This window comes from Cavia porcellus, unplaced genomic scaffold (assembly GCF_034190915.1).
Source record: "Cavia porcellus strain 051 isolate PalLab524CR breed Dunkin Hartley unplaced genomic scaffold, mCavPor4.1 scaffold_10, whole genome shotgun sequence".
NCBI classification, from domain to species: domain Eukaryota; kingdom Metazoa; phylum Chordata; class Mammalia; order Rodentia; family Caviidae; genus Cavia; species Cavia porcellus.
In genome coordinates, this window is record NW_026947493.1 from 88,591,824 (window position 1) to 88,663,912 (window position 72,089).

The window sequence follows — 72,089 nt, forward strand, 5'->3', positions numbered from 1 at the left end:
GTCCCAGTTATTAATTCTGGGAAGTATTTCCCATGCAGTTTGAGTCCTGTTCATGAATTCTCTACCTACTCCTATGTCTTCAAGGTTTCTACCCAATTTGTCTTCCAATAGATTTAGTGTTTCTGTTTTAATATTCAGATCTTTGACCGATTTAGATTTTAATTTAGTACGTGGTGATAGACATGGGTCTAGCTTTAGTTTTCAGCAAATGGTGAGCCAGTTTTTCCAGCACCATTTATTAAAGAGACTGTCATTCTTCCAGTGAACCTGCTTGGCTCCTTTATCAAAGATAAGGTGGTTGAGTGTGTTTATACTTGTGGTTGTATCTTCTAATCTATTCCATTGATCTTCGGCTCTGTTTTGATTCCAATACCATGTAGATTTTACTACTGTTGCTTTGTAGTATAACTTCAAGTCAGGGATTGTGATGCCTCTTGCCTTGCTTTTGCTGCTTAGAATTTCCTTTGCTATTCTAGGTCTCTTCTCGATCCAGATGAATTTTAGGAGTGATTTCTCTAGATCTATAAGGTATGTTGATGGTATTTTATTGGGATTGCAATGAATCTGTATAACAGTTTTAGGAGAATGGCCATTTTCACAATGTTTGTTCTTCCTATCCATGAGCAAGGAATGTTTTTAAATTTTCTGAGATCATCTTCAATTTCTTTTTTCAGTGTATTATAATTTTCCTTATATAGGTCTTTCACTTCTTTCATAAGAGTAATTCCTAAATATTTCATTTTTTTGCTTGCTAATGTGAAGAGTGTGGTTTCTCTTATTTCCCTCTCTGTGATTTTGTTGTTCATGTATAGGAATGCTATTGATTTCTGGGTGTTGATTTTGTATCCAGCCACATTACTGAATTTATTTATTGTATCTAAGAGTCTTTCAATGGAGTTTAGTGGGTCTTCTATGTAGAGTATCATGTCATCTGCAAACAATGATAATTTAACTTCTTCTTTTCCTATTTTTACCCCTTTTATTTCTCTCTCTTGCCTAATTGCTCTGGCTAGTACTTCCAGTACTATATTAAATAGGAGTAGTGATAAAGGACATCCTTGTCTGGTGCCTGATTTTAAAGTAAAGGCTTTCAATTTTTGGCCATTTAGTATGATGCTGGCTGTTGGTTTCATCAATAAATGGCCTTTACTATATTGAGGTAAAGACCATCTATTCCAATTTTCTGTAAAGTTCTTATCATGAATGAATATTGGACCTTATCAAAAGCCTTTTCTGCATCTATAGAAATGATCATGTGATTCTTATTTTTGGCTTTATTGATATGGTGGATTACATTTATTGATTTACGTATGTTGAACCATCCTTGCATTCCTGGGATGAATCCCACTTGGTCATGGTGTATAATCTTCTCGATGATTTGCTGCATCCTATTTGCCAATATTTTATTGAGGATTTTTGCATCTGTGTTCATTAGGGAGAGCAGTCTATCGTTCTCTTTTTTAGTTGGGTCTTTCTCAGGTTTTGGTACTAAAGTAATATTTGCTTTCAGGACTGACTTAGGAAGGATTGCTTCCCTTTCAATTTCATTGAATAGTTTGAGGAGTGTCAGCATTAGGTCTTCTTTGTATTTCTTGTAGAATTCTGCAGTGAATCCATCTGGGCCTGGGCTCTTCTTTGTAGGTAAGGACTTAATTACATTTTCAATTTCATTAACAGAGATTGGATTATTCAACAGTTTTACATCCTCTTGATTTAGCTTTGGTACTTCATATGTTTGTAAGGATCTGTCTATTTCTTCTGTGTTATCAAACCTGTGAGAGTAGAGATTTTCAAAATAGGTGTTGATGATCTGTATTTCTATTGGGTCTGTAGTGATTTCACCTTTTTCATTTCTTATTGCATGAATTTGAGCTTTTTCTTCCCTTTTTAAATTAAGCTTGGCTAGCGCTTATCGATTCTATTTATTCTGTCAAAGAACCAACTCTTTGATTCGTTGATTCTTTGGATTGTTTTCTTAGTCTCTATTGCATTGATTTCTGCTCTGATTTTTATAATTTCCTCTCTTCTTTTGGCTTTGGGCTTGACTTGCTTTTCTTTTTCTAGCTGTTTGAGGTGTAGCATCAAGTTATTTATTTGTATTCGTTCTGTTTTCCTGATGTGGGAACTCAGTGCAATAAATTTTCCTTTGAGGACGGCTTTCATTGCATCCCACACATTCCGGTAAGTTGTATCTGCATTTTCATTTTCTTCTAGGTATTGTTTAATTTCTTCTTTAATTTCTTCTGTGACCCACTAATTACTCAGGAGTGTGTTATTCAGTTTCCATGTATTTGTGGGATTTTTGCAGTATCTTTTGTCATTAATTTCTAATTTCAGAGCGCTATGATCCAATAACATGCAAGGGATGATTTCAACTCTTTTGCATTTGTTTAAATATGTTGTGTGAGCTAATATATGGTCTATTTTAGAGAATGATCCATGTACTGCTGAGAAGAATGTGTATTCTGATGTTGTTGGGTGGAACATTCTGTATATGTTTATCAAATCCATTTGTTCGCAGGTGTGATTCAGTTCTGTTGTTTCTTTGCTCATTTTCTGTCTGGTTGATCTGTCCCTTGGTGTCAGTGGCGTATTAAGGTCTCCTGTTAAAATTGTGTTACTGATAATTTGAGTTTTCATTTCTGTTAATAGCTTTTATATAACTGGGTGCTCTGGAGTTTGGTGCATATGTATTTAAGATAGTTATATCTTCCTCTTGGAGTTTTCCCCTAACGAGTACGTAGTGACCTTCTTTGTCCTTTATGGTCATTGTTGGTTTAAAGCTCACGTTGTCTGCAAACAGAATGGCTACTCCTGCCTTTTTTTGGATTCCTGCTGCATGAAGAATTGCTTTCCATCCTTTGACTTTCAGTCTGTGAGTATCCTTCTGGGTTAGATGGGTTTCCTGTAAACAGCATATGGTTGGATTTTGTTTCTTGATCCATTCTGCTAGTCTGTTTCTTTTGATTGGTGCATTGAGACCATTTACATTAATGGTTATTACTGCTAAATGCTGTTTTATTGTTGACATGTTATCTCTCTGCTGTTGCATCTTTATCTTTCTGTTCTGTTTAATTATCTGCTTTGTTTAGTGGTTTTTTCCTTTGTGCATCAAAACTGTCTTTCAATATTTTTTGCAGGGTTGGTTTGGTGTTCATGAAGTTCTTCAGCTGTTTGTCATGGAAATATCATATTTCACCACTGATTTTGAATGATAGTTTTGCAGGATACATCAGTCTAGGTTGTAAATCGTTTTGCTTTAGGATTTGGAATACTTCTTTCCATGCTCTTTTTGACCTTATTGTTTGTGCTAAGAATTATGCTGTGATTCTGATAGGTTTTCCTTTATAAGTGATCTGTCTTTTCTCTCTGACAGCTTTTAATAATCTATTCTTGTGTTGGATTTCTGGGATGGTGATTATTGTATGTCTGGACGTAGTTTTATTTTGGTTATGACTATTTGGAGTTCTATATGCTTCACTGATCCTGATGTCGGTTTCTGATCTCATGCTTGGGAAATTTTCAGCTATTACTCCTCTAACTATTCTCTTGACATCCTTTATGTTGTCTCCTTCGTTTTCATTAATCCCTACCATTCTTATGTTATTTTTCTTTGCATCTTCTTGTAGTTGTTGAATTGTTGTTTCCTGATTCCTTGTTATTTTTAAAAGATCTTTCCTTTCCTGTTCACTAGCTGCAATCCTGTCTTCAAGGTCTGAAATTCTATCTTCACTTTCATTGAGGCAGTTTTTACACCTTCAGTGGAGTTTTTTTATTTCCTGTATATCTCTGTGCATCAGCATTATGTATTCTGTTTGTTTCTTATATTGCTCATCTAGGGATTCTATCTTTTTGTTTAGTTCCTCCAATTTTTAAACTGTGCTTTCTTTAGATATATTCAGAATCTCTTTCATTTCTTTTATCATTTCTTCTTTTACCTGGGAGATTATTTCACATTTCAATTTCTTTAAAGCTTCCTGGAGTTGCTTGTTAATTTCAGTAGCTATTGTGTCCGATATTTGAGGTGAATGGCATATATTTTCTTCTATATACATTGCTCCTAGGGTTTCTTGAGATGGGCTGGAGGTTTGAGGTTGTAATTTGGTCTTTCGTTTTGTCATTTTCCTATATTTCTGTGTTTCAAGTGTTATTTGAAAGCTTCCTCAAGGTCTGTTGGAAATCCCCTTCTATGTTCGCAGCTCCTGAGACTCTGGCACCCCGTTAACCCAAGCCACTGGGCCTGTAGAACCAATGGCCCTCTTCTGTCTGTTTAGAACTCTGTAGTTCCAGATAAGCTGGGCTTCAGGGACACTGTGTGCCCACCTGCCTGTTGGAAGCTCCACAGTTCTCCAAGCGCAACTGGGATGGGGAGGCGGATGTAGATGCCTCAAACCCACTTATCCACTTCCCTGCACCTGGAAGCCTGCAGGGTCCCGAACAGTCTGGGCTTTGGGCAGAGTGTGCTGAGCACTTACCACAGGCCGTGGGGCCTCTGGAACCTGTGATGCTCCCCTGCTTGCTGAGATATCCACAGTCCTCCAGACACACGGGGAGGCAGATGTAGGTGCCCCAGATCCGCCTAGCCCCTCTTCTGCACACCGATGGTGAGGTACAGGAGTCCCAAATAGGCTGGGCTCTGGGGATAGTGTGCACCCGCCTACTTTTTGGAAGCTCCACAGTTCTCCAAGTGCAGCCGGGATGGGGAGGCGGATGTAGATGTCTCAAACCCACTTATTCACTTCACTGCACCCGGAAGCCTGGAGGGTCCCGAACAGTCTGGCCCAAAATAATTCTTCAGAGATATATTATAAACAATGTGAAGAATGGATCTAATACCTGGGTGGAGCTGCAGGACAAGGCTCCTGCCCAGCCTGCACCACTCTGAGTGCTTTTCCTGGTGGCTTTGTGCCTGGTGTCTCACAGCTCCATCCTCAGTCAACAGTTCTCTAAGACTCTTTCTCATGTAGTACAGGATGTACCTCCATTTCTGCAATATCCTTATTGGCTTGAAATATGTGATATTTTTAGTGATAAACCTTTTCTTTTCCACCATTTTCCAAGAAGCCAAGTCTGTCCATCAAGGCCGCCATGACCGCTGAGTGCTCCTTAGGCTGCACCCCAACCAGGAAAACGTCTACCCTGACCACTCTAGGTTCATTGTTTCTTGCTAGCATATACTCTAGTCATTCTTTGGTGAATGTATGTGAGTAGTAAAATCTCTCACTTATAGTTTCCTGAAAATATCTTTACACTAAGTCTTGAATAATAGTTCTGCATCTCATATAATTGCATTTAGATAAGTATTCTGACTAGCAGTTAAAAAATATTCCATTATTTCTTCATATTTCTATATTTTCAATGAAAAGTGTCTTGGGAGTTTAAATGTCATTTTTATAGTTACCCTCTACTTCATTTGGTTTTACATTTTCTGACTATACTATAGTATGTCCACATCTATCTGTGCCTTTATTTTTGTATCTTGAAAGTACAGGGATATATGAAAAAATGTTATGTCAAAATTTTTTTCCTTTCATGCCCTATAGTTACATCAATATTCTTTTATATGGTTTCACTAGGTCTACATTTAAAATGTTCCATTCAGTAATTCTCAGTGTTAGTTCTACCACCTTAGCTAAAGTAACCATTTACAATATACATCTTATTCTATCACCATCTCTGTGTTCTGAGAGGAAACACCAAAACTGTAAAAATTAAATTAAATTGAATTAAAAGGAGGAGGAGGAGGAGGAGGAGGAGGAGCAGGAGCAGAAACAGACGAAGACGAAGACGAAGACGAAGACGAAGACGAAGACGAAGACGAAGAAGAAGAAGAAGAAGAAGAAGAAGAAGAAGAAGAAGAAGAAGAAGAAAAGCTAAAAAGACCTTAGATCATCTCCCTAGAATTATAGAATTACCTTGGGCATTGTTTCCTTTTGGTTTCTGACATCAGCCACATCTGCAACATCATTGTTCATCCTTTCTTTTGCTCACTTCATTATGAGTCAGTCTCAGAATTTTATGTCAACATGGATTCTAAATGAATCTTCAGATTCTAAAATGAATCTTTTCTGATGCATTGGAAAATTGGATCTCTCTACAGTCTCATAACTGCACTTCTCAAAGACTAATATGACTAAATAAAGATACAATTGTATGATATCTATATTGCCTTTTGGCCCCTTTCTATTCGGAAAAAGGGCTCTCATTGGGAAGCCAAGTGAGCTAGCATTTCAGTATTGGAATTCCCAGCCTCCAGAACTGTGAAAACTACACTCCTTTTATTTAAGGCTTTGGGTCTATAGTATTTTGTTTGGTGGTATTTTGTGCCAGTTAATCTTATTTCTCTGGTGACTGAAAATAATTTTTACAACATCAAGTGTGATATGTGTCTTTTAATTCTTTTCTAATTAAATGTTGTTTGCTTTGAAAGCCTTTTGGTTTTTTTTTTAGACAAAATCCCACTATGTAATTAAGACTGATCTTGAACTCACTATGTAGCCCATGCTGGCCTTGAAATAATGGCAGTCTCCTGCCTTAGCCTCTCCAGGTGCATGCACTACTATGCCTGGCTTGAAAGTTTTTAATTAAAAATGTAATTCTACTGATAAAATCTAAACAAAATAAAATATAACAGATTAAGACATTTGGAAGTTAGTTTTAATAACAAATAAACTCTGATCAGCCACAGACAATGGTTAATCATTATTAATTCAATGCCATTTTAGTAGGTTTTCACTCCTGTTAAAATAACTTGAAAATTCTTAATTGACTTATTTTAAATAGAAAGAAATAATTTTCTTTGTTTCCATTTCTTCTGTGAGCATGGATGGTGCCAAAACTAACAGCATAGAAATGCACCCATGGATTCATTTTGGCTTTAATTCCATTCACTACAATGAGGTAACTGGGTCAAGATTTATCCATGGTGATACTTTCAAGTGACATATAAAATTGCATTCACAGACATATATATGTGTGTATCAACATACGTGAAACTTTTGACATTTCTTCAAATAATCTTTTTTATAACCTGACATCTTTCTTTGTGCCAGCTAGGATTTGTATTTGTCTTCTGTGCCATCTGCCTAAACTTATGAGGTCATTTATTTTTTTTTCTTGTGTAGTAAAAATCCAGACATGAATGATCTGCGGCCAACAGGACAGCTCACAATCCCTAGGGTTTTGCCGTCCTTCTGTTTTGCTGTTTGACTATCTTGATAATACAGACTAATATAACTGTGTGTCTCATGTTTGTATGTCAAAGCCCTGAATGCCGGGGTGATGATACTTTGGGATGGAATTTTAGGGGATAACTGAATAAAATCATGAAGGTGGGGGGCCTTATGATGGGATTGGAATTTTTGCAAGGAGAGACAAGAGACAGCTTGATTTTCTTCCCTTCCACATGTACAAACTGAGAAAAGGTCATATGACGGCAGAAGGAGAAAGCCTTCTATTAAATGAAAAAAGGGCTCTCACTGGGAAGCCATGTCAGCTGGCACCTAAGTATTTGAGTTCCCAGCCTCCAAGACTGTAAAAATTAAACTGCAGTTGTGTAAGTCACTGGGTCTGTAGTATTTTGTTTGGTGGTATTTCATGCCATTTAATCTTTCTTCTCAACTTGACTGCATTAAGAAACTCCAGGAGAGGAGAGGTGATTGGATCATGGGACTGCCACACTTATCAGATATTAACCCTCTTATGATCGTACCTGAATGTGCCCTTAGGAGGTGGGGCCCACTTGGGACTTGCCACTGATGGTGTATCCTCCACTCGAACTCCTCCTTTGCGCTCTTCTTCCTGGATGTTGTGCAGCGAGAAGCTTTGTTCCACCAGCTTCCCCCATGAAACTGCTTTGGACCATAATGAGGATGGACTGAATCCTTTGAAACCATGAGGTAAACACGCGTTTCTCTCTTTAGGTTGTGGAGCAACAGAAAAGCTGACCAACCCAGTAACCTCAGATGACTAATACTTGTAGTACACGGTTAAACTGTCAACTTTTCTCCTTGACCTAGTTTTTTGCTTGGAAGTAGGAGAAAGGGGAAGGACAATGTAAGCCTCCTAAAAATTACACCCAGTGACATCCACTTAAACCTTACAGATGCAAGGAAGCTGGGAAATGGAACTCCTTATCAAGGGACTTTACCCAGGGTTCTGTAAAGAGAAAAGTACTTGAGAAGGTACCTAGTCTTTGTGGTCAGCATGCATGTGTCTCTTCTACAGAATCAGGTGATATCTGTTTACATGCTTGCTAAACAGACTTTTGAAACAGTTTGATCCAATCTTGGACAGTAGAAGGCAGGTTTCTAGGAGATACTGCTTTAGGCCCACCAGTTGTTTTTTCTGAAACTTGCTGCCATCTGTCATGTTCATTAAATGTATTGCCTGTGTCTAAGCACATTCTTTGTTTGGTAGCATTGTATTAGATATGTAATAGAAAACTTCAAAAATTTTATTTCCTGAGAAATTTTTTAAAAAATCCAATTTATATGTTAAATTCCTTTATAAATAGAAATCTTTTAATTTTTTTATGCAGTTCAGTAAAATTAAGGAACATCAGGTCAATAATAATAAGACAATAAGTCATGTGAATTAAATTATTTGTTAATGATCCTTAACTCATGGAGCAAACATGAGGATATTGAAGTGATGTATAATTATGCTGTCTCTAGCAAGTGATTAATGCCAGAAACTTAGCCCCCATGCCTCCATAAATAAAACAAATAAAATACAAAATATTAATGAGTTGATTTTGGAAATTGCCAGTTTGAAAAAGGAGACTTTCCACATCTTTTGCATAATTAAAAGTTATGGTCACACTTCTTTTTTTATTTTCACCAGGGTCTCTGTTTCTGAGACAATCAAGAGAGTAACCATAGATTAATACTTGAGATAATTAAGATATAAAATGCTATATAAAACATGTGTTATAAGGTTAAAAAAAGTATCTGTGAGGCCTATTTCTCCTGATAAAAACTAAAATAGTGATTCAGATCAGCTCGCTGTAATGTATAGCTTATATATTTTTTTTCTTGAGAAACACATTTTTTTTTTTTTTTGGTCTTTTTCCTTTTTATCGGTGCCCGGGATCGAACTCACGACTGCCTGCTTGCAAGGCAGGCACTTATGCCGCTGAGCTAAATCCCCAGCAAGAGAAACACATTTCTTTTTCCAGACAAATCTGGAAATGCCATGTGGACTCAAAGCAGTTACTTCTTTTTATTTATTGTTTAAGCACCCAGGTAGCCCTTGTTGCTGGATTTTCCAGGACTGACTCAGAATTCTGTCTACTATGGTCTTTGCGTAACATGAGGCATATACTAAACATCTCAAAATATCTGTTCATGGGTTTCAGGAGACAAAGTCCTTCACTTTTTTCCTTCAAACTCAGTATGTAGCTTTTCCCAAAGTAACCTCTATGTCATAACTTCTAATACTTTTGTCCCATTGTTATATATGAAGGAATAAATTATATAACTGGTTGCTTTTTAAAAAATTTTTATTTTAAAGAGGATAAAACTAAGGAAATAACATAGAATAAAATCAATCAAAATAAACCAGAATAAGTGACACAGGACTTCCCAAACCTTATGAAATCAACAATAGTTACCACAGTGCCTTTGTTGTTTACAAAATAGCTGCCGACATTAAAAATCAAACAGAACAGAATAGAATGGAAACAATAAAAGCAAAACAATGAATGCAATAAAGGACATTAAAACAAGCCAATAGTAAATACATAATGGCTTCCAAAACATATCTTGCTGTCTTTTAAATAGCTGCTCATGAGTTAATAACAAAAACAGAAGAGAATAAAAACCCAACCCAACAAGACAATGACATGATATGGTTTTCTGGTGGGGATCCCCTCCCTGTACGGCCTGATTCTCTCCCTCCACAGTCTGCGAATGGCTTTGACTCATGGAAAGAGGCTTGTGTCTGGTTCTTCCCAAGCTGGCAGCAGCCTGTGCATGGTGCTGGTATCCAGGCAGGGATCTCCTGCCATCGGGGCTGGTTCTCTCCCTCAGTCCACGAATGGTGCTGACTCACAGGGAGAGGCTTGGATCTAGCTCTCCCCAAGCCGGCAGCAGCACGTACATGGCCTATAACTGGTTTCTTGACATCTTATGTACAAATATTGCATGTAGTCCAAGACTTCCTTTGAAATGTGGAACTTTAGTCTCATGGTCATGAAGTCTTGGTAAAATATCCATTTCAAACTAAATAAATATCCATCTATAATAAATATTCATCTATAACTCTATAAAAATTCATCTATAACTGAAATAAATATTCATGTATACATATTCATCATGGCAAATGATGAGGGGAGGCATCAGTGCCTCTACTGGGGTAGTGGTTAAGGGAAAGTTTACTTCTGTTATTTTTTTATAGGAATAGTCAATTCATATATGTATAAAATTTTAAAATATTTTCAAGTAATTTTTCCTATATGAAAAATAAGTTTTCCCAGTACTATTTATCCCAAGTTTCTGATATTAGTACAAAATGGTATTTCTACACTTTTTGAGAAGAGTTGGCTTGCTTGTTTCTGTATCACAGTTTACTTATTTTGTCATTATGGTTTTATATCAACTCAGTGTCTAAAATAGAATGTCTCCCACCTTTCTGCAAGAAATTCCTGGTTTTTCTTACATTTTATCCTTCATAGAAATTTTAGAATCATCATTCACAATCACAATCAATTATATGAGCATCTTTGCTGTTAATCTCCGTGATCTAGCAGATACTAAGAAGAAAGAGATTCACCATAGTTACACTTGTGGGTTCCACCTGTTCCCCTCTCTGAAAATAACCATTTCCCTCTTTCTGCTACAAATGTTCCTATGGGAGACAGTGAGCAATAAATTCTGTCTTGTCTCTAGTATATACTAGTACTAAGTAGCATGTGTATATGAATGAATTTGTGGCTTAATCTTAGATACATATAATAGCTAGAAAAGACCTCATGCTTAGCTTTATTCCCCGTGTGCTGCACATTCATTACCATGTGGACATGGAGCCATCCATCCCTTGCCATGTCATACTCTTCCAGTGACAGTTTAGCAAGTCCTTATTTTCACAGATAAAGAAAACATTGTAGCATCGTAAGTGGCCAGGGAATCCCTTACTCTCATTTCTAAAATATGCCCCCGTGGTTCTTTGGTATGCTTTATCTCCTGCATTTCTCATTTAAAATCATGGTCACTTCTCCAAGTGCACACATAGATATTAAAGTTATATAATTACATGGCAACAATAGCAGTAAAACTAAAAAAAAAATAGGATAAGATTTTAATTATTCTATTCATTGTGTTATATTTTTCCAAGTCTTTTACATATAACCAAGGAGAGAATAAACTGTATCCTCAGTTTATGGCCTACTTCAAAGAGCATTGGAATCCAGAATTGTTTTGAGTGTTCACCAGTCACTTCCAGTGAGAGAAGTTAAAAACATATCTATATTTTAAAGCAGCATTTTGTTATTTCTATCTGTATCATATTTCATCTCCAAAATTCAACAACTTGGTGCCAAATACCTTTCTTCAAATATAATATTTAGCCAGTCTTGTTTATGGCTGGTTCTGATTCACTGATTATTCTTATCACTCTGTATTCTGTCAGTAAGAGATGGGGCTGCGGACATAGTGCAGTGACACAGTGCCTGCTCGGCAAGCACGCGGTCATCAGTTTAATCCCTGGTACAAAAAAAATTATTAAGAGATGTGAGATTTTGTCTATTGTTTATTTTAGTCATCCCTTCATTTCATCTTGTTAATAAAGTAACCACATGTTGACATTTGGACACTACATTAGTGGTCATCATGCTCTTTGAAGCAAAGAGAAGTTTTCATGAAGGTACAGGTGAAAAGATACATGATCCACAGACTTCAGCTATCTCAGCTCGTGTAAGCTGGAAAGATGAAGTGATTTGAAATCACTGGAGACATTTGCCACCAGCCTATTCTTCAAAGAAATTATAAATGCTAAAAAAGGACATTCTAGTAAAGTTGGAGATTGTAATAGTCATTCTGGCCTCCTGTATTTATCCATTTCACGTTTCATAAGGCCTCCCTTCCCCTTTTCACATCTACTGATACCTCGCCTTCTGTCATCTTCCCCTTCTAAGTCCTCATTGTATCCGAGCATATTTATTACTCAGAACACAAGATTTCTCACTTTTCTACAAAGTTCCACCCTTTTACATCAAATTCATCTATTTATCTGTTCTGCAAATATTTAATTAGATCTATTTCCAGGATTATTTCAGACACTAAGTAAAAATCCATCCCTAACAAAAACAGAGCTGGCTACTTTGCTAATTACTCTTCTTTGCCCTTTCAATATGTCAGATTCAAAGGCAGTATGTCATAGTTCAGAGCATCATTGGAGGACAAATTATCTGTATTTAGATGTTAGCTATAGCTTTCTCAGTAAAAAAATTGTAATTACTTAAACTCTGTTCAGTTTCACCCTCTATAATTGTAGTATTTACCTCACAGAAAGCACAACAAGCATTACATTAGAAAATCCTTCAAACTCTCATCATAATCCTACTACATATTGAACACTCACTAAATATTGGTTATTAAGAGTAGGGCCCCCAGGGGCTGGGGATTTAGCTCAGCGGCATAAGCACCTGCCTTGCAAGTGTGCGGTCGTGATTTTGATCTCTGGTACTGATTAAAAAAACCGAAAAAGAAAAAAAAAAAGAGTTAGGGCCCTGAATAATCTACATATTTTTGGTCTGGAGATCTGAAGATCACAGCAGAAATATGGAAATTATATCAGGAGATGCTGTGCCAGTTACAACTTTTCTGTCTCTGTGTTCAGTGAGGTTAATTGACATTGATATTGTTTCTTAGATTTATTGGTTGATGGTTTGGGATAGTGAGTAGGTTTTAGTAATTTATAATTCCAGAAGTTATGCACAACTGACTTTTGAAATCAGACAGAACCAGGTTGAAATCTTTCTTTGCAACTGTGTGCTGCCACATGATCTTTTATGGAATAGAGTGAATGATTGTCCCAACTATTTACTCAGTTAGTCAATATTTACTGATCACTTTCAGCATGCCAGGCACTGTTGTAGGCCTGGGGTGTAGCGCAGTGAGCCAAACCTATGTGGTTCTAGTACTGGTGGTATCTGCAATTTGATTAAGGAAGAGAAAATTTGAAACAAATAAATAGTTTTAACCACTTTTAAGAGGCTGATTCTAAGCACTGGTAAATTCTCCATGAGTGAAAGTCACTGTGATGAAAGAAGCTCTTAATCTAATGTAGAAACCAAGTGTACAAAAAGATGTTTATCATTCCATACAGAAAAGTAATCATAGCAGAATTATTATGAGTACTGAGAAAATGTAACATCCAGAGCTAGGTACTGAGCCACAGAAGTAGCATAGTGATTGGTGAAAATTCAGTACAACAGCGAGCCTCTTGGGATCAGCTTTGCTGTGTAAAGCTGTTGTTTCCTTTGTTTGGGCCAAAATATTTTCCAAGTCAGTTTTCTTCACCACATTAGACTGCTCCTAGAATATTTTCAATCTCTGTTTCTCAAATACTCAGGGTGACATTTTTAAGATGACTTTCTGACCTTTTCAGAAGTGTTAATGGGTTTAAGAACCCATGAAGGAGTAAAAAGTGCTAATTTGCAAATTTTTCTTTTAGTTTTGAAGTCTCACCAGGATTAACTTCTAGGAGAAGGCTGTCTTTTCTTATACAGTTTTCTCTGTATTTCGTCCATTTACTTGTGTCAAAATCACATTGGTAAGCTCTCTGGTGAGAAATGCAGTAATTCCTGACATAAACACTTGTGGAAAGAGTCCAACAGCCTAGTGATGGACTGATACTTCCAGTCTATCCAGCTGGACATTGCAGAAAAACCTCAAAGAGCTCTTCCAGGAACCCATGGTGCATGCAACAAAATAAGATCATTTAAATAAGTGCACTGCAAAACATCAAAACCCATATGTGAACTTCTAATTGTGAACTTCCATTGAGTTTTGTGCAAAGCTTCTAGGTTACCATAAAAATCTAAATGGATTTATAGAAAAATATTTTTAAAGATATGGGAAATCTATGTGACAAACATTTGTGACTTTAAACTTCTTTCTTCGTAAGAAGGATTGGATCCTGAGAATATATTTTTCGTATAATTATTTCAATTTGTAAATTGGTAATTAATGGCATAATCAGCAAGATTTTTTTCCCGATATAGAAGTCAGACATATTTCTGTTATTTTGTAGTGAATTCATAAAAGGCCATTCATGTTGATTTGAAGGCCTGTATCACTCTGTGAATTTTCAAAAATATTTTAAAACCACTTTTAACCATCAGAAATCTTTTGGGCACTGCAACCAAGGACTGAGATAAAATTCAGCCCAGACTCAGAGCTTGCTAAAAATGTATCTATGGTTGCTTGCAATTTTCAAGTATACCATGAAACTGTGGAGAGAGCCAAGTGTCAGGGAAATTGGCTGAAGCTGGAAATCGATCTCACATATGAGGATGGAGCAGGACTGGTCCCAAGAATGAAGAGCATGCAAGGAAGACATGTGAACAAGTGGCTGTAGTCCAGAAAACACCAAGCCCTTAGGTATCCATGCACACAAATTGCCAGGCAATGGGTGTCACATGACCTTAAATCATTACATGTGTAAATAAAAGCACTGCATTGCTTGAGCAGTTCCTTTCCTCCCATCAGGAGAAAGGCCTCCACCTGACTTCAGCTTTTGTCTCTTATCTTTATTGCTCTATCCTCTCACCATCCTTTCCCCTGAAAACTCTGAGAGCTGTGCAGGACATGGTGACCAGGTAGACTGAGAAGGATTCTTTCTTTTTTTTCCCCCTGCCTTCAGTTTCTCTGGGAGCAGGAGTTTCACACACCTAGCTGATGACTCTAGATCTGTGTTGTCTGTGTTACTTGGCATCTCTGTCTCTCTTGAGATTCAGGCAACATCTATAACTGCTTTCATAAGTACTTGAAACTCATTATATTAAACAGTTACATTCATTAACTTCCTTACCAAACTCTCCCCCTACCTCCTGTCTTAAATTAATACTTCATTATTCAGACAGCACCACAAGACTGAGATCTATTGATTCCCATCAATTCCTGAATATGTGACAGTACCCATATTCCAGGACTCATGGTGGACAACTGCAGAAGAATAAGATTTCAGTAAAGAAGACCTAAACACACTATCATGAAAAAAATTCTTGATTTGGGTGACACTGTCACAGTCTTCTATGGGGTTTTGTAACTTGATAAAAGTGTAAATACTTTAGTACAATACCATCACTGAAAAATCACCTTTAGGGCACATTATCAATTTTTAAGGAATCAGAAATACAACTACTTTACTATTAGCTAAGTTTTAGGTTTATCTGAATTTCATCAAGTTTTCCACTGGATCCAAACCAGGATACTGTATTGTATTTAGTCATTGTCTCACATCATATCTTCTTTTCTTTTCTTTTTCTTTCTTTGAACCGGGAATTGAACCTAGGACCTTGCACTTTGCCAGGCAGGCACTGTGCCACTGAACTATATTCCTGGCTCCTCCATATCTTCTTTCCTATGACAGCTTCTCAGCCTTTTCTTTCTTTCATGACCTTAATAGTTTAAGGGTTACTGATCATTTGTTCAGTGTCTCCCAATTTGGGATTTTCTGATATTTTTCTCAGGAATCTACTGCAGTTTTGGATGTTTGAAAGAATGTCAGTAAAGTGAAATCCTTTATCATTACATAATATCAGGGTAGAGATTACACTGTGCAACATCACTGGTGGTGTTTGCCCTTATCACTTAGCTAAGATAATCTAGTAAATTTATCTGCTGGAAAGTTACTTAGTTTTCTGATTCCTTACATAGCAAGACCTTGTAAAAAAAAAAAAAAAGAAAGAAAGAAAAGAAAACAACAAGAAAAGGAAAACAAATTTCTTTGAATTTCTTCCTAGAATCTACCATAACCCAAAGTCAACTTTTTAATTAACTTTAATTCGGTATCAAAATACAACTTAAAATAGACCATTTGCATCAATATCCTGACTCAAAATTGTGATGCATTTGAGCTACTTTTGTCATTGATTGACTAGATTTCCTAGCTTTTATAAAAGCTAACTTATATGTATTGTCTTTATGATATAAATCAACTAAGAAAGCACTCACAGTAGCCCTTTTTATTCCAAAGTGTGTGCAATGTACTTTAGCAACTTTTTAAAGGTTTTAACAAAAAGAAACATTTGAAATATAATTGATGGATTCTGATTTGTGTCATATGATTGATTCCTCTATTTACTTTCATGTTGTATTTTGAATAAAGGGAGTCTTACAACCACAAAGGAATTGGCTCAGAGCACTATTTTAAAATCAAGCCCCAACCAGAAAAAAAGGTAGTGGAACAATAGCCATCCCGATAACCTTAACTGACTCATTAGTGGAAATTTTTACCATCTTAGTTCAGGGAAATTTTGCTACATTACAGGCTAAAATTTCCACCATTCATAAAATAGAGTCATCTCCTATGTTAACTGCTCAACAATTGACCTTTGAAAATGCAAATTAATGGTGTAATGAGGCTTTAAGAACCCACAAAAAATGAGTCACACTGTCTGAAATGATTCAATTTTGTGCAGACATTGGCCCTTCATATGTATAAGGGGGCTACTTTGGCAGCAACTACCACTCAGGTTATTCATTCACAACCTTGAGTAAAGGGAAGGAATAGGATTATTTGTTTCTGCTGTGGCCTGATTTAGCTTGGTGCAGTGAGCAGCTTGCAGGGAGCTGGAATTTGCATGTCGCTGCAGGAAGCAATGGGTGGGTACAGAGAAGAAAGCACCCACCAGCCCTGCCTCCCAAGCCTTAAAACTGCTGGTCTGCCCACACCTTGGCGTTCAACTTGGGGCTGCAGGACCTGCAGCACCTTTCTGGGAAAAAAAGAGCCATGACTGCAGAGGCAGCGACTGCCATGTCTCATGGTGAGAGCGCTTGTGATGACCATCATCCCCAGCTGAGCACTGACCCTCTCTGAGGCACTGTCACCATTGATACTGAAGGGTGAGGCAAAGGGATAGTAGTCTCCCATCAGGCTGACAAGTGATTACCAGCAGGGCCATCACCAATGTCCCTGGCTGTGAGGCAGGAGCCTTGGATGGAGGTAGGAGCCATGAGCAGGAAGCCAAATACAGGAAATGGAGTTTTCTTCTGCACAAAAGACCAAATTTCAAGTGGTTATATGGGCCTTACAAGATCATTTAACTCCAATTACCCCTTTTTTTCAGACAGCGTTTATGTTTGCAGTGTGATATGCCACATTAAAGCTGCCACCGTTCATACTAACCAGGCAGATCTTTGTCATTCATTGCACACTCTCTAATTTGCTATGTAGTTATGTCATGTCCCCTGTATTATTGGACAATTATGTTCTCATGTATGTACTATCTCTTCTGGTCTGTCTAAGAGCTCTACAGAGTGTCCCGACCAGCAAAAAGCACAAGATGGTGCTTCGCAACTTTAGACTTTCAGAGCCATGAGCTGAATAACACTTTATCCATTATAAATTACCTAGTCTGTGGTATTCTGTAGTTTTCTAATATGCTTTAGGAATTCAGAGGTTGTACAGATACAGCTTAGTGAAACATAGCTAAAAAAAACCTTGCGCTAGATAACCATTAGTGAAAAAAGGGTCAATATGAATATTTTAGCCCTCTCTCCAGATGGGAAGAAAGGAACTTTGGAAACAATGTAGCACAGTTATTTAAATATTAGTACCTTAATGTCACATGACATCCCATTGCCTATTAATCTGCATCCATGGCAACCTAAGGGGCTTGATGTTCTCAGGAGTAGAATGCCTATCTGGCTAGGGTGCTCACTGATTTCTGTTCCAGGTTGCCTTGCCCCTATATGTGTAATCTGTCTCCAGCTTCAGCCACTCCCTATAGGCAACTAAGGTTTACATGGCATGCTTCGTACACTCTGGGCACATCTGTGTCCACCCTGCACCCAGACATAGTCTCTACCTAAAACAATAGGCTACTCCTCTGCCTGATTAAGCAGCAGGGATTAATGGATGGCTATTCTGCCTGTACTCCAGGCACCTGTGAGACTCCACCCAACATTATACCCCCTCAGTCGGTTTATAGAAATCTGCCCAAATTAGACTTAGGAAGATTTGTTTCTATAATAATCACTAACAGAACTGTTGGGTCTGAGAGCACACATCAGCATCTATACACCAGAAGACTGTTCCACAGATATTGGAAAATACATTAGATAGCCAGCATTGATCCTCAGTAAGAAGGAATCCACAACAGGGTCCTGGAAAACAAAGTCCCATACTATCTCTGCTCCAGTTACCCAGTTTAAACAGCTGCTACAAATGGGACTATGGAAATAGGCCCCCTTGAATTCAGGGGCCTTTGTACAAACTAACACGCTGTAAAAAATGCCAAAGAGTAATGTGACTGGTAAGACTAAAGACTACAGACATGAGAAGGAAGCACTAATCAGCAAATACATGGGGATTTTTTGTTTTTCTCCTTTTATTCTTCTACTTTGTTGTTGGTACTTTTTATTTTTCACTTTTTTTTTTGCTTTTGTCAGTGGCTAGAATTTACACATTGTCTTTTTCCTTCCATTTAATATTAATATTATTTATATGTTTGAAGAGGGCCCCTTTTTACTCTCTTTCTCCCTTGTTTCTCACATTCTCTTAACTAAACACAGTTTTTTTAATGTCTGTTTTTCATTGTTTGCTCTCCCCTCCCTATTACCTAACATTCTCCTAGGAGGTCAACTGTGCTACTATAATCTAATACCACCAGCTTTTCTTTACTTCTCACTGGACCCCATTTATCAACATTACCACATTCTTTACATCTGCTGCTGGGTTTTTATTACTAATCTATCTTTTTTCTCTTTTTCCTTCATGCTTCCCCACCTGTACTACTTATCTTTATGAATCAATATGTAGCTATCTGCATCTTATATGGCTGAATATTGCATAATGGTGAAAAGAGGTTAATTCCTCTATTGAGGGGACAATTTTGTGAGTTGTCTTAGATTTTGTTATATAACTGCAAATCTTATAACTAGGGTTAAAAGGGATAAAGTATTACACTTTGGTTTTTTTGGTTTGTTTTTAGTACTATTGTTACTAGTGAGTTTACTAGGGTAGCCAAAGTGATAGCTGATATGATCAACTGGGCCTTCTTGTATGCCAGTACTAGACTGTCTGGTGACAATAAGTAACACCACAGCCATGCCTAGTCGTGCATGTCTCTGCTCCTTGCCCTTGGAGGCTGAGACTGAAGGATCACCATGAGGTGGAAACCAGCATAGAATACACAGTAAGTTAAAAACTGGCCCCAATTCCATAGTGAGTCTCTGTCTCAAAAAAAACCCAAAAAAACAAAACAAAAAAAACAACCCACAAAACAATAAACAATACTACACCCCAGTACCCAAGAACAAGGTGTTAGGCCAAACCAGCTACAACTTTTCACCACTAATACATGGAGGATGAAGGATGCTGTTACGGGCTCAAAGACCAAAGCCAGCTAAACCCAGAAGACAGCTCTGAAAAGTAGTCATTACCTAAAGAGGTCTTGATACTACTAATAAATCCAACTACCTTAAGCAACTTACAAGACTCACTGTGAAACGAATACAAATAATAACAGAAAATGAGAAAACACAGAACTGTGATGCAATCTAAAATACCTCATTTACCCATAGATGCCCAGAGGACATTGAGATGGAAAAAATCAAAAGACTTTCACCTGAATTTCACGAAAGGGGAGCAGCAGAAGTAACAAAGCAGATGATTAAAAACCTAGATGCAAACAAATATAAACAATCACACAGGTATTTAAAGAGATAATGACCATAATAAAGGAAATGATGAATGAATCTAGAGTAGATAAACATTAAAACTTCATGGCTTATGCAAAAGAGGATGCTCAACATAAGAAAAAACTGGATGTCATAAAACAGATGCAAACAAAAATCCAGGAGACAAAACTTCTATTGAAGCCAGATGTGGTGGTGCACCCCCATAATCCCAGCACTTGGAAGATGAGGCAGGAGAATTGTTTGCAAGTTTGAAACCAACCTGGCCTACAAAGTGAGCCCAAGGCCAGCCTGACCTACATAATGAGACCCTGTCTCAAAAAGACAAGACAAAAAAAAATTATATTGAAAGTATATGCAGCAGACATTCAATATGAAGACAGAATATCAGAACTAGAAGACAGGGCAGTGGTGGCCGATCATCAAATGAAACACTTCTTAAAAATAGCAAAGAACCCTGAAAAATGAATTTAACAACTCTTAGATGATACAAAGAAGAATAATATGAGGTTAACCAGAATCATGAAAAACATCAGAAGATAACACAAAAGTTATAAAGTACCTGTTCACAGTAGTAATAGCAGGAAACTTCCCAACCTTGGGAAAAGAATCTTACCTACAGATAAGTGAGACATATAGAAACCAAATTAGCTATAATGAGAAAAAAATCACAGCAACGCACATAATAGGATTCCAGAAATTCAGTGCAATAACAAAATAACTAAAAGCTGATGAAGAACAGACACAAATCACTTATAAAGGAAAACCCAGACATGCAGCCATATCAGCCCAGGTGGGAGCCCCTGGTGACTCAGCAAGGCCCCAGTGGAAACAGCAAACGTACCAGCATTTGCTAAACTAGGTGAACTAGCATTGTGTTTCAGCACATAGACACATGCAATAGAAGAGGGCAGGTGTGACTGTCATTCATTTTTTATGAAAGGATGCAGGGAAAACTCCAGAGATAGAACACCAGTCCCAGCCTCCATATCCAAAGGCCAAGACCAGGAAAAATCCCACTACAAAGTTGGTTGGTGTACACTACACATTTATGAGATCCAACTTGGATCTAACATAGAACTGGAGACACCAGAGGAATTTACTGTGTTTATTTTTATTATCATTGTTTGATTGGTTTTCCTCTTTCTGTTGGTTGGGGTCTTTTTTGTTTAATTTTGTCTTGTTTGGTTTCATGTGGTATTTTTGATTTCTGTTTTTCTCTCTTTTCCTTTACTCTTTATCTATGACTTAGAAAATATTACATTTCTTGAAGTTTTCTTCTACTTATCTTTTTATCCTCTTTTCTTAACTATCTCACTTGATTTTAGAATGCTTTTCTGTGAGTAAACATTGTCTCTTCTCTTCCTAGTTCCCTTAAAACTCTTCTGCTTTCTCTTCCATTCTTTCCGTCCTGTGTCTTCCAGTTTCCCATAGCTTGGATAATCACCCTTTGCCCTACCGTCTTGCTTCCACTCTATTGAACCTCATTCATCTGTCTATCTTGCCCCAATCCTTCTTTATCACCCACTGAAATAGGGTAAAAATTATTCCATTAAGGAGAAAACCATTGTGAAAAAGTTCCTGATATATTCTAGAGTCTATTATACAACTGTAGAATTTGCTTCTGTTGTTAAAACTATCAGGTTAGTAGTTACCACCATTTGTGAATAGCCAGGCTGAGTGATTGAGACTATTTTTTTTTTTTTTTGTCTTTTTCCTTTTTATCGGTACCAGGGATCAAACTCACGACTGCCTGCTTGCAAGGCAGGTGCTTATGCCGCTGAGCTAAACCTCCAGCCCCAGAGACTATTGCTATTTTTAAGTGTGCAACATTAGGCAGGATGTTATCCCTAGTATAATCAGTTTTTCTCCCCTGTCTCAACAACACCATCATTGTACGGGGTCATTACCATTACTTTAATCCAGTACAAAAGGACTAGGTGTTGAGCCAAATAAATAACTTGTCATCCTCAACACATTGGGAGGGTAGGTTCTTAGGATGGATACAATGACCAAGAATCACTTAGATCTGGAAAACAACCCTGCGGAACAGACACTTCCTAGGAAAGCCTCAATACTGCAAATAAAGCTCTATAAAATTCTGCAAGTATGAACACAGAATAAAGTAAAATAAAAAAATAGACAAAATTAGACACAGAAGCAAGTCACAACCCAAGAACCTTAGTCCACCCAGGACAAGTCCAGAGCACACAGAAGCCAACCACTGGAACTTTCTGAAAAGACAACAACAGAAGTTAAATAAAACAAATTGAAGAGACTATGAAAAAGTAATCTCTCAGGTGCAAAAAGAAATGATCAAAATGAAAGACATTAAAGGAGATACAGATTTTAAAACACAGAAGAGCTCAGGAAAACAATGGACGCCATGAATGCCCAAGATAGGAAAGAAGTGGAATTCATGAAACATATCCAAATAAAAATCTAGGAGAAAGTATCTACTGAAAGTATACACAATGGACTGAATGAAGACAAGGATAGAATATGGCATCTAGAAGACAGAATTGCAGCTAGCAACAATGAACACAAAGATACCTGAAAAATAGAAAATGGCCATAAAAAATCAATCCAACATCCACAAGATGAAGTAAGGAAGAACAAGGTAAAGTCAGTCAGAAATCTAGAGACAGCACAAAAAAATGTAAGAACCTCTTCAGAGAAATAATGACAGAAAACTTACCAAACATGGATAAAGAATTTGACATACAAATAAATGAAACATATAGAACTCTGAGTAGCTATAACCAAAATAAATTTACACCAAGGCATATAATAATCAAGAGTCCAGAAATTCAACACAAGAACAGAATATTAAAAGTGGCTAGAGAAAAGAAACAAATCACCTATAAAGGAAAGTCTGTCAGAATCATAGCAGGAGTCTCAACCTGAACCCTCAAATCATGGAGAGCTTGAATTGAGGTATTTCAAGCCCCAAAAGAAAACAACCCTTTACCCAGATTGATGTATCCCAAAAACATCTTTCAAATTAGATGGAGAACTAAGATAGTTCCATGACAAAAACAATTTCAGAAATTCACGACTACCAAACCAGCTCTTCAGGATGCTCTGCAGAATATATTAGAAGAGAAAATGAAAATCACAAGCACAATGACACTAATAGAAAGAAGCCACCAGCAGGGCAAGGCATTAAACAAAGGGAAAAGATGGACCCAACAACATGAAATAGCCAATACATATCAGTTGTAACCATCAACATGAATTGATCTTATCAGTCAGAAGAAACAGACTGCAGAATGGTTCAAGAAGCAAGATCTAAAAATAGGCTGCATTCAAGAAACACATTTAACTCCAAAAGAAATTCATAAACTGAAAGTCAAAGACTGATAAGCAATACTCCATGCCACAGTAACCAAGAAATAAACAGGATAGGCATTATATTTTCAAATAATGTGAATATTAAGCCAACACTGACCAAAAGAGTCAAAGAAGCTTATTATGTACTTGTTAAGGGAAAACTCCAAAAACTCATCAGAATCACAGACTTGTCAACACAAATGATTAAGTCAAGGAAACAATGGAGCAAAGTATTTCAAGCACTAAAAGAAAACAGCACCCAAACCAGATCGCTATATTCTACAAATTTTTCTTTCAAAATTCATGGAGAAATAAGACTTCCATGAGGGGAAAACACCTGAAATTTATGACCACTGAATCATCACTTCCAAAAGTTCTGATGAGTATTTTAGACAGAGACAATAAATACACCATTTCTAATTATAAAAAAAAAAAATCCACCAAGACATAAAGCAATTGAATAAAGGGGAAAGTAAAGAAACCAACAACAGGAAAATACTGACAAGGACAATTCAGTCTATGATAACCATCAATATAAATGGTCTCAATTCACCAATCACAGGAAACTAATTGGTAGAATGAATTAAGAGACAAGATCTACCAATACACTGCATGTAAGAAACACATTTCACTCAAAAAGAAATCTATAGACTTAACCGTTGAACAATGGAATGTAGTATTTCATGTGACAGGGCCAGAAAAATAAGGGGTATCTAGTCCATTTGCAGATAAGAGAGATTTTAACTCAAGACTGATCAAGAGAGATAAGGTCATTACATACTTGTTAAATGAACTGTACAGGAAGAAGAGGCAACAATCATAAATACATATGTACCAAATATCAGTGTACCCTAGTATATAAAACAAACACTACTAGAGATGAAAAATTAGATAAATACTAATACAGTTACAGTGAAGGATCTTAGTACTACCCTGTCACAAATAGACTGATCAACTAGAAAAAAATTAACAAAGAAATAAGAGAGCTGAACTAAACCTTTGAACAAAAGGATTTAGTAGATACCTTTGAGAATCCCACAACACACAGAATACACATTCTTTTTAGCTGTGCATGGAACTTTCTCCAGAATAGGCCACATACTAGCTCATAAAATATTCTTAAATAAATGGAAAGGAATTGAAATTATCCTATGGATATTATCAGATTATAGTGATAATGATCTGAAATGATTGGAAATAAATGACAAAGGAAACTACAAAAGCTACATGAACAAATAAAATTAAATAACACACTACTTAACAACCAACATATTACAGATAAAATTAAAGAAAAACTAGACAACTTCTGTAGTTGAATTATAATGCAAATATGACATATGGGAACTAATGGGAAGTCATAAAAGCAGTCCTACAAGGGAAATTTGTAGCAGTGAATTCCCATATCAGGAAAACAGAGTGAAGTCAAATAAGTAACATAATGTTGAACACCAAGCATCTCGTAAAAGATAAGCAAGTTGAAAACAAAGTACATACAAAGAAGGGAATTATTCACTTTATATGTTCCACTTTTATATCTTGAACAACTATTTGTAAAATGAGAATATGTAAACATCAACTAGTGATTTCTTACTGTTTAATTTTTTCTCTGAACAGATGCATTATTTCTACTTATTTTCTGTTTAGTTTAGTCTTTCTTTAAATAAATTTTTAAAAGGAAGGGAATTATAAAGTCAGAGCAAAAATTAATGTAATTGAGACTATAAAAACAACACAAAGAATAGATGAATGGAAGAATTGTTTCTTTGAAAGATTACATAAAATAGACAAACCCCTAGCCAATGTCACCAAAAAAGGAAAGATAAAATTCAACTCCATAACAGTAAGAAGGTAAAGGGTGAAATCATAACAGATCTTAAAAAAAATCTAGAAAACCATCAACATCTAGAGAACCTGTACTCTATATTCTATTCTTATATTTGATTTCTGAGATGGTGATTATTATATGTCTGGGTGTAGCTTTATTTTGGTTATGGCTATTTGGGGTTCTGTATGCTTCACTGATTCATATGTCAGTTTCCATTCTCATGTTTGGGAAATTTTCAGCTATTACTTCTATAAATAGCCTCTTGATATCATTTGTGTCATCCCCTTCTTTTTCACTTATCCTTATCAATCTTACATTGTTTTTCTTTGCATCATCTTGCAGCTGTTGAAATATTATTTCCTGATTCCTTGTTATTTTAAAAAGATCTTTCCTGTCCTGTTCACTAGCTGCAATCTTGTCTTTCAAGTCTGAAATTCTATCTTCACTTTTGTTGAGGCGGTTTTGCCAACTTTCAATGGAATTTTTGATTTCCTGTATATGTCTTTGAATCTGCTGCATGTATTCTGTTTGTTTCTTATATTGTTCATCCAGGGATTATATTTTTTTGTTTTGTTCCTCTAATTTTTTTAACTGTGTCTTCTTTAGATGTGTTCTGCATCTCTTTCATTACTTTTATCATTTCTTCTTTTACCTAGATTATTATTTCTAGTTTGAATTCCTTTAAGCTTCCTGGAGTTGCTTCTTTATTTCAGTTGCTATTATTTCAGGTATTTCAGGTGTATGGCATATATTTTATTCCATGTACATGGCTCCTCGGGTTTCTTAGGATGGGCTGGAGGCTTGAGATTGCATTTTGGTCTTTCATTTTGTCATTTTCCTATATTTCCATGTTTCAAGTGTTGTTCCAAGGCTTCCCCTGGGCCTGTTGGAAATTGTCTCCTATGCCCTAGGCTCCTGGGACTGAATGGAGGTTGCTGAGCATGGTCCAGTCAGGCCCACAGGACCTCCTGTGTCACCTCCAGTGTTCCAGGAAGCTGGGCAAGCACCTAACCACTGTGGATGATGGTCTAGAGCTCTCCCTGGGCAAGGACCAATGCACTGGAACTCACTTCACATGCTCTCAACTCCCCTGATTGAAGGTCAGTGGGTGTAATCTAGTCGGACTGAAAAACCTCCCAAGCCTTGTCTAGTGTGGCTGGAAACTGGGTGCATCCTTGAGCACCAGGGGCAATGATCTTAAACTCTTCTGGAGCTCGGGATGGTGAGCAGGAACTCACTCCCACCAGGAGCCCATTTTCCTCCTCCAGCAGCACAGTTCCCCTGGATTGAAAGGACAACCTAAATTCTAATAATACAAAAAATTCAGGAGAAATGTACAGATTTCTAGGCACAAATGAATTACCAAAGCTGCATCAAGAAGATATAAAAATTTTAAATAATTCAATGCTAATCAATAAAATTGAAGAAGTAACAAAACTACCAACACTAAAAAGAGCAAACATTTTTAGGTTTTGATGGGCTTTCTGCTGAAATCTATGAGAAATATGGAGAACATCTAGTGTCACTAGTCCTCAAACTCTTTAATGAAATTGAAAGGGAATCAGTACTCCTGAACTCTCTCCTGGAAGGAAGCATTACTCTGGTACCAAAACCAGAGAAATATGCAACCAAAACAACTAAAGACCAATATCCCTATTGAATGTAGACCCCAAAATTCTCAATGGTGTGTTCAGAAACAGAATGCAGTAAATCAGAGTAAATAAGTTTATACACCATGATTATGTAGGATGAATCCCAGGGATGGTTCAACACATGCAAATCAATATATATATATATATATTACATCAACAGAACTAAGGACAAAAATCACATGATCATCTATAGATGCAGTATAAGAACTTCACACCATCTAGCACACATTTATGACAAAAACCAACAGAAAATTGAAATAGAAAGTGTTCATTTCAACGTGATAAAAGTCATCTATGAAAAACCAACTGCTAAGGTCATATTAAATAAATAAATAAAATAAAGCTTTCACTCTAAAGTCAGAAACAAGATAAGAATTTCCACTATCACTCCCTCTGTTCAATACAGTTCTGGAAAGATTAGAGCAATTACCCAAGGGAAACAAAGGGACTGTGTGTACAAAAAGATGTTAAATTATCATTATTTGCTGATCACATAACACTCTCGGTACAAAGGGCACAAAACTCCACCAAATGATTTCTAGAATTATTAACTAAATTCAGCAGCATAGCAGGATACAGTCAAAAATGAAGAAAAAAATACAATTCCAATATATGAATAAAAAGTCTAGAGAGTGAAATTGAGAAAATCACTCCTTTCACAATAACATCAAGAAAAATGAAATGTTTCAAAATCAAACAAAGTGGACCATCTATGGACTGGAAAAGAGGATGAAAGAAGATGTCAGAAAATAGAAAATATTCCAGGCTTTTGCATAGGCAGAACCAATATATTGAAAATGGCCATATATCCAAAATTGTTGTACAGATTTAATGTGATCCAAATGAAAATATCAACAGTGTACATCACAGGACTACAGAAAACAATCCTAAATTCTATATGAAGAGATCTAGAATACCACAAGCAATTCTGGGCAACAAAAACAAGGCAGGAACATCACAATCCCTTTAGATTATACTATAAAGCTACCATAATAAAAACAGCATAGTATTGGGGAAAGAAAAGACATGAGGAACAATGGAATAGAATAAAAATGCAGAAAGTTTTAAGAACATTCATCTGCCTTATCTTTGATAAAGGGGCCAAACAGATTCATTACAAGAAACATGGCTTTGTGAATAAGTGGTGCTGGACAAACTGGATTTCCACATGCTAAAGATTAAAACCTAGACCTATATCTCTTACCATACACTTAACTAAAATTAAAGTGGATCAAAGATCTAAATATCAAAACAGAAACTAAATCTGATGTGAGGTAAAATAGACAAAACTCTTAAAGACAGGTGTAGGCAGAGGATTTATTAACAAACTGCCAACTGAAAAGGAAATATTACAAAGAATCAAGAACTGGCATCTCATCATGTGTAAACCATGCCTCATTAGATATGTAAGTTCCCAGTGCCTTGCTGCTGGATTTTCTGTCTCACATCTCTAAGAAATAATTAGTTCATTAAGTGAAGAATCCTATGGAATTTTGGAATGGTCAGCTACAATGCACTAAGACCAGACTCGTAAATATATCTTGGTGAATGGCATTGTTTACCAACAGCCATGCCAGGATCCAGATAACCAAAAACATACATATTTGCATTTGCTAATGCAACTTAATAGGTGTCCATGTCTTTATGCATGTGTATTCCTACTTCCTCTCCCTCACAAAATCATACAATCGTTGCTGTGACAAATCAATGGAGGTGCATGCAATGGATTCCTGCAATAAACTCTGTTGGGAGTCTGACACAGAAAAATGCTTATGTGGAATTCTAAACTAAAGAATCCTGCAACATGTGGATTGTTCCTGTGGAGAGCCATTGAAGCTGGAAATTGAACACACATGAAGGGCTGTGGCATGGCTAGGGCATGGCTGACCCGAGAACAAAGAGGTGCCTCAAAGGGCAAGATAAGGCACAGCAGAGGACACCTGGCCCCAACCCCAGTTAACAAGACTGAGATTGTGGCTGCAGGTATTTGACTCCTGTAGTGAAAGTCAACCTAGAGACTTTCTCTGAAGATACTTCTCCTAAAGTAACATAAGACAGTTCTAAATTAACATAATCAGTCACCTGAAAAATTCTTGAACCACTCCCAAAATACTGCTCAGTTTCTTGCATTTTCACTCCAACCCCTTCCTAGTTAGAAAACTAAATAAATACAGGCCACCCAGAGCTATGCCTTGTCTTAGTCCCCAGAACCTCAAACTCTATTAGAGGGCTCGATCCTCCTGGAGCCCTAAATCATACCACTTGTCTCATTTATTTAAGCCTTTGCTGTACACTCATTTGGGAAATTGGGGTCTTTACATATTTTCAACACATCTGCTAATAAATCTTGAGGAAGTACAATAAAGAAATATCTGTAAATACTTTAAGTATTTAAATATTAAGCTTTTAAATTAATACATTAAGTACATTGTTCCTCTCATCTTAGGAAATTGGCATATATATTTAACATTCTTACGATTTCCCTTCTCCTCCTCACCCACCACCCTCCCACCAACCCCAGATTTTTGCACCCTCTTTCATCATTATTAATATTATCATTACTTGGTTTGTGACATATAAAGATAGCATTTGTGGGTGGTTGATGTAAGACATTTAATTCTTTTACATCCCCTTCTTCTCATTCTGGCCCCCTGATTTCATCCTATTTGTCACAGAACTACCTCTCTGTGTTCTCCTATATGTCCATTAACAGGTGCATGAAGAAAATATGACATTTATATATAATGGAACATGATATGGTTATTACAGATAAATTCCAGGCATTGATAAGAAAATGGATACACTTTGAAAACATGTTAAGTGTATTATTGAATCAGAAAAGCAAGCTTAAGTGCTTTTAAAATGTTGAGTTTTCTGAACATGTACATGCCAAAATGCAGTGAAATGAACTGGTGATAATGACAATATTTTCAAAATTTTATCCTGAAACAGCTATTTTAAATTTACAATGAATCAAGTATGTTTCCCTAAAATGGAGAATACATTCAGTTTTACAGTGTACCAACTAATACTAATTATTTTCTTTTTTGGACCAACTAATACTAATTCTTTTTTTTTTTTTTTTAAATTGGTACTGGGGATGGAACTCACGACCACGTGCTTGCAAGGCAAGCGCTTATGCCGCTGAGCTAAATCCCCAGCCCCCAATACTGATTTTCAGAAAAAATACAGTACAAACTAAATAACATTTATAAAAAGTGAAAAAAGGAAAATTTCTTTGGACACACATGAAACCAGTCATTTTTGCTAAATTTAATTGTATTCATTAAACAAAAAATTAAAATGTCAAAAGCATACAATGCAATGTGTTATTGTTTATATTGTGAAATTACCACATTCTTCATTGGTAGCCTTTGTGTCACCTAAGACAATTACCTTTGGGTATGTGAAGAAAACGCTAAAAACAACTTCTTGCAAATTAATGCTATGTGTCACTGTGTCAATCACTGTAGTCACGATGGGACATATGCCAATTGTACTCTACAAGAGAAACACTATTTTCTCACTAGCATCACTCAACTTTTCCACCTACATACATGGCAATCATCACTACTTTCTGCTTCTTTAAAGTTCTTCATTGTTACTAAAAACAAATACAGTGAAGATTTACTTAGCCTACGTGTGGCATATTTCATGTAATGGCCTCTTGGTCAAACTACAGTCAGAAATGAAGCATTTTTTAAGACTCAATAAAATTTCATTTTATTTATGAATTTACTTTCCCATTCAACTAAGTCAGTGGTTTGCATGTAAAATGTCCCTTGAAGGCCATGTACTGAAGACTTGGATGCAATGTGCTGTTTATATTGAATTCAAGATTATTATACAATTTTCAACCTCACCAATACATTAACCCATTAATATTTTGGAGGAAGACTGTCTCTGGATGTGTGCTTTGAAATAAGTGTTTCTCACTAACATACCTCTCTCTGTCACTGATTCCTAGCTTTCTCACATTCAGGATTTACTCTAAATCTCATTTACAGTTTGTACATTTTTCTGATCTTATGAAAATCAAAGTTTTCACACATTATTTACAAAGGTTTTTTCTTCAGTGAGGATTCTTTCATTATTTTCAAGTGAAAAGATGGGTTTTCCATATTTAATGGCTTCCCTCTCATGTGAATTCCTTCATGAACTTGAATGCATTGAGAAAAATAAAAATTTTTCACATTGTTCACATATGTTCAGATTCTCTATCCTATTTTTTTTCAAATATGCCTCTGTACTGAGGGGTTTTTTCTTTGTTTTTTGAGACACGGTCTTGATATGTAGGTCATGCTGGCCTTGAACTCCGTATATAGCCAAGAGTGGCCTTGAACTCAGTTATTCTCCTGCCTCAGACCCCTAAGTATTGGGATTACAGGTGTGAACCACTGTACCAGGAAAGATTTTTTAAAAATATTGCATACAAAGGCTTCTCTGCACCGTATTTTCATGTCAGTGCACACACAAGGTTTCTACACTGCGTGATTCCTTTCATGTCTTTGACATCGACTGTGCCTGCTAAAAGCTTTCCCACATTGTTTACATGCATAAGGCTTCTCCCCAGTGTGAGTCCTTTCATGTATTTTACACTCACTGTGCCTACTGAATGCTTTCCCACATTGGTTACATACATATCGTTTCTCCCCAGTGTGGGTTCTTTCATGTGTTTTACAATGACTGTGTGTCCTAAAAGCTTTCCCACATTGTTTACATACATATGGTTTCTCTCCAGTGTGAGTTCGTTCATGTATTTTATAAAGACTCTGAGTCCTGAAAGCTTTCCCACATTGCTTACATACACACGGTTTACCACTGGTGTGAGTTCGTTCATGTCTTTGACAATAGCTGTGTGTGGTGAAAGCTTTCCCACACTGCTTACATAAGTACAGTTTCTCCCAAGTGTGAGTTCTTTCATGTTCTTGACAGTATCTGTGTGTGGTGAAAGCTTTCCCACATTGCTTGCATACATAGGGCTTCTCCCCAGTGTGAATTCTTTCATGTATTTTACATTCATTGTGCCTACTGAAAGCTTTCCCACATTGCTTACATACATAGGGCTTCTCCCCGGTGTGAATCTTTTCATGCCTTTGACAATTTTTGTGTGTACTGAAAGCTTTCCCACAGTGCTTGCACACATAAGGTTTCTCTCCAGTGTGAGTTCGTTCATGCATTTTATAAAGACTCTGTGTCCTGAAAGCTTTTCCACATTGCTTACATAGGTAAGGTTTCTCCCCAGTGTGGGTCTTTTCATGTGTTTTACAATGACTGTAGGTCCTAAAAGCTTTCCCACATTGCTTACATATGTAGGGTTTCTCCCCACTATGAGTTTCTTCATGTCTTTGACAACGACTCTGTGTGCTGAACCCTTTCCCACATTGCTTACATACATAGGGCTTCTCCCCAGTGTGAATTCTTTCATGTATTTTACATTCACTGTGCCTGCTGAAAGCTTTACCACATTGGTTACATACATAGGGTTTCTCCCCACTGTGAATCCTTTCATGAATTTTATATACACTGTGTGTGCCAAAAGCCTTCCCACACTGGTCACATACATAGGGTTTCTCCCCGGTGTGGGTCCTTTCATGTCTTTGACAAGAACTATATGTGGTGAAAGCTTTCTTACACTGCTTACATACATAAGGTTTCTCCCCACTGTGAGTCAGTTCATGTCTCTGACAATGACTCTGTGTGCCAAAAGCTTTCCCACACTGCTTACAAACATAGGATTTCTTCCCGAGGTGAGTTCGTTCATGTCTTTGACAAAGACTCTGTTTGTTGAAAGCTTTCCCACAATGCTTGCACACATAAGATTTCTCCCCATTGTGAGTTTGTTCATGACTTTGACAATAATTCTGTGTGCTGAAACCTTTGCCACATTGGTTACATGCATAGGGCTGTTCCATAGTGTGAGTTATTTTATGATTGCCTAATGGTGTGTTATTATTTAAGGATTTCCAATGGTGTTGATGTACATCAGATTTGGATTCAGTGTGAGTTCTTTCATGGTTCTGAACATCATGGTAAGAATTCAAACCTTTGCCACATTGTACATATATAGAAGTGTTCACCCTATTATGATTTCCTGTCCTGATTTGAAAATAGTTGGGTGCACTGAAGGCTCTCGCCTCTTGGTTATATGCAAAGGATTTCTCTTCAGAATTATTTTCTTCACTGTAATCAGAGAAGGATTTTCCACATTGCTTGTATCCATAGGGTTTTTCTTCAGGATTTGTCTTTGCAAGTTTCTGAATGGATTGTAAGCCAGCAGAGGTATTCCCATGTCTGCTACAATTAGAGAACTTCTGTTCAAATCCATGGACCTCGTATGATTTGAGTCCAGTGTCATGTATGATGGGCGTGGTTGGTGATGAGGGACGAAACACAGGCTTTCCACATTCAAGGCTTTCATCTGGTCTTGTACCAAGGAGTTTTGTGTGCACATTTATATCATGAGTCCTAACAAGCATTTCTTCACGCTGATACCATAATTTATATTTACAGCATTTATCTACCTCTGCATTTCTGTAAAAAATATAATAAACCAATCAGTTCCACTTAAAAGTGATTTATATTAATTGCTTACTTAGAAGACCTGACTTAATGCCTCCAAACTATATTTGACCATTGATGACTGTAAACTCTGGATGATGGCTTGGAAACAGCTTTTACCAAAACAGTATCCATTTGGGTGTTTGGCTATGATGTTTGCAATGCATAATGATTACTCTCAATTTGAACAGTTGGTTCCTATGCATACCGTATGCATTATTTCTCATACTTTCTTTCTTCCTGACTCTACCCCTCCTTCTTTCTGAGTTTCTTTCCCCACTCCCATGTCTGCCTCTCTTTTCTATCAGGTCTCCTGTATTTTTTTCTCACCTCGTATTTTGCATTTTTCATACAAAATACATCACACTATATTGAACTTTCTGTTCTTAATCTTATTTAATGTAACATGGGCTTCGATCAATCTATATTTTGGCAAATGACATCATTTCACCACCTTTATGTAAAGTAATAAAACTACATGTACAAAGCACAGGATTTCTAGTGCTCGAGACTGAACCCAGAACCTTATCAGCGAGCTACACTCATTTATCTTATATTATGGAACTGAGTTAAACATTCAGTTGCCCAGGATGAGCATGAATGTGCTTCCCAGGATGCTCAGTACTATACAGACTATCCCAATTTTCTTTCTACTCATCTGTGACTGGGCATCTAGGCTGTTTGCAGAGCTTCACTTTTATAAGTTTTATTGCTACAAAGATGGAAATGTGTGTACCAGTGTAATATGATTAACTTTAACTTTGGGGGAATATAGCCAGTAAAGGTATAGAAGGATGAAATGGAATTTCTATTTTTAGTTTTCTGAGGAACTTGTAAACACATTTCTATAGATACAACATTACAATAACATTCCCACCAACATTTTGGGAAGGTGCCTCCTAATAATCTATTTTGGAATATAAAGAGACTAAATGCTTTTGAAGTTGGCTTGAAAATAGCTATTATCATAACAGGGGTATTGATTAAGATTTTGAATAGCTCCTCAAAGTTCCAATATTACAAATGCTGAATGTTTATACTACATTTAAACCCATATAGCATTACTTAAGGAAGGTGTTTGACAAGTAATTAGTCTTTTGAAATTAAATGTATATGTAACTAGATATCCTGCACTTGCAACAAGTACACAGAAGTTTTTTATATGTACTTGTAACTAATGCATAAATAGAATCTCATACAACAGTTTTATGAACTTAAGCATAAAAAATTATTATGCTTTATATAATGTCTTTTATCACATAACGTGATACATTTAGCAATACATTTCCATCTAGCAAGAAGAGTACTACATTTCAAATACTGAGATACTTCAAATGTTTAACTGTCACATTCAAATTCTAGATACTAACCATGTATGTACCTTTGGAGAAATTTCATGGCATTAAAGAATTTTGAACATGGCTTCTTGTTTGTTTAATTTTTGACACAAATTTACTTTACATAGTTCAAGTCAGCCTCAGACTCACTATATAGCTCAGACTTGTCTTCAACTCCTGGCAATCTTCCTTCATGAGATGCCCCAGTGCTGGGATTAAAGACATATGCTACCATGACTATCTCACTATGTAATTTTTTAAATATGACCTTATTCGTGTAGTTTGCTTGGCTTTAATGTTTCTAACTTTTGAGGAACATGCTTGTCAGTGTATATTACCTTAGGATTTTCCTGTAATTTTTGTACTCATCTTCAATTTGCTGGTCATCCCAGTTTCTTTCTGAAGTGTAGAAAAAGAAATGTAATGATGAGTTACTACATTAGATAGAAATTATTAGCTACTATTTATATTCCTGATCCAATGTGACAATAACTAGGATATTCTTGAAAATATTTCCATATTCCAAATAAGTAAACTGCACTGATGAGCAATAACCCACGCTCTCTGATGGTGTAAATGAGAAATAATATCTTCCTTACCTATAGTGGTCACATTCTTAAAGTTTTCCCACATCACATCTCTGTAGAGCGTCTTCTGGGATGGATCCAACAAAGCCCATTCCTCCATGGTGAATTTCACAGCCACATCCTCAAAGGTCACTACTTTCTAAGCAATCAGAAATACATTTTCAGGAAGAATAGTAAAACTTACAACACAAAACCTCAAATACGCTTACAAGAAATTGAAATGAGTCTATTCAATAAGTGGTTACTTCATGTTGTGGTCATCAAACACTTAGTTTATATCTCTACGCATGTGTCACACATGAATTTTATGCTAGATGCCAATGTATTGCTAAAGAAACATCAGAATGGAAATACTGGTTCTCCTGCTATTTAACTCGGTTTTATTTCTACACTGTCTGTAAAGCGTGCTTTATGGAGACGGCTTATTTGATCAAACATGGGGTAAAAAGAATTTGGGCAAATGAATATCTAATAACTTTCCTGACAAAAGATTGAAAATATACATATATACATATCTTCCAATTATTATTAAGAAAATAGATCTTTTCATTCAGTTTCTATTTAGATGGCATTGTGAAACTTGACACTGGCTCCAGAGACAAAACTGTAATTAAACACAAAGTAAAATTCATGAATGGTAATTTACAATGCTAGTGAAAAATACTGTAGTAGTCATTAGAGTAAGTCTAATGATACAATTAGATTAAGGAAGACATATTTTGTTAGAGCTCACTGATATGGAATACATGCCAGTCACAGAAATACAAAAATGTCTAAAGTGGTGCAGTGAAGTGGAGGAGTGGGTTTGAGGCCTCTACATTCGCCTCCCCATCCTGGCTGCACTTGGAAAACTGCAGAGCTTCCAACGGGTAGGCGGGCCCACGCTATCCCCGGAGCCCAGCCTGTTTGGGACTCCTGCACCTAGCCATAGGTGTGCAGAGGAGGGGCTGGGCAGATCTGGGGCACCAGCATCAGCCTCCTTGTGCGTCTGGAGGACTGTGGATGTCTCAGCAGGCGATGGAGCATCGCAGGTTCCAGAGGCCCTGCAGCCTGTAGTGAGTGCTCAGGGCACTCTGCCCAAAGCCCAGACTGTTCGGGTCCCTCCAGGCTTCCTGGTGCAGTGAAGTGGAGAGGTGGGTTTGAGGCATCTACATCCACCTCCACATCCCGGCTGCGATTGGAGAGCTGTGGAGCTTCCAACAGGCAGGTGGGCACACAGTGTCCCTGAGGCCCAGCTTATCTGGAACTGCAGAGTTCTGAACAGGCAGAGGAGGGCCATTGGTTCTGCAGGCCCAGTGGCTTGGGGTAACGTGGTGTCAGAGTCTCAGTAGCTGCAAACATAGAAGGGGATTTCCAACAGATCCTGAGGAAGCTTTCAAATAACACTTGAAACACAGAAATACAGGAAAATGACAAAACGAAAGACCAAATTATAACCTCAAACCTCCAGCCCATCTCAAGAAACCCTAGGAGCAATGTATATAGAAGAAAATATATGCCATTCACCTCAAATATCGGACACAATAGCTACTGAAATTAACAAGCATCTCCAGGAAGCTTTAAAGAAATTCAAACTCGAAATAATCTCACAGGTAAAAGAAGAAATGATAAAAGAAATGAAAGAGATTCTGAATATATCTAAAGAAAACACAGATAAAAAATTGGAGGAACTAAACAAAAAGATAGAATCCCTAGACGAGCAATATAAGAACCAAACAGAATACATAATGCAGATGCACAGAGATATACAAGAAATAAAAAACTCCACTGAAAGTTGTAAAAACCACCTTAATGAAAGTGAAGATAGAATTTCAGACCTTGAAGACAGGATTGCAGCTAGTGAACAGGAAAGGAAAGATCTTTTAAAAATAACAAGGAATCAGGAAACAACAATTCAACAACTGCAAGACGATGCAAAGAAAAATAACATAAGAATGATAGGGATTAATGAAAAAGAAGGAGACAACATAAAGGATGTCAAGAGGATATTTAGAGAAGTAATAGCTGAAAATTTCCCAAGCATGAGATCAGAAACCGACATCAGGATCAGTGAAGCATATAGAACTCCAAATAGTCATAACCAAAATAAAACTACACCCAGACATATAATAATCACCATCCCAGAAATCCAGCACAAGAATAGATTATTAAAAGCTGTCAAAGAGAAAAGACAGATCACTTATAAAGGAAAACCTATCAGAATCACAGCAGACTTCTCAGCACAAAAAATAAAGCCAAGAAGAGCATGGAGTGAAGTATTCCAGATCCTAAAGCAAAATGGTTTCCAACCTAGAATGATGTATCCTGAAAAACTATCATTCAAAATTGATGGTGAAATACGATACTTCCATGACAAAGAACAGCTAAAGAATTTCATGAACACCAAACCAACCCTGCAAAAAATATTGAAAGACAGTTTAGATACACAAAGCAGATAATTAAACAGAACAGAAGGATAAAGATGCAACAGCAGAGAGATAACATGTCAACAATAAAACAGCATTTAACAGTAATAACCATTAATGTAAATGGTCTCAATGCACCAATCAAAAGAAACAGACCAGCAGAATGGATCAAGAAACAAAATCCAACCATATGCTGTTTACAGGAAACCCATCTATCCAAGAAGGATACTCACAGACTGAAAGTCAAAGGATGGAAAACAATACTTCATGCAGCAGAAATCCAAAAAAAAGGGAGGAATAGCCATTCTGTTTGCAGACAACGTGAACTTTAAGCCAACAATGACCATAAAGGACAAAGAAGGTCACTACATACACGTTAGGGGAAAACTCCAAGAGGAAGAGATAACTGTCTTAAATATATATGCATCAAACTCCAGAGCAACCAGTTATATAAAACAGCTATTAACAGAAATGAAAATTCAAATTATCAGTAACACAATTGTAACAGGAGACCTTAATACGCCACTGACACCAAGGGAAAGATCAACCAGACAGAAAATGAGCAAAGAAATAACAGAACTGAATCACACCTGCGAAAAAATGGATTTGATAGACATACACATAATGTTCCACCCAACAACATCAGAATACACATTCTTCTCAGCAGTACATGGATCATTCTCTAAAATAGACCATATATTAGCTCACACAACATATTTAAACAAATTCAAAAGAGTTGAAATCATCCCTTGCATGTTATCGGATCATAGCACTCTGAAATTAGAAATTAATGATAACAGATACAAAAATCCCGCAAACACATGGAAACTGAATAACACACTCCTGAGTAATTAGTGGGTCACAGAAGAAATTAAAGAAGAAATTAAACAATACCTAGAAGAAAATGAAAATGCAGATAAAACTTACCGGAATTTGTGGGATGCAATGAAAGCCGTCCTCAGAGGAAAATTTATTGCACTGAGTTCCCACATCAGGAAAACAGAACGAATACAAATAAATAACTTGATGCTACACCTCAAACAGCTAGAAAAAGAAGAGCAAGTCAAGCCCAAAGCCAAAAGAAGAGAGGAAATTATAAAAATCAGAGCAGAAATCAATGCAATAGAGACTAAGAAAACAATCCAAAGAATCAACAAATCAAAGACTTGGTTCTTTCAAAGAATAAATAAAATCGATAAGCCCCTACCCAACCTTATTTAAAAAAGGGAAGAAGAAGCTCAAATTCATGCAATAAGAAATGAAAAAGGTGAAATCACTACAGAACCAATAGAAACACAGAAGATCATCAACACCTATTGCGAAAACCTCTACTCTCAAAAGTTTGATAGCACAGAAGAAATAGACAGATTCTTATAAACATACGAAGTACCAAAGCTAGATCAAGAGGATGTAAAACTGTTGAATAACCCAATCTCTGTTAATGAAATTGAAAATGTAATTAAGTCCTTACCTACAAAGAAGAGCCCAGGCCCAGATGGATTCACTGCAGAATTCTACAAGAAATACAAAGAAGACATAATGCTGACACTCCTCAAACTATTCAATGAAATTGAAAGGGAAGCAATCCTTCCTAAGTCAGTCCTGAAAGCAAATATTACTCTAGTACCAAAACCTGAGAAAGACCCAACTAAAAAAGAGAATGATAGACCAATCTCCCTAATGAACACATATGCAAAAATCCTCAATAAAATATTGGCAAATAGGATACAGCAAATGATCAAGAAGATTATACACCATGACCAAGTGGGATTCATCCTAGGAATGCAGGGATGGTTCAACATTCGTAAATCAATAAATGTAATCCACCATGTCAATAAAGTCAAAGTAAGAATCACATGATCATTTCTACAGATGCAGAAAAAGCCTTCAATAAGGTCCAACATTCATTCATGATAAGAATTTCACAGAAAATCGGAATAGGTGGTCTTTACCTCAATATAATAAAGGCCATTTATGACAAACCAACAGCCAGCATCATACTAAATGGCCAAAAATTGAAAGCCTTTACTTTAAAATCAGGCACCAGACAAGGATGCCCTTTATCACTACTCCTATTTAATATAGTACTGGAAGTACTAGCCAGAGCAATTAGACAAGAGAGAGAAATAAAAGGGGTAAAGATAGGAAAAGAAGAAGTCAAATTACCACTGTTTGCAGATGACATGATACTCTACATAGAAGACCCCCTAAACTCCATTGAAAGACTCTTGGATACAATAAATAAATTCAGTAATGTGGCTGGATACAAAATCAATACTCAGAAATCAATAGCATTCCTATACATGAACAACAAAATCACAGAGAGGGAAATAAGAGAAACTACACTCTTCACATTAGCAAGCAAAAAATGAAATATTTAGGAATTACTCTTACGAAAGAAGTGAAAGACTTATACCGTGAAAATTATAATACACTGAAAAAAGAAATTGAAGATGATCTCAGAAAATGGAAAGACATCCCTTGCTCATGGATAGGAAGAACAAACATTGTGAAAATGGCCATTCTCCCAAAACTGTTATACAGATTCAATGCAATCCCAATAAAAATACCGTCAACATACCTTATAGATCTAGAGAAATCACTCCTAAATTTCATCTGGAACCAGAAGAGACCTAGAATACAAAGGCAATTCTAAGCAGGAAAGACAAAGCAGGAGGCATCACAATCCCTGACTTGAAGTTATACTACAAGGCAACTGTAGTAAAATCAACATGGTACTGGAATCAAAACAGAGCCGAAGATTAATGGAATAGATTAGAAGATACAACCACAAGTACAAACACACTCAACCACCTTATCTTTGATAAAGGAGCCAAGCAGGTTCACTGGAAGAACGACAGTCTCTTTAATAAATGGTGCTGGAAAAACTGGCTCTCCATTTGCTGAAAACTAAAGCTAAACCCATGTCTATCACCACATACTAAATTAAAATCTAAATCGGTCAAAGATCTGAATATTAAAACAGAAACACTAAATCTATTGGAAGACAAATTGGGTAGAAACCTTGAAGACATAGGAGTAGGTAGAGAATTCATGAACAGGACTCAAACTGCATGGGAAATACTTCCCAGAATCAATAACTGGGACCACTTCTTATTAAAAAGTTTCTGCATGTCAAAAGAAATCTCCAGCATAGTGAAAAGAAAACCCACAAACTGGGAAAAGATTTTAGTGAACTCTCTCTCAGACAAGGGACTCTTGTCGAAAACATATAAAGAATTAAAAAAACTCAGACCCCCAAAATTCAAAGATCCAATCCAAAAATGGGCATTTGAGATGAATACGCTCTTCTCAGATGAAGAAATACAAATGGCAAATAAATACATGAAAAAATGTTCATCATCATTGGTCATTAGAGAAACGCAAATTAAAACCACACTGAGATACCATCTCACTCCTGAAAGAATGGCCAGGATCAAGAAAACCAACAACAACAAATGCTGGCGAGGATGTGGGGAAAAAGGAACTCTCCTACACTGTTGGTGGTAGTGTAGACTGGTGCAGCCTTTGTGAAGGTCAGTCTGGAGATTTCTCAAAAAGCTAGGATTGGAAGTCCCATTTATTCCAGCTATTTCACTTCTAGGCATATTCCCGATTTCTCAAAAAGCTGGGATTGGAAGTCCCATTTATTCCAGCTATTTCACTTCTAGGCATATTCCCAGAATAACTGAAAGCATCGTACCACAGTGATATATGTGCACCTATGTTTATAGCAGCGCAATTTGTGGTCGCCAGATCTTGGAAACAACCCAAGTGTCCATCATCTGAGGAATGGATAACAAAGTTGTGGTATTTCTATACAATGGAGTATTATTCAGCTATAAAGAAGGATCAAGGGGCGCAGCTTGAGACCATACTCATAAGTGAAATAAATCAATCTCGCATGTGTGAATACTGAATAGTTTCCTTAATGTAAGGAATGATTCAAATATATAAAAATATGTGGTAATCATGATTCCCCATTATGTGGCCTTGAAGCCTTATAAAGTTTTCACTTATTAATTGGAAAGGCTTTATTCTGGGCTTCTTGATATGGTAATATTTGAAGCTGTAGTATATGAAGTTTTATTCAAATATTTCAAGGAAAAAGACAGACACTATGGTAACCGCTATTAAGTCGGGTTATTTGGTGGTGAAGCACTAGGTTGCTGAAACTATCATGCTTTGACCTGTATTGTTATATTGTTATGTCCTCTTTTATCTCAATCTCTCCCTTATACATTAAAAAGTTTTTTAGTTATTTCTTATTTTGTTTTAATTAAGGAGAAAAATTAAAAAAAATTAGCAGGATATATAATAGTAACTCTTTTTGATTTCCTATTAACTTGTTTTGAAGTCCTGTAATATCTCACGATCTTGTTTTGACTGATTAGACTGTTCCATTCTGTATGATAGTATCAAGTTTGAGGGTATAGGCAACTACTTTGAAGGCAATAAGATTCACTAAGATGCCCATTCTGGTTTGACTATTGTCTCCTTTGGAAGTCCTGTAATGTTTACAATGCTTAAGTTTTATTGGTCTTGTTCTCTACTGTTTTGTTCAACTTTATAATGTCTAATGCGATAGACAATTCTTTTTCAGGAAACAAGAGACATGGTTGATAACCATTGTTGATAACCTGGTACTCTGTTTTACATCATGTGCTATGTCTATCCTTGGTTTTGACTGACAGCTTTGTTTTGCCATATTTGACTTTATTCTCTCCCCCCCCCCAAAAGTAATAAGAACTAAGGAGTAATAAAACCCAAAATGTGTGGATTTTGTTGTAAAAAAGAGAGGGAAAAAAAGAGCTCTAAAGGATACAACAGCAAGTGTGTTTAGGAGTGTTAAATAGCTGACCATATTAATGTTTCTGGTTGGATCATTGAACACAACCGTTTGAACACACTTTGTATGCTTTGATACTGTGATTTGAGCAAGTATCTCTAAGATGATAATATGTAATCTATTAACTGGTGATTTTTTACCTTTTTTTTTTTTTTTTGTAGTTCTGTATTACTTGTACCCTTACACTGCTTTGTTTTGTTTTGTGTTTTTCTCTTTTTCCTTTTAAATAAAAATTTTAAAAAAATGTCTAAAGTGTAGTAGAAAGGGAAACATTGGGATGGGAAAAGCAACGGAATGCCATGCCCCTCGCCACCGGCTAGGGTTATGCATCCATCCCGGGCAGGAGGATGAGCTTGAGTGTCCCTTTCCCTCACAGCCGCACATCTTGGCCCATATGCTCAGCACAGTGAGCTCCAAGACTGACCATTCAGAAATTGAGGTGAAATGGTAAATTTTGCAGAAGTACTCAAAGAGACTCAAAAAAGGGAAGAGAAAACCATCCAGCAGGAACTACAAAACACTAAAAGAGCAACCTAAGGCTCTTTGCAGTTATGGAAAAACTAGAAGATAATCAAGATCGGATTATTAATGTGTTTACAAAAACTAGAGTAGGAAAATATTCTTTGATACCTGGTACCAAAAAAACAAAACAAAGAGCAAAATATTTATAGAGGAGAAAAGTGTTAAAAATAGAAATCAGGATAGAAATAACCAAAAAACTATGAAAAAAATAAAACTCACCAAGGCATATCTTTTTTATAGCTAGATAGCTAAAACCACAATAAAAATTTGAAGCAGAGAGGGAAAAAAATCACCTCTAAAGGCAAATCAATTAGAATCACAACAAACTTATTACCATAAAATTCAAAGAGAGTGTGGAGTGACGTATGGCATGCCCTCACGGTGAATAACTTCCAACCTAGTTTAATTTACCCAGCAAAGCTCTCTTTCAAAACAGATGGAAAAATATGGACATTTCATGAAAAAGACTAGCTTATGAGATATGTAAATGACCTCAAAAAGTACTCAGGAATATCTTAGACAGAAACACTGAAACCAATACAGGTATTGCTTGTTGAATGACCTACCTGGCTTAATGACTTACACTGTTTCTGACTTATGAACTACCACTCAGCCATCGGTCTATCTTCTTTTTGTATACTTTTGTACAGATTGATAGAATCTCAATGTCCTTTTTCTGTATAGCACACTTGTTTTATGTTCTGCTATATAATGTAGTAATGTAGGTAATTCACTTCCAGGAATGTTTACATTTCTACCTTGATTTCTTGGTCGTCAAGTTGAAAATTTCCTCTCTCTACTTCTCTGTTTTGAAATTTGTCATGTACATATGCTATACAATCCCACATTTAGTGATGAATTCATTTAATGAACTACTCACAGGAACAGAACTTTGTTGTTAAATGATTAGTGTCAGCATAGGTAAAAACCCAGAAGAAATGAAAACAAGGAAGGTCAATTATTAAGAAGCAATCAATATGACAGGAAAGAATAGCAAAGAAGTCATTGTAAGAATACAATGATTGTAATTTCTCAAAATTGATGTCTCAGCTCTCCAATTAAAAAACATAGATTGGCAGATTGCAACCATAATACAAAATCTAGTAGTTACACTGCATTTAAGAAATCATCTAGTGCAAAACAAAATGCATAGCTTAAAAATTAAGGAATATAAAAACTTTTCATACACTAGGTCCAAAACAAGCAAGGATAGCAATTTAAATCATACAATGTAAACTTCAAGCTAAATCTTATTAGGAGAAGCAAAGGTCGCTACATACTAGTGAAAAGAACAATCTAGCAAGAACAGTAAGCCTTATAAAGATGCATTGAGAACTAGAGTATGTAGCTTCATAAAACATACTGCTGAATATAAAAGATCAATTAATACACAATCATAAAGAATGTCAGTGATAAACCACATCTTGGCCACATGAACTTAAAAGATATTTACAGTAGATTATATCCCACTAAAGAATAGATTTTTTTTCTGCAGTACATGGTACCTTTCCAAAATAGAACACCTTAGTCCACAAAGCCTGCTCAAATAAATGAAAGAATCAAAATCACCCTATGTGTACTTCAGAACACTATAGAATAGAAATAGAAATAAATGACAGAAGAAATCATAGAGAATGTAGAAGAATCTGGAAAGTGAATCACATATGCCTAAACAACCAGTGGGTCAAACAGGAAATCAAGGTAGACGTGTAAACATTCCTGGAAGTGAATGGCAAGACTTATACAAGTCACTGTAAACTTTAGGCCACTAGGAAACAGTCCTGAGATCAACTGCACTGCAATCAATGCTTATTTTAGGAAAAGGGAGCAAGTTCAACTATATAACATTATTAGAAATCTTAAGATACTTCAGAAACAGCAGTCTAGGCCGAAAGCAAAAACAGGGATGCGAATTACAAAGATTAAAACAGAAATCAATTAAAATGGGACTAAATATATATAAAATATCACAACTTGGAGAGATGGTTCTTAGAATAAACAAAATTGGTAAGTTCTCAGGCAGACTTAACAAAAGCAAAAAAGACATCAATGCAATTAAAAGGGATAAAAGAGAAATTATAATAGATACTACTGATTTCAGAAAGATGCTACTTTGAAAAATATTTCAAAAAACTGACAAATTTTAAAGGGATGGACAGATTCCTCAGCCCATAGAAATTGCCAGAGCTAACCCAAGGAGGCACAAACAGTTTTGAAAAAGTGAGTAACAACCAATGAAATACAAATGGAAAGAAAGAATATACCACATAAATGAAGCTCAGACTCAAAGGATTCAATGTTGAATTTTATAAAACTTTCAAGAGTGTTGTATCATCTGTGTTCCTCAAGCTCCACAAAGAAATAGAAAATGATTCCCACATTCACTCATAGAAGCCAGCATCACTGTGATTCCAAAATCTGATAAATTCCAAATGAAAAATAAAAATTATAGACCAATACCCCTAATAATCATACAGACAATTCTCAGCAACGTGGTATTAGTGAATAGAATACACCATATCATAAAAAAGACAACCTAACTATGGAGGTTTCATCTGAGAAAAAAGGATGATTCAGTGTACGTATATCCACAAATGGAATACACCACATGAACCAAAGTAAGGTTACAAATCACGTGATCATATCAATAGATGCAAAAAGGCATCAAAGAAAATTCTAACATCTTTTCATGACAAAAACTCTGAAGAGATTATTTATAGAAGGACCATACCTGAATTTGATAAAAGCTATACAAAACCTACTGTCAGCATAAAACATTTATAAGGATATTTAAATTGATCAATTTATGCATATGCTTCTAATACTACCTTAAAGGAGTTAACAAATGGACCATTCTGTAACTTGTCTAAGTCTGTGCCAATATTTTGTTTTATATGGAAACTCTTCCTCATATATTGCTATAAATACATCATCACAAGAAATAACCATATACTTGAAAGCGTTGATCTATCCACCTTTAAAAAACCTTATCAACAAACTCTTTAAAGATCTACAACATAGTCATGGAAAAACATATTCTGCACAGATTAGAGTTGACAGCCAGGTATGGTGCACATGCATATAATCCCCTTAGTTCGTCGGGTCAAGAAAAAACATAAACAAGTTCTTTCCCAGCCCAGGATACACAACAAGTTCAAGGTTACCTGAAATACACAGGGCACCCCTATCTCAAAAACGTAAAAGAAAGATAAATCGGAAAGGATCTAAACATATAGATAATAAAGTACAGGCTTAGATTTCATGTTGCAATATACTATAAATTCTTTAGATCGCATCCTCAATATAATTGTATAACTAATACCACTGAAGCAACTATAAATGTGAGAAATACTTTTTACAATCCCTTTTGTAAAACAAAGGCCGGCACTCTAAATTTCAAATACAAAATTAAAAAGTAAAGAGAAATTTCCCTTCCCATTTCCTGGGACACACTGCAGAGGTAAAGTCATATAAGTCTGAACACAAGACAGTAGTTAGATATATTAAATTTATACATATCAAAAATAATTCTGCTTTACTGCAAAATGAGATTTGATACAGTAGACAGTACAAATGAATAGGAACAGAACATCGACGACACATTTATGGTGGAAAACCGTACATTTTACCAAGTAAACATGGCCTTTCATCACAAACATTCAAAGAAGCACTCTGGGCAGATGTAAGGCAAAATTACAAAATGAGAAATAGTGACACATGGAAGAAAGTATAAGAAAGTCACTTTCTCATCTGATAAGAATCAAAACTCTTCAGAGAGATATTTCTAAAGAAAGAAATTTTAAAGTGATTGCATAAATATACAAAAAGTAACATGATTCTGTTTGGCAAAGAGTGCACTTGATGAAATTAATCTACAGATTAAAAATTACAGAAGGTATTTTTTTTCTCTCCAAGTGACACATTACTAGAAGAGTAAGTAGCTTTTTAAAAAAACAATCTTTGGCACAAATATGAACACTTAAGATAAGCAAACAGTATACTGAAGGGTTACACAGGAACGGAGTAAAAAGAAGGCATAAAAGACAAGAAAAGTGTAAATGAATAACAAACCAGTAAAATTCATCCACTTTGAAAACCCCTAGAGTTAGTATACAGAAGAAATAAGAATTTCTGCCCCCTGGTGGTAGTGGTGGGGAACGTGCGCTTTAGACTCCAAATTCACACACACTCTGGGCAGGAGCAAGCCTGTTCCTGAGCACCAGGGGCATTTTCTTTAACCTGTTTCTAGGCAGCACTAAAGAGAACGCTCCAGTGCATCTGCATCACTGAAGGAACTTGAAAAGCCTGTTTTCTCATAACTTTGAAGAAGGCAAATGAGGTGTTATGTTAAACCCACATTTTCTTGGGAGTGGAATCACTAGGGGCTGAAGATGTTTCATTTAAGGGGTGTAGTGAACACATTAGCTCAGGGATAGCAGCATGACAGCACAGACGGACCACACGTGGTAATATTTTGCTAACTCTGCATTACAAACCGAAGCTCAGTAACACAAAAATCACAAAAGTGTACCTGAACACTTTTTCTCTTCAATTTCCTTTTGCCAGACTGGGTCTCACTGTGTAGCCCAAGCTGGCCTCATACAATGTAGCCTACCAGGCTGGGCTCAGACTCATCACAGCCCTCCTGATTCAGCCTCCTAAGTGTGGGGATTACATGCATGTGCCGCCATGCCAGGTGCTTCTTCTCTTCTCCTCAACCCTCACTCCTTTTAAGATTCTGCTGGAGCAAAACCCACAGAGGCCTTCACAGATTGCTGAGCTGTGATGACACACACAGGAGTGTAGAGTCCAGATCTGGGGTGAGTGCCATGAAGCTCTGTGCTTTACCTCAGCTGTCCCCTTCTACAGAAGCCGCTCCCACAGGCTTCTCCCGGATCCCACCTGCCAGAGCCGTCTATAGAGTGTGTGAATTCAGGAGAACTCAGGGGAATCGCAGGGATGCAAACTCCACATATGGGGCACAGAAGAAATGCTTACATTGATCTGTTTCCCTAGAGAGAGATGGAAGTCATCAAAAGGGAAAAGAGCCCGAGTCTAGGAGGTGACAGTTCAGAGAAGACATGAGCTCAGCCTCTTAAGGCAAGGAAAGCTAGTGGAAAAACAGACAAGCGGAGCCAGTAAGAATGGCTGCCACAGTCAGCATCAAACTGAATTAAGAAACGGAACTGTTTCCTCTGCAGGACTACAGACTTGGTGTCTTGTGGTAAAACTGCTCGGTCTTGTATCTGATCACTGACAGTTGTATCCTAGCCCTGTGTCCTCATGGCACAAGCCAGGCAGTACAACGAGAGTGGTGCACCTCTTGATAGTACTAAGATATGTAAATAAACAACAAAACAGAAATAAAACCAGAAAAGAAAAGACAAAGCACAGCTTTGCGTGTGTGTGTGTGTGTGTGTGTGTGTGTGTGTGTGTAAACACTACTTGGAATGTATCCCTGTTCAGTTTCTTGGGAGAACCTCACTAATACAACATTCAACACAGGGTACTACCTGATCAGGTTCATATTCTACAAAGAAGCACTGTGCAAACTGGTGAAACAATGAGGCTATATATTCTGCTTGAATCACCAAGCTCCGCAGAAAATATCCCGCTCAACACAGGCAGCTCAAACTATAGTGTATTGAACTGGTGCTGAATATACATAACTGAGCAAACATTGCTGGAGCCTCCCTCCTTCAAAACTGATAAACACACTTATATTAAACTGTATTAGAGAAAAGGTATGAAACACATAGCTTATTTCATAGTAAAGTACCAAACACTTCATGTAATTTATTGAATATGCTACACTGAAAATCACTGGATGCTTTTGCTTGTGTCCTGTCACTCACAGCAGAACTCAGTGCTGCTGCCCAGCTTCTGAAGCAGGTACTGTACCACAGAGCAGAAGTGCCAACGTTATAAAACTCAAAATCCAAGTAAATTTTACATCGAGTTCTTATCACCTTTTCCTTTACTGTTCAGTGATGGACTGAATTTGGGCCCTTGCACGTTATACAAGTTACTTTAAACTGGACACACAGTCCCATTGATTGTACTTTATATCGAATCTGGATCTTGCTGCATTATCCAGCCTGGCCTTGCTATTGCACTAATCCTATTTTCATGGTGCAGTTGGCTGAGATGACAGGGGGCAGCCTCATGCCTCACTGAAGATTTATTTAACCAAGCATAGTAATCCTGGGTCATAGTAGCCAGTGAGGAATCCCTAACACTTGCCTCTCATCTCAGCACTCTAGAAGGCTGAAACAAGATCAAAAGTTTTCTTTAGCCACGGCAATGTACCGAGATGTGTTCTCAAAAATTTAAAACCATTACAAGGTGTGGAGAATGCAGTTCAGAGAAAAAACCCTGTACAATAAAACATTCTGTACCATCAAACATCAACCACACTAAAAGTCTGTTGCATCCTGGAGAAATCTTATTCCATCAAACTTTGATGATGCTATCCACCAATTTTAAAGACAGACAGGTCAGAAGTTTCCTAATTTACATTTTTTCCTCAAAACCACAAGGGACATGTGTACTGGCACACACCCCTAGTTTCCATAGTGAGGAGGCTGAGTCACAAAGATTGCCACAAGTTGGAGGCTAATATGACCTGCACAAGAAGGGCAAGAGCAGTATGAATTACATAGGAGCACCCTAACGGAAACAAAACAAAACATACATTGACTAGGCAGCCTCATCAATGCTAGAAGACTTATCTATCTAAATTTTACTAAGTCTTCTTCCTTAACGCCATCATATTGGACTTATCCTCTGATTGTGGCAGCACACAGTTCTTAACTGTCACACTAGCAATCGGACCTCAAGGAAGACCTGTCTATAGTGGGTGTGGATTTCACCATCACCCTCCCCTTCTCTCCCACTTTTGTTCTTTCCATTTGTTCCTCCCTGCAGACAACCCTCATATCACTAACCACACATATGGCGGCAGAGCTGAGCCTTTACTCCGCTACAATATTCCATTAATATACAGTCCACCTCAACCAGCATTGCAATTCTTAAACAGGGCAAAGGGCAAATTATCTGAGATGCTACCACTCTCCTTTCCACTCCTACCAAGACATGGCCATGTCTAATGATTCTCACCCTGTATGTGTAAGAGGTATCCTCCTCTGGAAGTTTTACTTAGCTGTACTTTCTCCCGGCCTTGCTAATACCGCTATATGCCTTCCACATCTTTCGGCATGCTGCACCATGTAGGAAGGAAGGCCCATTTATGCGGTCCCTCTTGTTAGCAGAGGTGCCACGTACATCTTAAAGATTATGATTGTTTTTGCAGTGCTGTGTATGCAACACGGGGGTTCATCACATGGCTGTCAATCACTCCACCAAAGGAAGTCATCGCCAGCAATATTGAACATTATTTTCTGGGCTTTTGTTTGTGGTTTTGTCTTATTGTTGTTTGACTCAGGGTCTCACTATGTTGTCCAGGGAGACTTGACTTGGTGCTGGAATTACAGGTGTGCACCACCAGGCCTACTGAGCCCTCCTTTCAACTATCATGGCATAATTAATCGCTTGTCTTGAGTTTGGCAATGGGGGCACATACTGGAATTTTGGCAGCTTATTCTCCTCACAGAGCAGGGTCAGACTGAGGCGCTAAGGTGTGGCGCTGAGGACCTGTGTCCCACACATTCACGGACTGGAGGGCGCCCAGGTCTGCTGGAGGGGTGATGGGACAGGGATCCCGCACCCCACAGCCCCCCAGCTTGACTCCCCGCAGGAATCAAAATCAGCTCCACAGCAGGTGGAGATGCAGCTGAGGCTGCGGCTGCCGAGACTGCACTCCAGGCTGCGGGCGGCTGTGGAGAGACGGGTGCTGGATGCCCACAGTCAGCTGCCCGGGGCGGGCTGGAGGGCACCGTGCAGGCGGGTACTATGGAGGAGGAACAGACTCCAGGCAGCGAGGAGTTCCGGGCGCCATTGCTGTCCCCCGCCTCCACCCACACCGCAGCCCGCGCTCCGCCCTGCCCACAGCTGGCGCCATCCCACAACGTCACCATTGCGTGGCAGGAGGTTCCCGGGATTCCCACGCAGCCTGCAGCGGCCGGAAATCGCACAGCCAGGGGGTACTCAGCAGGGCGTTTCTCAGCACTGCGCTCAGGATCTGGACTCTGAAGCCCGGAAACACGGCTGTCCACCCTCGGGCCACCTGATTGGACAGGTCAGGCAGGGCGCCCCTCAACACTGATTGGCTCCTGCTCCAGCGCCCACCCTCTGGAGCTGAGAGTGACAACTGAAGCCGGTCCTTACCGGTGCCTGCAACTGAAAGATTGTAACCCAGAGGCTTCCTGACAAGTTAGTCTCCCAGGATGCTGACCTGGCCTGGCCTGCATTTAAGAAGAGCTTACTCCTGGCTTTGCAGAGCTGCCTGTGTCTACTTTGTGTTGCAAACAGGGTCTTTGCTATGTAGTTTAGTCTGTTCATGAGATCAGTATGGCTCAGGCTGGACTTGAGAGCTCACCGTGATCTTTCTGCTCCAGCACAGTGCTGGGATTACAAGGATGCAACACTATGGCTGGCTACACCAGTTTTCTCACGCGACACAGTGGGTTCTTCCTCTGTGCTGTTTTTCCAGATGGGGTCACTAGTCAGCTAAGCCCCTTTCAGTTCATTCAGCAAAAATACCATTGAAATTAACAATAGTTGCCTCATCAAAATAAACTACCAGATATGCCAGCCATTTCTTTAGAAGTTTATATAAGTAATTTTTCTCTATGAACGTTTCTCATATGAATATTATTCAGGGTGATTCCAGCAACTCTTTGCATATGAAGGCCACTCTTCAGAGAAAGCACTATGGCTAGTAGTAAGGACTTCTGAAACAGCGAAACGCAGTAGACAGCTGATATATTTGCCAGCTGCTTTCCGCAGCTCTGTAGCTTGTAGCTGTCACCACTTTTTCTAGAGCTATTCTAAGAATCTGGAGGCAACATCCCAAAACCAGGAAGGCCCCAGGGGAAATTCACAGCCCTTTCTGTTGGCACTCAATGTATATCTCAGTTCCAAGTCACTGGACTTAAAGCTGTGCTCTCCTCCAGTTTTAGGGTTCCTTTGCCTGGTAGAATAATAAAGCTAAAACAACATCTCTGGGGAGACTATATAGATCAGTGCCACGATCAAGTACTGAAAATTTGGGGCCATTTCACAACCCATTCAATTCTCCGAACTGACCTGTGCACAAGATGAATAGGACTTGGAGAATGATGGTAGATGCTCTGAATCTGAATCAAGTGGTGATGTCAAAGTCAGCTGTTGTACTAATGATGGTTTCCTTGCATGAGCAGATCAACAACTTTCCTGGTACTTCGTATGCAGCTGCTGATTTGCTGAATTCCTTCTTCTCTATCCCTGTTCTTAAGGCCCATCAGAAACAATGTATTTTCAGCTGGCAAGTCAGCAGTACACCGTGCTGCCCTAATTCAGGATTATGCTATCTATCTAGCCTTGTATAGCAACTTAATGCATAGGGATCCTGATCACTTTTCACTCCCACAAGGATCACTCCGGTGCATTAAATTGATAATAAATTGGACCAACTAAGTAGGAGGTAGCGACCACTCTAGATTTGTTAGTAAAGTCTTTGAAAGCCAGAAGATGGGAGATAAATCCAACTCAAATTTCAGTTTTTTCTACCTTAGTGACATTTCTAGGAGTACAGAGATGTGGAGTATGTGGATACTTTATTTCTAAGGTAAAAGGTAGTGTCTGGCTCCACCTATAGTGAAAAAAGAGGCACAGCACTAGTGAGCCTTCAAATTCCCCACTTTGGCATTTTACTCCAGGTCATTTACTGAGTGCTTGGCAAGCTGCTTGTTTTGAGTGGGAGCAGAACAAGAAAATTATCTGCAACACATCCAGGCTGTTGTGCAAGCGGCTCTGCCATGGCGGTTTTATAATCCAGCAGATCTAATGCTACTCAAAGTATTGGTGGCAGGTAAAGGTGCTGTTTGAAATCTCTGGCAGGTTCTCATATATGAATTGCAGTGGAGATCTTTAGAATTTTGGAGCAAGGTTCTGACATGTGGTGCAGACAACTACTTTCTCTTTTAAAAAAAACTGACTGTATGACACCAGGTTACCCATATGACCTGATTTACCTATCATGATATGAGTATTATCTAATCCATTGTGCCATAGATTTGAAAAGCACAGCGACAGTCTGCCATTGGATAGCAATGGTATATGCATAATTGAGCCAGGGTGGGTTCAGAGGGTACAAGTAAGTTATATGAAGAAGTTGTCCAAATGCATATGGCTTCTTCTGGCCTAATTCTGTTCATTTCTCAACACGCACCTATGGCCTTATGGTATGTACCATATGATCACCTGTCAGAGGAAGAGACATAGGATCTGATTTACACATGGTTCTGATCTTTATGCTAGTACTTCCACCAAACAGACAGCTGCAGCATCACAGCCTCTTTTCTGGGCATCCCCGAAGTACACTGGTTAAGTACAGTCTTCATAGTGGCCAGAAATCTGAGCAGTGAACGTGGTAGCTCATTTTACCTGGAAGGAGAAATTAACAGATGTGTCATTATATATGATCCATCGGTTGTAGCCAATGGTCTGGGGTGAAGGTCAGGACTTTGGAATGAACATGACTGGAAAGTTAGTTTCAAAGCTATTTGAGCATGAAGGCCACCAGATATTATTTTCCATAAATTCTTTCCCTGTGGGGAAAGGATACAAAAATATTTGCATCCAAAGGAAACCCTCACCAAAATGTGATCTCAGCAGAAGAGGACTTTAATGATTGGTGGGTGAGATGACCTATTCTATTACTAATGCTCAACCTCTTTCTCATCCACTCTGTCACTGCCTATTGGGCTCATGAGCAAAGTAGACATAGTGGTAAGGGTGGAAATTATGCAAAGAATCAACAATATAGACTCTTACTCATGAAGAAGACATGGCTACTGTCTCTACTTAATACTCAATATGCCAGAAGCAGAGACCAACTCTGAGTCCCTGATATGGCATCATTCTCCAGGGTGACTAACCCATGACCTGGTGGCAGATTGGCTATATTGAACCACTTCCACAATAGAAGGACGTGCTTTACCATTACTGTTATAGACACATATTCTGGATATGGATTTGTCTCCCCTGCATATAAAGCTTCTGCCAAAATTACCATCTGTAGACTTACAGAATGCTTTATCCACCATGATAGAATTCCAGACAGCATTGCATCTGATCAAAGAACACATATTATGACAAAAGAAGTGAGATAATGGGCTCATATTATGGAATTCACTGGTCTTACTGTATTCCTCACCATCTGGAATCAACTGGGTTCATAGAAATGTGGAATGGCCTTTTGAAGACACAGGTACTCTGCTTTCTGTGTGGCATTAGCCTGCAGGGCTGAGCAAAATTTTTGAAAAGACTGTCTTAAGTCTGCATCTATGATAAGTACTTTGTCTTCCGCTGTCAAGAGTCACAGTTCTAGGTATCAAGGAATGAAAGTGGGAATATTACCACTCACCGTTAGCCACAATCACCTGCTTGTAAAATTTTTTTTCCAGTTCTCAAACTAGCTCTGCTGGCTTATACATCTTAGTTCCAGAGGGCAAAGACTTGTACCAGGAAACACAAAAATTATCATTATTAGAATAGAACTAGAAAGTAAAACTTTCACTTGATAATTTTGACCTCTTCATACCTCAGGAAACAGTCTAAAAAGGGATTTAGAGTGCTGGCAGGGGTGATTGATATAGACTACCAAGGGGAAATTGAAGTATTACCCCACAATGGAGAGAAGGAAGAATGTACTTATAATGAAGGAGATCCCTTAGGGCCCCTCCTAGTATTACCATGCCCTGTTATTAAAACATAAAACTGTGATCAGCATGAGTATCTCTTATTTTTATATTATAAACTTGTACTTTAGTGTGATAGTACCTGGCTGCCATCTCAGTATGTTTTCTTGAGGAATATAGGAAGCCATTTATGTGTTTACCCACTTAGTATCATGAACAGCAAGAAATGTGCATGTGTGAAAATGTGTTGAAATGGGATTTGGACTTACGTTTATGCTCCAGCTAACTGGTTTATATATGTTTACTCACGTAGAACAGAGGCTTCAATAAACCCACACCACTGGGATTTTTGAAAAAAGTTTTCTTTTGATTTTTCAGGTAGAAGCAGCCAATTCAGCACAGAGGTGCACAAAAACCAGACTGACAACTTTTGGAGATCAAAGTGAATCATCAGATTACTCAGACATGGATGAAGAAGATAATCCATTATGGTAAAATGCATACTTTCATAATACAAAAGTGATGTAGGTACACAATGATGCTGTTGCTGACTTTGACATTGGCCATGTGAACCCAAGTTCCTTATGGAACTGAAATGGAACAAGAAATGACTGGAAGAGACGCAGAGACTGCAGACCTCCTAGATTCAGATGATCAAGAAAACAGCAATGTGAGTTCATACTTGACTAAGTGAAATGATCATACAACCAGAAGAAATAATCCAAAGTTAGGACTAGCTCCAAAAATATAGTGAAGAACTTACAACATGCATAAGCAAAATGCAATCCCAGACTCCTGGTCCACCAGGACAAGCCCAGAACTCAATCAGATAGACAAAATTGGAAGTCATATACTGGAGCTTTCTGAAATGATAAGAGCAGAAGTGCAACAAGTGGAAAAGGTTATAGAGAAAACAGTCTTTCATGTATAAAAAGAAACAATGGGGGATGGGGATATAGGTCAGCAGTACAATCACCTGCTTCATAATCACGGGGGCATGAGTTTGAACCCTGGTACCGAAAACAACTCTGGTAACTTAAAATCAAATATATCACAGAAGGCACAAATAAAAGAATAGATGCGCTTAGAAAAATGTTGGAAGCAAAAATATCCTCTTAGGAAAATAATGGAATCCATAAAGCAGATCCAAATAGAAACACAAGTGATTAAAACCTACACTCAACAGATTGAATGATGAAAAGGAAAGTATTGCAGAGCTTGAAGACAGAATTGTAGCTAGTGATCATGAAAAGAAAGATGTCTTAAAAATATCAAGATACCTTGAGAAATCAATCCAACAGCTACAAGACAAAACAAAGAAGAATCATATAAGTTTGACTGTGTCAATAAGAAATCTGGAGAAAGCATGAATTCTATAAAAACTCTTCACAAAATAATGGCAGAAAACTTCCCAAAGGAAAACTCTCAAATTAAGAAGAGCTTGGAGTGAAGTATTCCAAGTCCTAAAAGAACTAACTTTCAACTGAGACTGGTGCACCTTGCAAAAAATATCTTTCAAAATTAATGGAAAAACAAGGAACTTCCATGGCAAAGAACAACTGAAAAAATTGGTGAACACCAAACCAATCCTACGTGGATTACTGATACTCTAGATAGAGATAAAAATTACCACAATTCCAAGAACAACAATAGAAAGAAACCACCAGGCATGACAAGCAAGTAAATGGGGGTGGGGGGAGAAACAGTGAACCAATAGGAAAATATCATGACAAATACAAGCCAGTACATGAGTTATAACCATCAATGTAAATGACCTCAATTCACCAATCAAAAGAAATAGCCTGGGAAAATGGATCAAGAAACAGGATCTGACAATTCACTGTATACAAGAAACACATCTAAATCAAGCTAAATAAATAGACTGAGAGTCAAAGAATGGAAAACAATCTTCCATGTAGCAGGAACACAGAAAAGAGCAGAGGTAGCTATTATGTTTGCAACAATGTGAATTTCAAACCATGAATAAGCAAATGAAGTTACATACTTATTAGGGGAAAAATCAAGAGCTTATAATCATAAATATATATATGCACCTAAATCAGGAGCAGCCAACTATATAAGACAATTATTAATAGACATGAAAAATTAAATAATCAATAACATAATTGTAGTGGGAGACCTCAATGTCCCAATATCACAAAAAGATAGATCAACTAGACAAAAAATCAGTAAACAAATATCAGAACTGAACCAAACTTTTGAATAAATGGACTTAATAGATTTTTTCAGAGTATTCCAACCAACATCATCAGCATACACACTCTTCTCAACTGCACATCCAAAACAGATTGTATACTAGCCCACAGAACATTCATAAGTAAATGCACAGGAATTCAAATTATCCCATGCATATTATATGATGATTGTGCAATGAAATTGGAAATTGATGACAAAAGAAACTGCAAAAACTCCATAAAAACCTGGAAATGAAATAACACCCTCATAAATAATCAGTGGGTCACAGAAGTAATAAAGGAAGAAATTAAACAATATCTACAACTAAAGGAGAATGCAGATGTTCAAGTTACCAGAACATTCAGTATGAAATGAAAACAGTCCTAAGAGGGAAATCTATAGCACTGAATTCTCACATCAAGAAAACAGAATCATCACAAACAAACAACCTAATGTTACATCTCAAGCTTCTATAAAAGGCAGAGGAAGAAAAATCCAAAGACCTATAAGGGAGGAAATTATTATTATTTTTATTTAAAGAAAGAATAAACAAAACAGAAAAAGGGTAGAAATAATACATAATTTCAAAGAAAAAGTAAATTATAAGAAATCACCAGTTGATAATTACATATTGTCCTCTTACAAATAGTTGTGCAGGTTACAAAAGTAAGTATACAAAGTGGACATTCAAACAGTGAGACTAAAAACAGTTCTGTTCAACTATCCAACAAAAACAGTAATATGGTTATCAATCCTATACACTTAAACATACATGCAGTTATCCATACCTTCATGTATGTAAGGATTAAACAAACCGAAGAAGGCTAAAATCACTCTGAACAAAGAAGGGAGAAAATTATAAGGATCAGAGAAGTAATTAATGCAATGGAAACCAAGAAAATAATACAAAGAATTAATGAATCGGGGCTGGGGATTTAGCTCAGCGGCATAAGCGCCTGCCTTGAAAGCAGGCAGTAGTGAGTTCGATCCCTGGTACTGATAAAAACGAAAAAGACCAATAAATAAATAAATAAATAAATAAATAAATAAATAAAAGTAGTTGTTTAGATTACAAGATTTAGGCATAAAAATGATAAGATAATTAAAACACAAATGGTTTAAAAAAAAGAATTAATGAATCAGAAAGTTGATTCTTTTAAATAATAAATAAATTGATTAACTCTTACCCAATCTTATCAAAAAAAGTAAATGCTCAAATCTATGCATTGAAGAATGAAAAGGATGAAATCAGTACAGATCCGTGACATTTCAGTACACCATCAATACCTATGTTGAAAATCGTTGCTCTCATAGAATGGAAAACACAGAGCAAATGGACAGATTCCTAAATACATGAGTTGCCAAAGCTGAACCACGAATACATAAAAATTCAAAATAACCAGTATCAGTCAATCATGTTGAAAATGTAATTAAAAACATACTGACAAGTTCCAGGTCCTGGTGGAATTACCACTGAATTCTATAAGAAATTTAGAGATTTATTGCCAGTACCCTTCAAACTCTTTAATGAATTTGAAAGAGAAGCAATCCTACATAACTCATTCCTGGAGGCAACAATTATCCTGATACCCAAACCAGAGGAAGACTCAACCACAAAGAGAACTACAGACCAAACTCCCTAATCAACATAAGTGCAAAAATTCTCCATAACAAACTAGCAAAAATAATGCAACAAATCATCAAGAAAATTATACAACATGACCAAGTGGCATTCATCCCAGAATGCAGGGATGGGTCAACATATGTAAGTTATTAAATGTAACACATCATATTAAGAGTCAGACAAAAATCACATGACCATCTCAATAGATGCAGAAAAAGGTTATGATAAAGTTCAGCACCCACTTATGATAAAAATTCTACAGAAATTCAGAATGGATGATTCTTACTGCCATCTGATAAAAGCCATCTATGACAAATCAACAGCCAACATCCTACTAAATGGACAAAAACTGAAAGCTTTCACTATAGAATCAGGAACAAGACAAAGATGTCCACTATCACCGTTCCTATACAATATAGTTCTGGAAATATTAGCCAAAGCAATTAGACAAAAGAGAAATAAAAGGAGTAAAGATAGGAAGGAAGAAGTTAAGGTATCATTATTTGCAGATGACATGATACTTTTACATAGAAACTCTACCAAAATGCTACCAAAAGACTTCTAGAGTTAACCCTAAAAAATCTACCAAAAGACATTTAGAGTTAATAACCAATTCAGTAGCATAGCTGGATACAACATCAACACTTGAAAATCAGTAGCATCTTTGTACACAAACAACAAAGTCACTGAAAGAGAAATTTGGGAAACTGAACCCTTCACAATAGCCTCCAAAAAATGAAATATTTGGGAATCAATTTTAAAAAGGAGGTAAAGAATATATATATATATATATATATATATATATATATATATATTTACAATTCTCTATAAAGAGATCAAAGAGGATATCAGAAAATGTAAATATAACCCTTGCTCATGGATAAGAAGAACTAACGGGATCAAAATGGCCATACTCTCGAAATTGTTACACAGATTTAATGCAATCCAAATCAAAATACCATTAACACACCTCATAGAATAGGAAAAATTTTTCTAAAATTCATCTAGAAGCAGAATAAACCTAGAAGAGCAAAGGCAATCCTGTGCCACAAGGTAAAGCAGGAAGCATCCCAACTCCTGACTTGAAATTATACTATAAGGCAACTGTGATAAAAATGAACATAGTATAAATAAGAAGCGGACATGATGACCAGTGACCATCTTTTAATCTTAAGAGATGCAGACACAACTACTGTCACACTTGACCATCTTATCTTTGCAAAAGTTGCCAAATATGTTCACTGGAAGAAAAATAGTCTTTTAAATAAATGGTGCTGGAAAAACTGGTTTTCTACATACCAAAGACTAAAACTGGACACATATCTATCACCATGCACTAAACTGAAGTCAAAAAGGATCAAAGATCTAAAAATTAAAACAGAAGCACTAAATATACTAGAAGAGAAAGTAGGTAAAATTCTTGAAATCATAGGTGTAGGCAGAGACTTCACATACAGAAATCAAACAGCATAGGAAACACTTCAAAAAATCAACAACTGGGATCTCATCTTATTAAAAAAATATTTTGCATATCAAAAGAAATCACCATCAAAATGAAAAGACAATCCAAGAGTGGGAAAAAATTTTAGCCAACTCTCCCTCAGACTTGTATATAGAACATATAAAGATCTGAAAAAAAATCAGATCCCGCAATATAAAGACTCAATTCTATAATGAGCATCTGAGATACATGCACACTTTTCAGATGAAAAAATATGAATGGAAAATAAATATGTGAAAAATGTTTGACATCATTTGTTGTCAAGGAGGTGCAAAGTAAAAGAATACAAGATTTCATGTCATTCCAGAAATAATGGCTTCCATCAATAAATGAACCAATAACAAATATTGGTAGAACGGTGGGGAAAGAGGAATGCCTCTCCAAGTTGGTAGGAGTACAGTCTGGTACAACTAGTGTGGAAATTTGTATTGAGATTCCTCACAAAACTAGGATTAGAAGTCCCATCCAACTCATCTATTCCATTTCTGGGTATTTTCCCAGGATAATTAAAAACATCATAAAACACTGATATATGTGCCCCCATGTTTTTAAAAATTTTTTTTTTATTTTAAAGAGATTAAGACAAAAGAGGACATAACAAAGTAGACCAGATCAGAACAATGCAAGTAACACAGCATTTTACCACATTCAACCCATAATTAACAGTAACTACCATTGTGTCTCTTTCTTTGAAATAGTTGAGCATAGTGTCATATACAATATTACGAAGCATAACAAAACAGTATGAAACCATTCAAGAGAATGAAAGCTTTATAGGGCTTTCAGAGAATGAATAATGGCTACTAAATTATCTCATTTTCCATAGAAAATTTGTTTATACTATCACACATAATAATATCCAATAAGATAATAGGATAGAACCAAATGCAATAGAAAAACAAAAGCATAGTAGGACTTCAGAGTAAGATGATACTAAATCATGTCTGGTTATTCTAATGTCTTCTTTGCTTTAAAATAGCTGTTTATACTATACTTTAAAATAGCTGTTTCACAGATAATAAAATCAAACAAACTAGGATAAAATCATTCCAAATAATGAATGTAGACATCATGAGGCTTCAGAGCAATGTAATGGGGAATCATGATTACTATAAACTTTATGTAATCTTACCATTTTGTACACTAACTAGGGAGACTATTCAGTATTTATACATGTGAGTTTGATTTATTTTGCTAATGAGTATGGTCTCAAGCTGTGTCCATTTATTTATAAAAATCTCAATGTGATCATTCTTTATAGCTTAGTAGTACTCCATTGTATAAAAATACCACAGCTTTTTAATGCATTCTTCAGTTGATGGACACTTAGGTTGTTTCCAAGATCTGGCTATTACAAATTGTGCTGCTATAAACATGGGTGCACATATGTCACTGTGACATGATGTTTCCAGTTCTTCTGGGAATATGCCTAAAAGTGGAATAGCTGGAACAAATGGAACTTCCAATCCCAGCTTTCTGGGAAATCTCCAGATTGACCTCCACAATGGCTGCACCAGTCTACACTCCCACCAACAGTGCAGGAGAGTTCCCTTTTCTCCACAGCCTCTCCAGCATTTGTTGTTGGTAATTTTCTTGATCTTGGCCATTCTTTCAGGAGTGAGATGGAATCTCAGTGTGGTTTTAATTTGCATTTCTCTAATGCATAATGATGATTAACATTTTTCATGTATTTATATGCCATTTGTATTTCTTCATCTGAGAACTGTGTATTCAACTCAGATGCCCATTTTTGGATTAGGTCTTCGAATTTCGATTTTTTAAAATTCTTTACATGTTTTACATAGAAGTCTTTTGTCTGAGGGACAGTTCACTAAGATTTTTTTCCCAGTTTGTGGGTTTTATTTTCACTATGCTGGAGATTTCTTTTGATGTGCAGAAACTTTTTAATAAGACATGATCACGTGTCTCATTGATTCTGCAAAGTATTTCCCGTTCGGTTTGATTCCTGTTCATGAATTCTCTACCTACTGTTATGTCTTCAAGAATTTTACCTACTTTACCTTCCAACAGATTTAGTGTTTCTGTTTTAATATTCAGATCTTTGATCTGTTTAGATTTTAGTTCACTATATGGGGATAGGCATGGGTCTAGCCAGTTTTTCCAGCATCATTTATTAAAAAGACTGTTGTTCTTCCAGTGAATATGTTTGGTCCCCTTATCAAAGATAAGGTGGTTGAGTGTGTTTTTAGTTGTGGTTGTATCTTCAAATCTATTCCACTGATCTTTGGCTCTGTTTTTGTTCCAGTACCATGTTGATTTTATTACACTTGCTTTGTAGTATAACTTGTCAGGGATTGTGATGCCTCCTGCCTTGCGTTTGCTGCTTAGAACTGTCTTTGCTATTTTAGGTCTCTTCTGGTTCCAGATGAATTTTAGGAGTGATTTCTCTAGATCTATGAGGTATGTTGATAGCATTTTTATTGGGATTGTAGTGAATCTGTATAACAGTTTTGGGAATGGCCATTTTTAAGATATTTATTCTTCCTATCCATGAGCAAGGGAAGTCTTCGCATTTTCTGAGATCCCCTTCAGTTTCTTTTTTCAGGGTATTATAATTTTCCTTATGTAGATCTTTTACTACTTTTGTGAGGTTAATTCCTAAGTATTTCATTTTTTTTTGGATGTTAGTGTGAAGGGTGTGGCTTCTTTTGTTTTTCAGTGATTTTGTTGTTAGTGTATAGAAATGTTATTGATTTTTGAGTATTGATTTTGTATCCAGATACATTGCTGAATTTATTTATTATAGCTAGGAGTCTTTCAATGGAATTTTGAAGGTCTTCTATGGAGAGTATCATGTCATCCACAAATAATGATAATTTAACTTCCTCTTTTCCTATCTTTACCCCTTTTATTTCTCTCCCTTGTCTTACTGCTTTGGCTAGTATTTTCAGTGCTATATTAAATAGTAGCAGTGATAAGGAACATCCTTGTCTTGTGCCTGTTCTTTTTTTTTTTAATTTAAGAGGAAAAAGAGAAAAACACAAAACAAAACAAAGCAGTGTAAGGTTACATATAATACAGAACTACAAAAAAAAGCATAACAGTAAGAAATCACCTGTTAATAGATTACATATTATCATCTTGGAAATAGTTGCTCAAATCACAGTATCAAAGAATACAAAGTAGACATTCAAACAGAGAGACTACAAACAGCTGTGTTCAATGATCCAAAAACATTAATATAGTCAGCTATTCAACATCCCTATACACACTTGCTGTTATATCCGTTAGAGCTCTTTTTTCCCCTTCCTCTCTTTTTACAACAAAATTTACACATTTTAGATTTTATTACTCCTTAGTTCTTATTACTTTTTTGGGGGGGGGGAGAATAAAGTCAAATATGGCAGAACAAAGCTGTCAGTGAAAACCAAGGATAGACTTAGCACATGATGTAGAACAGAGTATACGGTTATTAACAATAGTTATCAACGTTGTCTCTTGTTTCCTTAAAAAGATTTGTCTATCTCATTAGATATTATAAAGTTGGACAAAACAGTAGAGAACAAGACCAGTAAAACTTAGACATTGTAAACATTACAGGACTTCCAAAGGAGACAATAGTCAAACCAGAATGGGCATCTTAGTGAATCTTACTGCCTTCAAAGTAGTTGCCTATACCCTCGGACCTGATACTATCCCACAGAATGGAACAGAGTCTAATCAGTCAAAACAAGATCGTGGGAGCATTACAGGACTTCAAAACAAGTTAATAGGAAATCGAAAAGAGTTACTATTATATATCCTAATTTTTAAAATTTTTCCCTTAATTAAAATAAACATAAGAAATAACTAAATAATTTTTTTAAAGAATAATAGTTACCATAGTGTCTGTCTTTTTCCTTGAGATATTTGGATAAAACTTCATATACTATAGCTTCAAATATTTCCATATCAAGAAGCCCGGAATAAAGCCTTTCTAATTAATAAGTGAAAATTTTATAAGGCTTCAAGGCCACATAATGGGGAATCATGATTGCCACATATTTTCATATATTTGAATCATTACTTACATTAGGGAAACTATTCGGTATTCATACATGCGAGATTGATTTATTTCACTTATGAGTATGGTCTCAAGCTGCGCCCATTTATTGATAAATATCTCAATGTGATCCTTCTTTATAGCTGAATAATATTCCATTGTATAGAAATACCACAACTTTTTTATCCATTCCTCAGTTGATGGACACTTGGGTTGTTTCCAAGATCTGGCGATTACAAATTGTGCTGCTATAAACATAGGTGCACATAAATCACTGTGGTATGATGCTTTCAGTTATTCTGGGAATATGCCTAGAAGTGGAATAGCTGGAATAAATGGGATTTCCAATCCCAACTTTTTGAGAAACCTCCAGACAGACCTCCACAAAGGCTGTACCAGTCTACACTCCCACCAACAGTGCAGGAGAGTTCCTTTTTCCCCACATCCTCTCCAGCATTTGTTGTTGTTGGTTTTCTTGATCCTGGCCATTCTTTCAGGAGTGAGATGGAATCTCAGTGTGGTTTTAATTTGCATTTCTCTGATGACCAATGATGATGAGCATGTTTTCATATATTTATTTGCCATTTGCATTTCTTCATCTGAGAATTGCGTATTCATCTCAGATGCCCATTTTTGGATTGGATCTTTAAATTTTGGAGGTCTGAGTTTTTTTAATTCTTTATATGTTTTAGACAAGAGTCCCTTGTCTGAGAGAGAGTTCACTAAAATCTTTTCCCAGTTTGTGGGTTTTCTTTTCACTATGCTGGAGATTTCTTTTGACATGCAGAAACTTTTTAATAAGATGTGGTCCCAGTTATTGATTCTGGGAAGTGTTTCCCGTGCGGTTTGAGTCCTGTTCATGAATTCTCTACCTACTCCTATGTCTCCAAGGTTTCTACCCACTTTGTCTTCCAATAGATTTAGTGTTTCTGTTTTAATATTCAGATCTTTGACCCATTTAGATTTTAATTTAGTACATGGTGATAGACATGGGTCTAGCTTTAGTTTTCGGCAAATGGAGAGCCAGTTTTTCCAGCACCATTTATTAAAGAGACTGTCGTTCTTCCAGTGAACCTGCTTGGCTCCTTTATCAAAGATAAGGTGGTTGAGTGTGTTTGTAGTTGTGGTTGTATCTTCTAATCTATTCCATTGATCTTCGCCTCTGTTTTGATTCCAATACCATGTTGATTTTACTACTGTTGCTTTGTAGTATAGTTTCAAGTCAGGGATTGTGATGCCTCCTGCTTTGCCTTTGCTGCTTAGAATTGCCTTTGCGATTCTAGGTCTCTTCTGGTTCCAGATGAAATTTAGGAGTGATTTCTCTAGATCTATAAGGTATGTTGATGGTATTTCTATTGGGATTGCATTGAATCTGTATAAGAGTTTTGGGAGAATGGCCATCTTCACAATGTTTGTTCTTCCTATCCATGAGCAAGGGATGTCTTTCCATTTTCTGAGATCATCTTCAATTTCCTTTTTCAGTGTATTATAGTTTTCACTGTATAAGTCTTTCACTTCTTTCGTAAGAGTAATTCCTAAATATTTCATTTTTTTGCTTGCTAATGTGAATAGTCCAGTTTCTCTTATTTCCCTCTCTGTAATTTTGTTGTTCGTGTATAGGAATGCTATTGATTTCTGAGTATTGATTTTGTATCCAGCCACATTACTGAATTTATTTATTGTATCTAAGAGTATTTCAATGGAGTTTAGGGGGTCTTCTATGTAGAGTATCATGTCATCTGCAAACAATGATAACTTAACTTCTTCTTTTCCTATCTTTACCCCTTTTATTTCTCTTTCTTGCCTAATTGCTCTGGCTAGTACTTCCAGTACTATATTAAATAGGAGTGGTGATAAAGGACATCCTTGTCTTGTGCCTGATTTTAAAGTAAAGGCTTTCAATTTTTGGCCATTTAGGATGATGCTGGCTGTTGGTTTGTCATAAATGGCCTTTATTATATTGAGGTAAAGACCATCTATTCCAATTTTCTGTAGAGTTTTTATCATGAATAAATGTTGGACCTTATCGAAGGCTTTTTCTGCATCTATAGAAATGATCATGTGATTCTTATTTTTGGCTTTATTGATATGGTGGATTACATTTATTGATTTGCGTATGTTGAACCATCCTTGCATTCCTGGGATGAATCCCACTTGGTCATGGTGTATAATATTCTTGATGATTTGCTGGATCCTATTTGCCAATATTTTATTGAGGATTTTTGCATCTGTGTTCATTAGGGAGATCGGTCTATAGTTCTCTTTTTTAGTTGGGTCTTTCTCAGGTTTTGGTACTAGAGTAATATTTGCTTCCAGGAACGACTTAGGAAGGATTGCTTCCCTTTCAATTTCATTGAACAGTTTGAGGAGTGTCGGCATTAGGTCTTCTTTGTATTTCTTGTAGAATTCTGCAGTGAATCCATCTGGGCCTGGGCTCTTCTTGGTGGGTAAGGACTTAATTACATTTTCAATTTCAGTAACAGAGATTGGGTTATTCAACAGTTTTACATCCTCTTGATCTAGCTTTGGCACTTCATATGCTTCTAAGAATCTGTCTATTTCTTCTGTGTTATCAAACTTTTGAGAGTAGAGGTTTTCGAAGTAGGTGTTGATGATCTTCTGTATTTCTATTGGGTCTGTAGTGATTTCTCCTTTTTCATTTCTTATTGCATGAATTTGAGCTTTTTCTTCCCTTTTTAAAATAAGGTTGGCTAGGGGCTTATCGATTTTATTTATTCTTTCAAAGAACCAACTCTTTGATTTGTTGATTCTTTGGATTGTTTTCTTAGTCTCTATTGCATTGATTTCTGCTCTGATTTTTATAATTTCCTCTCTTCTTTTGGCTTTGGGCTTGACTTGCTCTTCTTTTTCTAGTTGTTTGAGGTGTAGCATCAAGTTATTTATTTGTATTCGTTCTGTTTTCCTGATGTGGGAACTCAGTGCAATAAATTTTCCTCTCAGGACGGCTTTCATTGCATCCCACAGGTTCCAGTAAGTTGTATCTGTATTTTCATTTTCTTTTAGGTATTGTTTGATTTCTTCTTTAATTTCCTCTGTGACCCACTGATTACTCAAGAGTGTGTTATTCAGTTTCCATGTGTTTGTGGGATTTTTGCAGTATCTTTTATCATTAATTTCTAATTTCAGAGCGCTATGATCCTATAACATGCAAGGGATGATTTCAGCTCTTTTGCACTTGTTTAAATATGTTCTGTGAGCTAATATATGGTCTATTTTAGAAAATGATCCATGTACTGCTGAGAAGAATGTGTATTCTGATGTTGTTGGGTGGAACATCCTGTATATGTCTATCAAACCCATTTGTTCACAGGTATGATTCAGTTCTGTTATTTCTTTGCTCATTTTCTGTCTGGTTGATCTGTCCCTTGGTGTCAATGGCGTATTAAGGTCTCCTGTTACAATTGTGTTACTGATAATTTGAGTTTTCATTTCTGTTAATAATTGTTTTATATAACTTGGTGCTCTGGAGTTTGGTACGTATATATTTAAGATAGTTATCTCTTCCTCTTGGAGTTTTCCCCTAACGTGTATGTAGTGACCTTCTTTGTCCTTTATGGTCATTGTTGGTTTAAAGTTCACGTTGTCTGCAAACAGAATGGCTACTCCTGCCTTTTTCTGGATTCCTGCTGCATGAAGAATTGTTTTCCATCCTTTGACTTTCAGTCTGTGAGTATCCTTCTGGGTTAGATGGGTTTCCTGTAAACAGCATATGGTTGGATTTTGTTTCTTGATCCGTTCTGCTAGTCTGTTTCTTTTGATTGGTGCATTGAGACCATTTACATTAATGGTTATTACTGTTAAATGCTGGTTAATTGTAGGAATGTTATCTCTCTGCTGTTGCATCTTTATCTTTCTGTTCTGTTTAATTATTTGCTTTGCTTAGTGGTTTTTTCCTTTGTGTATCTAAACTGTCTTTCAATATTTTTTGCAGGGTCGGTTTGGTGTTCATGAAGTTCTTCAGCTGTTCTTTGTCATGGAAGTATCGTATTGCACCATCTATTTTGAATGATAGTTTTGCAGGATATATCAGTCTTGGTTGGAAATCATTTTGCTTTAGGATCTGGAATATTTCACTCCATGCTCTTCTTGACTTTATCGTTTGTGCTGAGAAGTCTGCTGTGATTTTGATAGGTTTTCCTTTATAAGTGATCTGTCTTTTCTCTCTGACAGCTTTTAATAATCTATTCTTGTGTTGGATTTCTGGGATGGTGATTATTATATGTCTGGGTGTAGTTTTATTTTGGTTATGAGTGTTTGGAGTTCTATATGCTTCACTGATCTTGATGTCAGTTTCTCATCTCATGCTTGGGAAATTTTCAGCTATTACTTCTCTAAATATCCGCTTGACATCCTTTATGTTGTCTCCCTCTCTTTCATTAATCCCTATCATTCTTATGTTATTCTTCTTTGCATCGTCTTGCAGTTGTTGAATTGTTGTTTCCTGATTCCTTGTTATTTTCAAAAGATCTTTCCTTTCCTGTTCACTAGCTGCAATCATGTCTTCAAGGTCTGAAATTCTATCTTCACTTTCATTAAGGCGGTTTTTACAACTTTCAGTGGAGTTTTTTATTTCCTGTATATCTCTGTGCATCTGCATTATGTATTCTGTTTGTTTCTTATATTGCTCGTCTAGGGATTCTATCTTTTTGTTTAGTTCCTCCAATTTTTTATCTGTGTTTTCTTTAGATATATTTAGAATCTCTTTCATTTCTTTTATCATTTCTTCTTTTATCTGGGAGATTATTTCGAGTTTGAATTTCTTTAAAGCTTCCTGGAGTTGTTTGTCAACTTCAGTAGCTATTATGTCCGATATATGAGGTGGATGGGATATATTTTCTTTTATATACATTGCTCCTAGGGTTTCCTGAGATGGGCTGGAGGTTTGAGGTTGTAATTTGGTCTTTCGTTTTGTCATTTTGTATATTTCTGTGTTTCAAGTGTTATTTGAAAGCTTCCTCAGGATCTGTTGAAAATCCCCTTCTATGCTTGGAGCTACTGAGCCTCTGACACCGCACTACCCCAAGCCATTGGGCCTGCAGAACCAGTGTCCCTCCTCTGCCTGCTCAGAACTCCACAGTTCCAGACAAGCTGGGCCTCAGGGACACTGTGCGCCCACCTGCCCCTTGGAAGATCCACAGCTCTTCAATTGCAGCCGGGTTAGGGTGCTCTCCACAGGCCACAGTGCCTCAGGAGCCTGTGATCCCTCCCTGCTTGCAGAGATATCCACAGTCCTCTAGGCAAAGGAAGGGACTTCTGCAGGCACTCCAGATCCGCCCAGCTCCTCCTCTGCAGGCAGATGGCTAGGCGCAGCTGGGTTCGGGGGTTAGTGTAGGCCCGCCCATCCGTCAGGAGCTCAGCAGACTTCCAAGTGTAGCCGGGGGAGTGGGGGGGATGGGGAGGCAGCTGTAGTGGCCTCTAACCCACTGCTCCACTTCACTGCACCCAGAAGCCTGGGGGGTCCGGAACAGTCTGAGATTTGGGCAGACTGTGCTGGGCACTCACCACAGGCTGAGGTGCCTCAGGAAGCTGCGATGCCTCCCTGCTTGCAGAAGTATTCAGTCCTTCAGACAAAGGAACGGGCTTCTGCAGGGACTCCGGATCCGCCCAGCTCCTCCTCTCCTTGTGCCTGTTTTTAAAGTAAAGGCTTTCAGGTTTTGGCCATTTAGTATGATGCTTGCTGTAGGTTTATCATAGATGGCCTTTATCATATTGAGGTAAAGACTATCTATTTCAATTTTCTGTAAGGTTCTTACCATGAATGAGTGTTGGGCCTTATCAAAAGCTTTTTCTACATCTGTAGAGATGATCATGTGATTCTTACTTTGGCTTTATTGATATGGTGGTTTACACTTATTGACTTGTGTATGTTGAACCATCCCTGCATGCCTGGGATGAGTTCCATTTGGTCATGGTGTATAATCTTCTTGATTTGCCGCAACCTGTTTGCCAATATTTTATTGAGGTTTTTTGCATCTGTGTTCATTAGGGAGATTGACCTGTAATTCTCTATTTCAGTTGGGCCTTTCTCAGGTTTTGGTACTAGAGTAATATTTGCTTCCAGGTATGACTTAGGAAGAATTGCTTCCCTTTTGATTTCATTGAAGATTTGAGGAGTGTCAGCATTAACTCTTTGTATTTCTTGTAGAATTCTTCAGTGAATCCATCTGGACCTGGGCTCTTCTTTGTAGATAGGGACTTAATTATATTTTAAATTTCATTAATAGAAATTGGGTTATTCAGCAGCTTTTCATCTTCTTGACGTAGCTTTGGTACTTCATATGTTTCTAGGAATCTGTCCATTTCTTCTGTGTTAGCGAACCTATGAGAGTCGAGGTTTTTGAAATAGGTGTCCATGATCTTCTATATTTTCACAGAGTCTGCAGTGATTTCATCTTTTTCATTCCTTGTTGCATGAATTTGAGCTATTTCTTTCCTTTTTAAAATAAGGTTGGCTAGGGGCTTATCAATTTTATTTATTCTTTCAAAGAACCAACTCTTTGATTTTTTGGATTGTTTTCTTAGTTTCTATTGTATTAATTTCTGCTGTGATCTTTATAATTTCCTCTCTTCTTTGGCTTGGGGCTTGACTTGCTCTTGTTTTTCTAGATTTTTGAAGTGTAGCAACAGGCTGTTTATTTGTATTTGTTCTATTTTCCTGATGGAGGAACTCAGTGCAATAAATTTTCTTCTGTGGACTGCTTTCATTGCATCCCACAGATTTGTGCCCCCATGTTTACAGCAGCACAATGCATAATAGCTAAACCTTGGAAACAACCCAAATGCTCATCAACTGAGAATAAAAAAGATGTGATGTTTTTGTACAGTGGAATACTCAGCCAGTTTCATTCTCTTCAATGGTTTTATACTCTTTTGTTATGTTTAATACTATCATGTGTGAAGCTGTGCTCAACTATTTCAAAGAAAGAGACATTATGGTAGTTACTGTTAATTATGTGTAGTCTTATGGTAAAATGCTGTGTTGCTTGCATTGTTCTGATCTGATCTGCTTTGTTATGTCCTCTTTTGTCCTAATCTCTTTAAAATAAAAATAAACTATGCACAAATGAATGATAATCTTGAGACAGTTACAGGGAAATGGATGCCACTTGAGACCATACTCATAAATGAATTAAATCAGACTCCCATGTGTAAACATTGCATTGTCTCCTTAGTCTAATAACTGAAAACCAGAATGCACAATACATGTTATGAAGTGGCAGGAAGCTGTTCAAAAGAAAAGAGAAACTGGGGTGGAGGAAAGGAGAAAAGAAAGAAAAGTAAAAACAAGAAACTTATACACACAAAACAGTTCAAATAGTTATACTACTAACTGAAACTTGAAAAGAAAGGTGTGTACCTATATTGTTTGACCAATTTTTCATGCCTATACCTTATAATAGGAGCAACAACTTTTAATATGCAATGCAGTAAGCATTGATACTCTCTGGTGATCTTATTTTGAAGCTCTGTATGATTGGTTTTATTTTTCTTTAAAGAATGTAAAAAATACAGGGAAACCCAGCCAGATCTGTCTCTGCCTGCTGTCCACTATCAAAAGGCTTGCTTCTTGAGGGCAGCCAGCCTGACCAAGATCTGCCTCTGCTTGCTGGCCACTGCCATTGGAAAGCTTGCATCCTGTGGGCAGCCAGCACAAGCAGGGAGACCCAGTAATATCTGCTTCTGCCTGCCAGCCATCGCCATCAGAAGGCTTGCTTTCTGCGGGCAGCTGATGGGAGCAGAACCTCACAGCCAGGTAAGCCTCATTCACCTGAAGGCCACATTGGAGAGCCTTGTTTCTTTGGGGAGACATTACCCACCAGAAGAATCAGACAAACACACCCTTTTGTGCCTGCCACCATCATGGGATTCCCAGTGTCAACACACAGGCTTAGAGAAGCAGCCCAACCACCATGCACACCTAACAATTGAGGGTCTCAGTGTAACTGCACAGGTCTGAAGAAAGCTGCCCCATGCCCTGCTACCTCCATGGGAACCTGGGGTCAGAGA

At 37.0% G+C, this 72,089-nt stretch overlaps 1 protein-coding gene across 1 annotated transcript; it reads right to left on the reverse strand.

Moving 5' to 3' along the window:
• Nucleotides 1-29,935: 29,935 nt before the first annotated feature.
• LOC100715003 (zinc finger protein 431) lies at nucleotides 29,936-54,112 on the reverse strand. Its single transcript, XM_013144116.3, has 5 exons — nucleotides 53,935-54,112; nucleotides 50,970-51,121; nucleotides 35,173-35,299; nucleotides 34,912-34,972; nucleotides 29,936-33,209 (listed from the first exon to the last, which is right to left on the reverse strand). Exons 1-5 carry the CDS (start codon nucleotides 54,110-54,112, stop codon nucleotides 31,157-31,159), a joined length of 2,571 nt encoding a protein of 856 aa, XP_012999570.2. The 3' UTR covers nucleotides 29,936-31,156.
• Between the last annotated feature and the right edge of the window lie 17,977 nt (nucleotides 54,113-72,089).

What these genes read in the sequence shown, in the direction of transcription:
- LOC100715003 (XM_013144116.3), bottom strand. Translation starts at nt 54,112, where the DNA reads ATGGTAATTTTGGCAGAAGCTTTATATGCAGGGGAGACAAATCCATAT. An exon ending in GAACCTCCTGCCACGCAATG is followed by an intron (nt 35,300 to 50,969) that starts GTGACGTTGTGG and finishes CTGATTGCTTAG; the next exon opens with AAAGTAGTGACCTTTGAGGA. An exon ending in AATTACAGGAAAATCCTAAG is followed by an intron (nt 33,210 to 34,911) that starts GTAATATACACT and finishes TATTTTTTACAG; the next exon opens with AAATGCAGAGGTAGATAAAT.